The 72,089-nt window shown below is 42.2% G+C and overlaps 1 protein-coding gene across 1 annotated transcript; it reads left to right on the top strand.

Moving 5' to 3' along the window:
• Positions 1-36,849: 36,849 nt before the first annotated feature.
• Positions 36,850-66,832, top strand: kitlga (kit ligand a). Its single transcript, XM_080002402.1, has 10 exons — positions 36,850-37,098; positions 57,271-57,381; positions 57,681-57,737; positions 57,858-58,010; positions 58,182-58,362; positions 59,590-59,652; positions 61,132-61,232; positions 61,694-61,803; positions 62,163-62,231; positions 62,326-66,832. The coding sequence occupies exons 1-9, from the start codon at positions 37,084-37,086 to the stop codon at positions 62,191-62,193; spliced, it is 822 nt and encodes a 273-aa protein (XP_079858528.1). The 5' UTR covers positions 36,850-37,083; the 3' UTR covers positions 62,194-62,231; positions 62,326-66,832.
• Positions 66,833-72,089: the final 5,257 nt, after the last annotated feature.

The raw sequence follows: 72,089 nt of genomic DNA, 5'->3' as shown, positions 1-72,089 counted from the left end.
TTCTCTCTCTCTCTCTCTCTCTCTCTCTCCCTCTCTCTCTCTCAAGGTGTTTTGTAAACTCTCAACCGAGGTTCTGGTTAGGACGGTTCATTTTGTCCTTTTGTTATTGTATCTTATTTGTGGAAAACAACTGCTTTTACATTTACAAATAAAATTTAATTTGACTAAATATCTTTGGAACTCTGCCATCGAGTGAGACCTGACCTGAGACAAGAACCAGATGAAATCCCTGCCTTGGTCAAGTTCTCAGGTCGCAAATTGGAGAACACAAGTATGGACAAATGAAGGAACCATAACATTTCTGCAATATATCAGTTACACTTGGATTTGGCGACCGGTCACACGCATCACTCACCTTAGGGCATGAACCGACTGGAAATTGATAGTGACGAACTTTAATTTCCCTTCGGATGACAGAGGCAGAGCCCACAGTTGGATTTGGGCGGAAGTGGGAGGGGCAGCATTCTGCAGAAACTGTCTGAGCAGGGCTTCCATGTTCCGAATTCTGATTCTCATTAGAACGTATTAAAGTGAATGAGTAGTACATTAGAGGATAATAAACAAACAAGAACAGACAACGGTAAAAAAAGAACACAGTCATACTAGTTAGATGCCATCGTAAACACGTACGTAAACATGTAATTATTAATTCTTCCACCCCATCCCAATAACAAGAAAATGCACTCACCACAGCTGGGTGTAAAGGTTAAACCCAGGCAGTCAGAGGTGGAGGAAGGGGCTGGATCCAAAGAGTCTCCTGAGACACAGGTCAAGACACCTCAAGTTCCACCAAAACCCCGAGAGCATTAATTGTTTATTTTACCGTTCATCATTCCTTCTGTTTTACCTTGTCAAGTGAGATTAAAGTTGTGGCTTGGTTCCAAATCCATTCATTCCACACTTGGAAAATACTACCTTGACATTTCAACGGAAGCAAAAAAAATAAAAATAAAATGTTTTGAACCGAAGTAACGTGACTGTGTTCGAAAGACACATATTTGCTTTCAAATGAAGTGGAGCGACAGTGGAAGTCTTGACCGGATAAACTTAAATAAGTCCAGATACTTGAAAAATGTACTAAAGTATACAGACACGGTACTCGTGCTTCCACCACTGTTATTTCTGCGTGTACTTCCACATTATGGCTGCATCACATTGACGAAAACACTTTGGGCAAAGTCAAGCACCGAATGCATATACCCATGTCAAGTTGAAGTACTTCCCAGGTTTTGTTGATTAAGAGTGTGTTTCTTGTGAGAAACGGAATGTTCAGGGCCTTGCGCAATACCTCAGATCCCTGGCTCTTTGAAAACAAAGCTTCTCCAAAAAGACACATATTGCCACAAAATATGTATTTTTTTGTCAGCAATTAAATAAGTTGTCAAAAAGAGCTGGGGCTTCAGCACATCTTTTGAACGGACGCAGTCACAACAGCTTTGCTCCAGCTTGACAACAAGAGAGGATTATTTGATTTGATTATCTGGTTAATTTCCACAACTTTTATGACAAGCCAGGTGACAGGGTGGAGGAATTTATTGCTGTGGAGAAGGAGTGGGTGTGGAGACGTACGGCCTGTTATGTAGAGCAGGAGTGCAAACCTCAAACCAAATAAAAGGCTCATCATCCAACTCCCAGGAAGGTACGTAGCTGTCCACCTGTCAACCCGCCCTACCTAGTTGTGTTTTTGAGGTTTGAAGAACCCAGGAGTAACAGCATTGTAATTATAACGTAGTAAGGCTGTGGCAGTGTCGTATTTCTTCCACTAGGCTTCAAAACTAAACTTGCTGTACCAAATGACAGTGTTCGTTTGTTGAATGTGTGTTTTTAATCATCAACTGTAAAGCAGACTTTGAAGATGAGGTGGAACCCAGTTTCCATTGGCCCCTCTGCTCGTCCAGGTACTGGAAGTCTTATCTTGTTCAGCGCTTTATGAAATTTACGAGGCACTTACATTTTTTTAAACCTTACAGGAAAACGGCAGTGTGCTTGCTCTAAAGACAGCTCGTTTATTTAAAGCACTTGGTTTTATATAGGATTTGACACTTTTTACGGTTCTATAAAAGTCCTATTTTCTGGTCAATATAATGGAGATTGATAGCATGATAAACATTCAAAAGCATCAATAGTAGCAGTGTTTCTTTTTTATTTTTGCCTCGACATTGAGTAGCATATGTAAGTTAACTGCAGGGTCACAATACTAATTTCAACATTCTTTTTTAATCAAACAACAGTACAAGGGTCTGTCTGGAGTCCTATTAAACAGTAATGTATTATTATTATTATTATTATTATTATTATTATTATTATTATTATTATTGTTATTATTATTATTATTTTTATTATTATTATTATTATTATTATTATTATAGTATATAATGAGTATATTATGATAATTAAAATTATTATTATAAAATAATTACAACATTACTAATTAAAATTGTATATATACTGTATACACTTATTCAATAATTCATTATATTTTCATTCAATATCCTGGTATACTGCATCCCAAAAAAAGCCTGTTAAACTGCATAATTAAATGTTTATTTCAGCTACTCTGACGCTGGCTGAATAATGGCCTTGGTTAAAGCTTGTTTCATTTGCCAGTCCAGAAATGCAGAACGGTGCAGCCTAGCAAGACACTGCTGCTGTGGTCACTGTATCACAGGCCTGAAAACATATCCACTACAGGTGCAAACCACACAGGTTCTGTGGAAGTGAGAAGCCTCCAACTTTTTCTCTGATTTGATTGTTTCTGTTCGATCACATCATTTTAAACTGGTCCGTATCTGATTTCAGTGTAAACTATTCGCTCTCCTGAATACCCGCAGCAGGGGAAATCAAGGAGCACAGCTGTTCTCGCCACTGTTCTACTACTGGCCCTGTTTGCTCTGCATTTCTGTTGGTATGCAGTTGAAAACAAGGGTTGTCTTGTGATAAGATTGAAAAGAAATACCCCTATAGGGAAATTCAGGCGTCAAGATAAAAAGATAAAAATAATATATGCACACAACTATCCACCGAGTACTATCCTCTATACTAAATTAACTTAAAACTTAACAAACTATGATAAAAAGCGGAAAGAATTATAACAGAATTGTAGCGAATATGGTTAAAAGAAAGGAAGGGCCTACGACAGTGACTGAGAAAATGTCCCCATTACTCACAGGGATTAATTTTTTTGTTTCGTTCAATTACAAAATAGAGTAAACGAATGATATCTACAATAAGACCACTGTTTTCAATTTGTATTTTTATTATTGCTGTGATCTGAGCTGAAGACTGCGCACTCCGCTGCAGAGCTGCTATTCCACTTTAGGGGTGTCTGAGATTGCATTACAAGTTTCTTCCAGGCATGAATATGAGAAATATATTCCAAATTTTACGATTACAGGTAATTTTACACTTACTGACTCACACGGATGTGAACCCATAGGCTCGACACAAAATCAATCAGGTAAAAAGTCAAAGTCCACAAGGTTTATTCCAAAAAAACAGGCAGGGGTCAAAACCAGAAGATCAGTCAGAGAAGGCAAACAGGGAACAGGCAGAGAATCAGAGTCCAGGGAATCAGGCAGAGAATCAGAGTCCAGGGAATCAGGCAGAGGTTCGGATGGAAGGTACAGGAAACAGGTAGCAGTGCGGAAAAGTTCAGCATAACGCAAGAGACAATCTGGCAGAGAGCACAGGGAAGTAGACTGGTATTTGTACTGACAGACTAAGACGGGAATGAGCTGCAGGCGGGGGGAACCAGGTGAGGGGAAGGGAGTGACAGCAAAGCAAAAGGGAGCGGGCGGATCTGAAAGGACATGGAGGTTAGTGACATGGCATGAGTAAATGACCAGATGAAATTAAAACATGAAAACAAATATAAATACTGGGAGATCAGGGAGGATATATAAATGTTTCAACCCTCCCGTCCTGTTGTTTTTACCTCTTTTGGGGGGGGTCCAAGTCCTAATTAGGGGAGTCAGAGCCCCCCCCCCGAACCCGGTAATTCGAACCATGATTGGATGTATAGTTTTAGCCTTCAGCGGTGTTTGTCTGACATGGTTGGGAAGTGCTAATCTGGATTTGGGCATATCGACAGATGCAGTGAGTGGCACCTTCGGCCGCTTAAACAGAATGTTCCTGGCGTGAAGCCTTAGGGAAAGTCTGTCAGGGGCGTGGCATGACCCCCCCTGTGGAAACGTGACTTAAAGTTGGAACGTAGCCACAACCGTGCTTTGAGTCTGTCATTTCAAAATAAAAATAAAAACAACTAAAATAACAAGCAAAAAGGATGATAAAGAACTGTTATTTCCGTGATGATGCACATTTTTTTTCATTTCACGAGAAAATGTAATATAATCTACACTAAATTTGTAAATGTGTTTATTTTAGGGAAAACTGAAATGTCTGAAGGGTCTTGTCACCTTAAAGGTTATGTTTTTATTAATGTGCATTTTTAATGCTTGTTCGATTCGATTTAATTTCAATAATTCGATTTTATATTTGTTCATCCTTTGTCCCTCGGGTTATAAACACAAATTATTTTATAATTATTAAGTAATTGATAAATATAACAATAACATGACACAATCGCAAAGTTTGCAATTCTAAAAAAAAATTCTAAATGGATTTTACTTGTTGTATTGAACTTAATCAATCTGCTTTATCCGTTTCTCCATCCGCTCTACAAGTTTACTCATTCCTCTACTAATCCTTCAACTTCCTATAAAAAAAACAAAAAACAATGTGCAACAAAACAATGCCGTTGTTGTTTTTCCAATTCACTTGTGTTAAAGCAAATTAATTTGGAAATAACAAAGGAGCGCCAGATTAGGTCGGTGCTAAAACCTGGTTGTTTCCTGGCCTAAGCTTCTTTCTGCAGCTTTAGCCAAAGGAACAGCGTATTGAATTAGTCCCTACACGGGGACGCTGGCAGCTGTTCTTTTTTTGCGTCCTAGTTTCAGCCGTGATGTTTCTGGTGTCGCTCCAAGTCGGTCGTACTCAGCAGACGTTCAGAAAAAGTTGGACCAAGATACATTACTCATATTTTAGAATCCCTAATACATCTTGTGGCTTAAAAAATATTAAGCCACAAGACGTGGAAACGAATATTGCTGAGTCAATGACACTGCATGCGACTAGATCCCAAGGCAAAGGAAGCAGCACACACAGCACAAATAGTGTAGACAAGGAAGTTTAACTTGGTTTAAAACTACAATTTGTATTTTTTTTTTTGTTTTCACCAAGCGGCAGCAATCATTCATGGCATTGCCATGGTTGATCAAACAGGAATTAGTGTAGTAGACGGTGTAATCCAATAGCCGGACATGCTGAAGCAGGGCATGCAGGGTTAGTCAGGTCTGAAAACACCTGCAACCATTCTCAGGAAAATTATTCTTTAACGGTTACATTCCAACAGGCTGTGATGTAATATAATCACACTGCTGTCAACACTAAAAAAGCGCCAGTGAGCAACACTTATTTGTTTGAAACTTGATTGTTCCTAAAATCTGTTCGGGGTGGCAATGTGATGTGACAAGGTGTTGAATCTGAAAATCAAAACAACCCTGACTGCCTGTAATGGCTGCATCAAGCTTTTTTAAATCCAGCCTGGATATCTTTACGACTTTCGCAGTCTGCAGCTTGGCAGACAAAAAAATCCTTGTGTTTTGTTCGAGATCAATAGAGATGAATAGCTGTCTGGTGTGACCGGTCGACCTCCTCACTGCGGGTAGATATTAATTGGAAATGCTGATTAAATCACCGTTGGAATTCTCACACAGGCCTTAAGTTGTATGATACAGAGGCTCGCTCACCTTTGTTACAGCCTCTTTATTATATACTGCAATAAAGTTGTGTAGGTGCCAAGATTTTACATACCTTTCTAGGACCTTCCATGGACCTTTGTGATGCTATTAAATGAACCAGCCAAGACATTTGAAGACAGTGAAGTAGCACCTAGCACTGAAGAGGAGCAAGTATCTAAACCTTGGAAAACTGGACAGACATTTGATTGAGAAGCTTTCTCTGTGAATTGGAACGACGTTCATCCTCAACAGTGAGGTGGTTACTGTACTTCCAGTTACGATCTACAGTTTCTTTCATGGTACATGAGGTGTTGCAGATAGTCATGAAAAGAGAGAAAGCATCTCCACGGGGAGATATCTAGTGGGCAGTGGTGTAAAGTAATAGTTTAGTAAGTATTTTTTGGGAGTATCTGTACTTTACTTGAGTTATTTCTGTCGACCTTTACTTACGTATAGACGTAAAGACCCCAAAGAGTAGACTTTTACTCCAATAGATTTCCCCTGAACACCTTCGTTACTCGCTACAAAATAAAATGGGAGGGACACTGGGAGGCAATGATGTCAGCAAAGCCAGTAATCACCAGGATGATGTTGGCGAATCAAGGGCCTTATCAGCAACGAGCTGAGTGTAAACAACCACTCTGGAGCCCGTGTTCACAGTTGCCAGGTCTGTGGTTTTCTAGTGGAATTGGGCAACTTTTTAAGTGTTGAAGCGGGTTGATTTTTGAGTTGGTTGGTTGCGGGATGAATGGGTTTGTCATGGAGACCTGGCAACCATGCCCATTTTAAGTTTGTTTTTGCTCCATTGCTACTGAACAAGCGCAGGCGTGCAACTATAGCAGCTCGTTGGAGAGCGACCACGCCCACAGCGATGGCCTCCTCCAGTGGTGATACTCCAGCACCTGCACTTGCAGCTACACCTGCATCCGCTACGACTGATGGAGACCAACACCTGGGGACATTTACAACAAATGTTTTCTTATGTCGGAGTTAAAGATGCAAATTAGCGAATAAAGTACCTCTTATGTTTACCAAATAATTCGGAAATATTGGCAACCAGAATAAAATCAGAGCAAAAGAGAAAAGCTGCAAAAGAGTGAAGTTCGAATTTTTTTTTTATTGCTTTTACTTTTGATACTTAAGTACATTTAATATCAGCCACTTTAAGACTTTAACTAGTTTTTAAGTAAGATATCTCTCCTTTTACTCCTCAAGTATGGCTTTAGAGTACTTTTTCAACCACTGCTAGTGGGTCTGCCAATGATAATATAGGTCGTCACACCGAGCCAATGGGGAAGCCCTTTCTGAGGTAGATCTTTCTGAGCACACGATTTACTTTCTATGCAAACTCTTATAAACAATGTTATAATCTATGATATGTCAACTGTTATGTTTGAACTGTTATTATTATGTTGCTGTATTATAATTTACATTTTTACATTTCCCAGGCATCCGGACCCCTTCTATTATTGTATTTATACCAAGGTTTTTATTATTATTATTATTATTATTATTATTATTATTATTATTATTATTATTATTATAATCATTATTATTATTATTATTATTATTATCTACAAACTTACAAACTATCATTTAAATAGTGCCTGACTTTAATAAATGCCTGGCAGAGATACCTGCCATGGTGTGATTCCTATATGGACCTATAGGTTAAGAGCATAGCTAGAGGAAAGATGAGAGGAGACTCCGGGTCCAAGGACACTGGGACAAAGGGTCTTGCATTCGCCAACGCAGTAATCTCAGCCATGAGGGTAGTAAGGGCTTCATGTATGAGACATGATGATCCACCGTGGTGGAGCATGCAGTCAAGGATGCGACGGGCGATGCCAATTATGCTGAGGCTCGCCCCATCCCTGTTCCAGAGCCGTCAGCCTCCCCTGCCAAGGCTCAGCATGTTCCTGAGTCATTGGGCGATCGAAATGAGGCTCACCCTTTTCCGGTTCCCGAGTCGTCAGCCTCCCACCGAGGCTCAGCACGTTCCTGAGTCGTTGGCTGATCCTGATGACGCTCCGTCAGTTCCGGTTCCTGAGCCATCAGCCACCTCTCCCGAGGTCCACTCCGTTCCAGTTCCTGAGCCGTCGGCCGCCTCTCCCGATGTCCGGCCCGTTCCCATTACCGAGCTGCCTTCCACTTCTACCGAGGCTCGGTACGCTCCTGGTCCTGAGCCATGGGTCACCCCTGCCAAAGCCTGGCCTCTCAGCCTCCCTCACAACTCACTCTCAACATTTTAACTTGTGTTTCAAAATGATCCTAATCCACCAATGAACAGAACCAGCGTCACCTAAAATGATTTATGCATATGGTATTACACATATTTAGGGCCCTACCAAATCCACGGTAAACTTTGTCCAATTTCACTGAACTAGATTGAAACAAATAACAGATATTGCGGATTTTAAAGGAAAAACACAACATTTCACAGCGATGACTAAATGAAACTTTTTACTGTCAGGCCAAACCGTTCTCATCGCATGCAGTGATGTTTCATCCGGTGCCCGGTGGTTTATGTTTACAGCCAATGGCACCAAAAACAAAAACTTCCAACGGTGCCATTGTTAAAAGATTCACTGAGACCAGATTAACTTGCACTCTACAGTATTATAATAATTTCATATTCATTTGCCAAGAAAATGCCAGACTCGTGTGTGGACAAGACCCCAGGCCCTTATATGTACGGAATGAGAACAACTGATGCATACGCATGACTTAGAGGAACGTGCATTATGTCGTCACTGTAGTTTTTCTAAGGACTTCCTGGTGCTGGTTGCAGCTTCCATGCAAATACAAACCGTACAGTCGGCCCGACTCGTCTCGTCTGGGCGCCACTTCAGTACTTCACACCTGTTTTGTTATTTTTAGGCAAATTGTCAATGTGGTTACTTGGAAGGAGGCAGATTTCACGGTCTGAGATTTCGATCTTCACAGGGTGGATTTGGTCTGGGTGTATATAAGTCAAAATGTTGAGTATTTGAGTGCAGAAGAGTGCATTGGGAAATTGGGAGAAGAGATGACAAGACAGGTCAGATAATGGTTTTATAAAACAGTTGTCCAAATCATCCAAAACAATCAAACAAAATATCCCAGTATTTACAATATAAAGATCACATGACATGTAATAATTGTGTATTATTAAAAATGGCAATTTTCATTTATTCCAAAAAAGGTAAAAAATAAGCAATTCCAACTTAAATTAAGTTGTCATATAAACCCGATTTTATAAAGATGTTGTTATATGTATTTATATCACACTAAAAGACAAAGTTCAAAAAGCATTTTTTTATAAAGAGGCTTGACATTTGTAATTTATTTATTACAAAAACTAGGCCATCTAAACTTTTTTTTTTATTTCATCATTTTTTCCACTTTGGTAATATCGGTCACCATATTGTTGTTGGTATAGATTCAAGATTTATTATATAGTTAACTAATTACTAACAGAACTAACTGAACTAACTGATTCCTAAAATGCAATTCAGTTAGAAATAGAAAAATATACAACTAAACAGGGAATGTACTGAACGAGAATACAATAATGAAATAGACGGAATAGACTATTATGTATATACAGATATTTGCAGTAAAATGGCATGTGAATAAAGTGAGGTAGTGTGTTTTGTGATATACAGAATACAACAGTATGTCACAACAATAGAGTAACACCGAACAGAACAGCAATACAGCACAGTATGGAGCAACCCAGTACAGTGATACAGTATGCAGTACAGTATGCAACATACGTTACAGTAAGGCAGTGGGGGCTATGTGAGCGTCTCAGTGGGGGCCCCTGGTGAGTTCATCATTGACAGTCATTACAGCTTGTGGGAAGAAAGTCTGTCTCAGCCTCTCTGTCCTCACTGTGTGACTGCAAAGGTGCTTGCCTGACCGCAGCAGCTGGAACAGTCCATGGTTGGGGTGGTGAGGATCCTTCATGATTCTGAGGACTCTGCTACCTCACCTACTGGTGTAGGGTGGGGACTGTAGTTCCAGTGGTATGCCTCCCAGCAGTCTGCCTGTAACAAGGCAGTGATGTTGCCTGTCAGGATGCTCTCCACTGCTCCAGAGTTGAAGGACCTGAGGATCCTCACCGAGACCCTGAATTTCTTCAACTGCCTGAGGTGGTAAAGAAGCTGCCTCGCCTCATCAGGGTGTCTGGCTGTAAAGTACATATTATGTCCTCTGTGATGTGAACTTCCAGGTACTTGAAGCTGCTCACACTGTCGACAGAAGTCCAATTAATCACCAGCGGCGCGTTGGGGACTATGGTATTGAAAGCTGGACTGTAGTCGATGAACAAAATCTCAAATAGCCCCCCCTTCTGGCTATCAAGGTGCCTGAGCGTGGTACACAATACCTGGGAAACTGCGTCGTCCGTGGATCTGTTTTGCCAGTATGCCAACTGCAGCGGGTAAATTGTGCAGGGCCACGACTCAGCCAGGGAGGCATTGAATATGTGAGCACCGGGGCTAGCGGGTTAGCAGAGGTCTTCAGTACTCATGGCATCTGGGCCGCAGCTTACCTGGTGTTCACACGTTTCAAAGCCCTCCTGACGTCATGCTCAGACACTGCCACAAGGGTCTGGTGTCCCGTTCGCTCCATCTGTAGCTCCACTGTGACTCTGTTAGCGTCCTTCACCGCTCGTTTGTATGATGCCGCAAGTAGGCGACACGGAGGGAGCTACCTGTGAGAAATTGTCGCTGGATGGCTGAAATATCTGTTATTAAGTTGGTCATTTTGTGTTTTACCAGGTAATGGTGCATCATGTTTGCATTATCGGATTCTTTGTACTTGTGAGATACACACAGCCTACCTGATAGGGAGTCGTCAGCATTTTCATTTTGTACAATTGTCCTTTAGTCACATGTTTAATTAGGTCTTTCCAAATGCTGAGCTTCATTACCATCGTCATGTCAACGACGTAGCACTACAGTAATTCAACGTTTTCTCAGGGGGTGCGACAGGCCCTTATAGCGAATTTCAACCTACCCAAGCCCCGGGTCGAACCAGGTGTTGCTGAGTCATCGTCTGCGAACAGCGGAATTCTAGCAAAGCCTGGAGTCTACCCCCTTGCAACCTCACCGGCACATTGAGGAGGACCTGGATGGCCTGCTGGCTCTCCCGGAATGCCTCCCGGGATGGGAGCCTGCACCGCCTGTCTGCAGCGGCGGCTTGACCATGCCTCTTTGGCCCGCCACACATGCATTATCTTTTCCACCAGTTTTGTTCCATTGTTGGTGAAGGCTGCTGCCCGCGCTCTCTGGTTCAGGTGGATTACAAACTCCAAGTTCACATTAGGTCGAGAGGCAGCAGGAAGTGATGCTATGTTTGGTTTGTCGAATAGTCTAAGGCTGTAATGAGGAATCCACTGCCACTCTTCAGGACTGTTTCGAAACCACAGACTGGCAGATGTTCTGTGTTGCAGCTGATGGGGACATCAATGCATACACAGACTCTGTCTGTGTATTCACTGATGAAGATCTGATGCATCAATTTACATCTCCAAGTGCATTGATGACGTCGTCCCGAGAGTCAAGGTCAGGAATTTCCCCAACCAGAACTATGGGTTAATGGTGATGTCCATGCTAAGCTCAGAGCACAGTCGTCTGCCTATAGCTCTGGGGACCTGGAGGCCTTGAGGAAGTCAAGATATGGCCTTCGGAAAGCCATCAGAGATGCCAAAAGGGCCTACAGGGACAAGCTGAAGTCACACCACAATTCCGACCCCAGACGCATGTGGTGTTGACTGCGCACCATCACAAACTACAAAGGGAGAAACAGGAGTGATGCCCAGCCAGCCGCCCCTCTTCCTGATGAGCTCAACACCTTCAACGCACAGTTTGAGGCAAGGAACACCATCCTGGCTGCAAGGCTAGCGGAGGACCAGGATGACTACACTGTGTACACCCTTGGAAGTCTCCAGGGCCTGGAGCATTCCAGGCCATGTCCTCGGAGTGTGCGCCAACCCGCTGGCGGAGGTATTCACCTCCATATTCAACCTCTCTCTGATCCAGTCTACAGTCCCCACCTGCTTCAAACAGACAACCATTGTCCCGGTCCCGGCTGGACTTCCTGATGGGCAGACCCCAAGTGGTGAGAATGGGAAACATCTCTTCCTCTGCACTGACCCTGAGCACCAGCGCCCCGTAGGGCTGCGTACTCAGTCCCCTCCTGTACGCCTTGTTCACACATGACTGTGGGGCCACGCGTAGCACCAACACCATCCTGAAGTTTGCGGATGACACCACCATCCTAGGTCTCATCTCCGACAACGATGAGTCCTCCTACAGAGAGGAGGTCAGTGTCTTGGCCACATGGTGCCAGAATAACAACTTCTCTCTCAACAACTGCAAGACTAAAGAGATGATCGTGGACTACAGGAAATGACAGCAGGGGGGGCACGCCCCCATCCACATCGACGGAGCTGAAGTGGAGAGAGTCTGCTGTCTCAAGTTCGTCGGTGTGTTCATCAGTGATAACCTGTCCTGGTCCAGGCAATCGGACGCAGCAATTAAACTGCCTAAAAACGCTTATTCTTCCTGAGGAGAGTCAAGAAGTTTGGCATGTCTGTCAGGACTCTCACCAACTTCTACCGATACACCATTGAGAGGATTCTCAATGGCTGCATCACCGCCTGGTATGGCAGCTGCTCCGCTGCTGATCGCAAGGCCCTCCAGAGGGTGGTGAAGACAGCGGAGCGCATCATTGGTTGCCACCTCCCCTCCGTGCAAGGCATCTACCGCACTCGATGCCTTAGGAAAGCACGGAAAATCATAAAGGACTACAGCCACCCAGGCTACGGACTGTTCACGCTGCTGCTGTCTTGTAAACGTTACCGGAGCATCCAGGCACGGACTACCAGACTCAAGAACAGTTTTTACCCTCAGGCCATCAGGCTTCTCAACCTGCAACATCTCTAGTCACCTATGTAAATTTTTATCTTTTTATGCCCACTACGCAGTTGTTGCCTGTCATGCCCCAAGAATTTCATTGACTAAAGAGAAGAAGCAGACATGTATTAAAATCTAACATAAATGGCGGTTCCTTTACACTTTTCCAAGTACGAGGTTGGATTTTTAAGAGTAAAATGGAATGCAGCATTAGCTGTTCTACACACATGCAAAAGAACCCTTACTTTAATATATATTTCTTTATTACTAGTAGATGCCCTTTCAAAACTTAAGCCTTTCTAAGACATTTGAATGGCACAGTTTAACTAGATGTCAATGATTCAGGCCTGTGTTCTACAATGGAAGATGAATCTGCCCGTTCAAGTCATACATCTGGGAAAGACACTTTTTGTGACTGGGACTGTGTCGCAGAGCCCTGAAGCCCTACCCCCTACTGGCTCACTGTTCACAGTTTATTGAAAGTTTATTAATATAACACATATTATTACACCAAATTGCACCAAAATTCAACACTGCATGTCCTTGAGTCCCCCGCAATGCACCCGTCAGGTGTAAAGTAGATCAGATGTAGAACTGAAATAATTGAAGGACATGTGTGGCGATGACATAGGACAGCTGTACTCACTCAGCATTTAGTGCCCTGATACAGTGGCACTGAAAGCGCAATGCACCACAACTTCAGAAAACAGATGCAAATAGGAAAAACACAAATGCAAAAGCCACAAAATAACAGCAACTTAAGAAAACACATGCAAACAGACAAAACACAAGCAAATTAAGAAAACATCTTCACCAACTTCACAACACATGCGCAGCATTTAGAAAATTTCCTGAAAATCCATACATGTGGAAAGAACTGCATAGCAAAACGCTACAAAAAACACAACCGCATGAACAGAAAACACAATCAAATAAACAAGGGGGCTAAAAAAGGGGGCTAAAAAGGGGGATTCCCAATCACGTTCGCTTGCAACTGACTGAGAACTGAACTGACTGATGAACGGATCGCTTAGGAAGTGATTCAGTTCAGTTCGTTCCCCCAAAAGATTTGAATTGTTCGCGAACGACACCACACTATCACAGAGCCGGGAGAGCTGTTTTCTCTGGAATATCGCACTTAAATGGCCTAAATATAAACGTAAATTGATATAACTTTTTATTTTCTTCTATTTATTAATTTCACATATATTTGTTGTATTGTATTGCAGTTAAATATCCGGTGTGGCTCACTTATGTAATTTGGTTTTGTGTTTGTGCTTTCTGTTAATGCGGTTGTGTTTTCTGTTAATGCGTTTGTGATTTATATTAATGCGTTGTGTTTTCTGTTAATGTGGTTGTGCTTTCTGTTAATGTGGTTGTGTTTTCTGTGAATGTGGTTGTGTTTTCTGGAAATGCGGTTGTTTTTTCTGTTAATGGGGTTGTGTTTCTGTTAATGCGGTTGTGTTTTATGTACACGCGATTGTGTTTCTGTTAATGCAGTTGTGTTTTCTGTAAATGAGGTTGTGTTTTCTGTTAATGCGCTTGTCTTTCTGTTAATGCGCTTGGATTTTTGTAAATGCGGTTGTGTTTTCTGTTAATGCAGTTGTGTTTTCTGTAAATGAGGTTGTGTTTTCTGTAAATGGGGTTGTGTTTCTGTTTATGGGGTTCTGTTTCTGTTAATGTGGTTGTGCTTTCTGTTAATGTGGTTGTGTTTTCTGTGAATGTGGTTGTGTTTTCTGTATATTGACATGTCTTGATTTGGGTTTTATAAATGCTGCGCATTTTGCAGTGCATTGAGCTCTCAGGGGCACCGTACAAAAAGCAAAACAAAATGAACAATAGAAATGGACTAGAATTCAAAATATATGTATATATAGTATATATACAGTATGTATATATAAATATATACACACACACACACACAAACAAACACACACACACACATACACACACACGCACACACACACACACACACACATACACACACACACATATATATAATGTATATAAATATATAACCTTTTTTTTTTTAACTTTTTTTAGAACTACAGTTTTTTAAATGATATAGTTGTCAACCTACCCTTACAGAATCAACATATTTTGGAAATTCATGTTTCATATATTATACAATACATTGCAATATACTGTATATGGAGTCTGAATATATTACTAATTTCCGATTCCATCCAATCTTTCTATTATTTGGCTATATTTTTAATGTAATCCCCAAATTATGCACTTTGGGGATTTTTTTTTAAATTATTTTTTGCTTTGTTGGTCTTTACTTATTTGTTGTACGATACATAAAAAGCGGCAATAATTTATATTATCCTGCAATAAATAATAAATAATAATTAATATTTGATTTCATTGTAAATGCTGTGAGATCTGTGTTTGATTTAGATAAATTACGAAAAAACAAAGAATGTCAATATAGATGTCTTTGGACACTGTCAATATATTTGATCTGCACTAAGAGAAGTGCACTCAGTGCCCCTGACCTGGAGCCTTTCCAGCAGGGGATTAGCAGATCCAGTGAGAGGGGCGTCTGACCAGTATCTGAAAATAACTTGAAACTAAACCATCTAATTACAACCAATACAGCAGACAAACATTTTATTTTATTAAAGAAAATAAACATTTTCCAACATAAAGCCACCTTAGGACAGTTAATTGTCAGCCTGCCACAGCCAATGGTGTAGTCTAAATAAATCCAGATTTCCTGTTTTTTTTTTGTTTTTGTTTTTTTTCTTGAGTGTTTCCGCTTGACAAACCTCAGTGATATATTCACACTGGTACTTGGTGGTTGTTGCAGCTTGGTAGCCAACAAAGTCATTTGGAAGCTGAGTTGTGGTGATTTATGACTTTTAGCCTAGGGACAAGTGTGTAAAGTTGTTTGGCTCGACTGCATTATCAGCACAATGGATAAAACATCCTGCATTATATTATATGCAATAGTAACATAAATATTTTTATATTAACTTTACAGACCAAAATAAGTACTTCAATAACAGGGACCTATTTTCTACAGCTCTGCTTCTATTACTTCCACACCTACTGTGTGAACTAATATCACATGTGGAGGTTCAATCCTTGGACCTCTTTCAATTAAACTCTACATGTTCAAGGTAATGCAAATTATACAAAATGCCAAAATTGCCTCCCAGTTATGAATGTTCTCATATTTATATAGCTCTGATACCAGATGATAAGTATCCAATTGCTGGTGCTATGGTCCCACCAATGAATGATTGGATGTGTCTGAATTTTCTCCAACTAAATAAGGATAAAACTGAGATGATTGTCTTTGGTACCAAAGAGGAAAGGCTGATAATTACTCCTCACCTTGACTCCTTTTCTCTGCATACAAAAAAACTGGTTAGAAATCTTGGTGCAATTATGGGCACAGATCTAAATTTTAAGTAGCTAGTCATTGCTTTAGTAAGTCATTGTTTTCTGACATCAATAAACTGCAGCATGGGTTGTCAAAGCTGTTTAGGGGCACGGCTGGCGGTGGCTATAGGCAGGGATGTGCTCAGCCCACCCAACTGTGTCTTGCCCACCAAATTAAGAGTTACGATTTCTATTTTATTTTTTTATTTTTTTATTATTATTTTTTTTTCAGAAATTCAGAAACGTAATGGTTTTTTTATAGAATCCCTGCAGTTAGGTAACAACAAAACCATTTTTTCAGTATATGTGCTAGGCACAATATTATTGATACAAAATGTGTAATGGAGAGGAAGCGATCTCCACTCATTCCTCATTTCCTATTCTCATGGAGCCACCACCCTGTGGGCCCACCACCTGCAGGGATAGGCGTTGGGGTCGGATATTATGCCAGCCTGGCAGCAGGCAAAGGCGGGGTCCTGGGCCTGCTGATCCTTGGCATTGCAGACTACTTCTAGGGATGTGGAATGTCACTTCTCTGGCGGGGAAGGAGCCGGAGCTGGTGCGGGAGGTGGAGCGGATATAGTTGGGCTCACCTCTACGCACAGCACTGGCTCTGGAACCAAACCACTTTATTGTTACACGAATGTTGTTGTTTCACTAATCGCTGTCGCAATGTAGCTTGAATGTTATTCTCCCTTGTAAGTCGCTTTGGATAAAAGCGTCTGCTAAATGACTAAATGTAAATGTAAATGTAGAGGGGCTGGACTCTCTCCTTTTCCGGAGTTGCCTAGGGTGAGAGGCACCGGGCAGGTGTGGGGATACTCATGAGCCACTTGCTGAGTGCCACTGTCTTGGAGTTCTCCCCAGTGAACGAGATGGTCGCCTCTATGCAACTACAAGTTGTGTCAAAGCTCTGACTGTTGTGTGTGTTTATGCACCGAACACCAGTTCAGAGTATTCTGCCTTCTTGGAGTCTCTGCGTGGCGTCCTGGAAGGGGCTCCGCCTAGGGACTCTGTAGTTCTACTGGGAGACCTCAACGCTCATGTGGGCAATGATGGAGAAACCTGATAGGGGGTGATTGGGAGGAACGGCCTGCCTGATCTGAATCTGAGTGGTGCTTTGTTATTGGACTTCTGTGCTAGTCATGGATTGGCCATAACGAACACCATGTTCTAGCATAGGGTGGCTCATAAGTGTACATGGTACTAGACCACCTTAGGTCAAAGATCGATGATCGACTTGGTGGTCGTGTCATCAGATCTGCGGCCGTATGGCTTGGACACTCGGGTGAAGAGAGGATCAGAGCTGTGAACTGATCACCACCTGGTGGTGAGTTGGATCAGATGGCAGGGGAGGCTGCCAGACAGACCTGGTAAACCCAAACGTGTGGTGAGGGTGAACTGGGAACGCCTGGTGGATGCCCCTGTCCGTGAGGTCTTCAACTCCCACCACCGGAAGAATTTTTCGCGCATCCCAGGGGAAGTTGGGGACATGGAATCCGAGTGGGTCATGTTCAAAACCTCGATTGCAGAGGCAGCTGCTAGGAGCTGTGGTTGGAAGGCAGTTGGTGCCTTTCGTGGCGGCAACCCGAGAACCCGTTGGTGCATACCAGCGGTGAAGGAATCCGTCAAGCTGAAGAAGGAGGCCTTTCGGGCTTGGCGGGCCCAGTGGTTTCCCGAGGCAGCAGACAGGTACCGGCAGGCTAGAAGTGCTGCAGCTTCGGCGGTCACTGAAGCAAAAACCTGGGTATGGGAGGAGTTTGGGGAGGCTATGGAGAAGGACTTTCGGTTGGCCTCAAGGAAGTTCTGGCACACTGTTTGGCAATTCAGAAAGGGAAAACAGGGCTTGACTCAGGCTGTGTTCAGCCAGTGAGGAGAACTACTGACCCGGACTGGGGATATTGTCGGGTGGTGGAAAGAGCATTTTGAGGAACTCCTAAACCTGACCAATACGTCCTCAGGGGAAGAGGCAGAGTCTGAAGACTCAGAGGGAAGTCTCGTCTATATGCCTGGCGGAGGTCTTTGAGGCAGTTAAAATGCTCCTTGGGGGCAAGACGCATTGTTGGGCTGTCTTGGTTGACATGCCTCTTCAGTGTCGAGTGGATGTCGGGTACAGTACCTGTGGAGTGGCAGATCGGGGTGGTGGTTCCCATTTTCAAAAAGGGGGACCGGAGGGTGTGCTCCAATTATAGGGGTATCACACTGCCCAGCCTCCCCAGGGTGCTGGAACGGAGGCACCGGCCGATTGTCGAACCTCAGATTCAGGTGGAGCAATGCATATTCTGTCCTGCGTAAATGGTAATTGGACTGCATTTACAGTAAATCACGCTTGTCTTGCGACCACTCAAAACGCTTCTCAGCACATGCCTCACATTCACCCATTTTCACATACATTCATAAAACAATGACAGCGGCAACCGTGCAATGTTGCACCGTGCACACCAGTTCATTGAGAGCAGTTAAGGGTTCGGTGTCTTGCTCAACGACACTAAGACGTGCTGCTAGGAGGAACCAGGGATCGAACGAGGAGCCCTCTGATTACTGGACGAACTGCTCTATCTCCTGTGCCACCGATGGCCTTTTGTGTTTAACAAGTGATTATTGTATGTGGAGTGCCCTAAGGTTCGATTCTGGGCCCATTATTGTTTAACCTCTATATGCTCCCCCTTGCACATATTATAAACAAACACAAAATAACCATAATTAGGCAGATGAGTCACAACTGTACATATCCCTATCTCCTGATGACCTACTCCCAACACACTCCCTCACTCAGTATATTAATGATATCAATGCATGGATGACACACAACTTTTTACAACTGAGCAAAGACAAAACAGAAAAATTGCAACTCATCTTAGTTCTCTGTCCCTGGAGAGCAAGAATAAAGCCAAAAATCTAGGTGTTATCATAGACGGCGATCTTAATTTTGAGAGCCATTTCAATCACATCACAAAATCAGCCTTCTACCAAAAGCAAGACTCAACTTTCAAAACCAGACTCTGAAAATTGAATCCATGCCCTCATAACGAGTAGATTGGACTACTGTAATGGCCTTTTCACCAGAATCCCGAAATCAGCTGTGCAGCAGCTACTGGGACAAAAAAGTTTGAACACATCACACCTGTTCTTAGATCTCTACATTGTCTCCCTGTAAAAACTAGAATTGATTTTAAGATTCCGCTGTATAAAGCGGTGTGTGTATAAAGCCATAAATGTCCTTGCACCTCAGTATATAAGACAAATGCTAATTATACACGAACCAGCAAGAACTCTCAGGTCCACAGGCAGTGGTCTTTTAACTGGCGGGGATGGTAGCTCAGGCGGTAGAGCTGGTGGTCTAGTGATTTAAAGGTTGCTGGTTCGATCCTAGGCACCGTCGGTGTTTGAATAATTGTAAGTTGCTTTAGATAAAAGCGTCTGCTAAATGTAATGTAAATGTAACTATTCTTGTACCAACTCTAAAGCAGGAGAGCTTGCCTTCTTTATCTATGCCCCAAGTAAATGGAACACCCTGCCGAGGGACCTGAGAGAGGCCCCAAAACTGAATACATTTAAAAGCAGGTTAAAAACCTTGCTGTTCACTAGTCTATGACTGACTTCTGTGTGTGTGTACTGTAGTTGTGGCTGTTGCTGCTGCTGTTTTCTGTTGTTTTTTCAGTTGTTAATGATAGTTTTGCTGTTGTGAGATTACAGTGAAAGGATCATAAGAAGGGTGTGTTTTCAGAGAGAGAGAGTCAAAAGGGTCTCCCTCCCGAGGTGGTGCACACTGTTGAAATTTCCGTTTCCGGTGAGGGCTACCACTTCTGGTTCCGGTTACATCCTTGTGTGTGCATCACTGCGTTGAATAATTTCCCAACTTTACCTTTATCTCGAACATTATAACTGAACTTAACCATCTCTTACCTTGTATCTTAACTTAACCATATTGAACATTATACCAAAACATAACCATCTCTAAACTATACCTAAACGTAACCATCTCTAACCGTATTCCTAAACTTTAACATCTCTAACCTTATACCTCAATTTAACCATCTCTAACATCTCTAACCTAAGTGACTTTTCCGGTTCCGATGAGAGCTACCACTTCCGGTTCCGGTGAAGCCTTTGCGAGTGGGTTGCTGTTTTTGTTTTTGCTGTGGTTTTTGTTATTGTTGCTGCTGGTTTTGATGTTGCTGCTGCTGTTGTTTCTGTGGCTGCTGTTGCTGTTTATCTTAACCATCCTGAACATTATACCAAAACATAACCATCTCTAAACTATATCTTAACTTAACCATCTCTAACTGTAAACATCCTCAACATTCCTCAACTTAAACATCTCTAACCTTATACCTCAACTTAACCATCTCTAACATCTCTAACGTGAGTGACTTTTCCGGTTCCGGTGAGAGCTACCACTTCCAGTTCCGGTGACCTCTTTGCGTGTGTGTTGCTGTTGCTGTTGCTGTTGCTGTTGCTGTTGCTGTTGCTGTTGCTGTTTTTGCTGTTGTTGTTGTCTCTGTGGCTGCTGCTGCTGTTTCTGTTTATTGTTGTTTCTGTTGTGAGATTACAGTGAGAGGATCATAAGAAGGGTGTGTTTTCGGAGAGAGAGAGTCAAAAGGATTTCCCTCCTGAGGTCTGAATGACAACTTCACCCGTAATTTTGGGACGCTAATTAGAGCACCGATTCCGATTTGGTGTGAGCTACCACTTCCTGTTCCGGTGACGTCTTTGTGTGTGCATTGCTGTTGTTGTTTTGGCTGTTGTTTTGCTGTTTTTGCTGCTTGTGTTGATGTTGCTGTTGCTGTTGTTTCTTTGGTTGCTGTTGTTCTTGCTGCTGTTGTTGTTTTCTGTTGCCGCTGCTGTTGCTGTTGTTGCTACTGTGGTTGGAGTAGCTTTTATTGTTGTTTTTGTTGTCTTTGTTGTTATTGCTGCTGCTTTTGTTGTTGCTGTTGTTTCAGGGGTATTTTTTTGTATTGGCCAGCTGACAACTATGTTCTCTCTTTCTTTTTTGTATTTCTTTGTAAAGCATGTATTGCCCTGGTATGAAATGCTAAATAAAGTGTGACTTGACTTGACTTGACTATTATAGGACAGGCAGGGGTCAAAACCAGGGGAACAGTCAACGGGAAAACTTATTGGCAAGAACCAGGGTCCAGGGTAACAGGCAGAGGATCAGGGTCCAGGAAATGGCAGGGAATCAGGATCAGGAACCAGGAAGGGAATAGGATCAGGGAACAGGCAAGGGATCAGGAAACAAACAGGGGATCAACACCATAGAGAGGACAGATAATTTAATACACACTCAGACACAAAAATCTCATGCAGATAGAGTGAATGGGGAACAGGTTAAATACAAGAGGAGTGACAAGGAAGGTGAAGACAGGTGGTGAGATTGCTCACTGGGGATAGGTGTGCAGTGGCAGGGATGTGAAACCCGGGACAGACTGAGGGGGCCAGAGAGAGATGGAGGGAGACAGAGATAGACAGATAACAAGCAAGCAGCAGGGCAGGATCCTGACAGACAAAGCTATTAAGAAAAAGGGTATTGGTGTTGTTTGTATCTGTGTTCTTTAGGACACTCTTCCTATGGGTATTGGGCATTCCTTGTTGTGTTCAAATAACAATAATATTAAAGCCTAACTGGCTTCAGCGCAGAATCCCTGTTTGCGCTCTCTGACTTTGGGGTCAAACCGGAATTTGAAGTGACATTGTGTAGCGACACATGCACAACGATGTTCTGTTGCACGGCGGCTGGTGTTTAGTGTAGAGACCTAGCCTTAAAACATTGATTTTAACTTTGGAAAGAATATTCTTCCCTTTTTTTTTATTTTAGTTTGATTATTTTAATTGTTATTATTTATTTTCTCTCAATTTGTTTTGTTGGACATATGTGACCCACCGCAGCAAAACCCGCTATCTCGCACATTTCTAAAATGCCCAGGAGCAGCCAAATGAGTCAAAAAAACCTTTCTAGACGGAAAATTTGATTTTTTATCTCTCAACATATTTTCAGACCTGAGTTTGAAAATATGTAAATAAATAGTAAACAAATGTTAAACCACAGAGTTAAATATTCCCGTTAGATTACATGGGGTAAACACAGTTCACTTACCGAGATGCTGAACAGAGCTGAACAACGGCGTTTCATGCAGTTTCATCGTCACATGCAGGTTTTCAACCTGCATGTGACGATGAAACTGAATATTTTCAAGAACCACTGGAGGAGACTGATGACACACCAGTTTTTCTTACAACCAAAGAAGTTGATGACGTGATGAGGTCTGTTGTGGTCGGTGATGCGCATTATGAACAAGAAGTAATGCAGAAGATTCTCAAGTTTACCCGCAAATGCAGTCAGGAGCGAAAAGAAAATGAAAAGAGGCCCTCAATGAAAACAGGCTCTCAGAGTGTAGCTGGGGTAGGGTTGGGGTTAGTCCACAATATAACTCCAACAACTTTGAAGATATTTAGCATACGCACATTAATATATTAAATGACACACAAGGCTGATATACAGAGACTCATAAATAATTCCCTTTTTATAAAACATGTATATTCTTACTGTTAAATAAAAGCCTTTTTAAAAACAAAAGATGTTGTGTGTCGATGAAGCTGTTCAACATTCCCTCAAAACACAAGAATAACGCAAAGATTGCCCCATTCAGCAAGGTGTCAAGTCACCATTCAGAATGGTGTCAAGTGGCCATGTGGCTGTGTTGGTCCTCCAACCATTTTCATTCTGGGAGCTGGCTGAATGAAGCCAAGTGTGGGGAAAACTTTGAAGGAAATTATCTCAAAATCACAGTTTGCCATACCCTTGTCATTAATAAGTCATAGCTTTAAAAACATTTGCTTGATTTGCACAAGTGAAACCTTGTTTTGAAGCTCTGATTCTTCACTTCCAAGTCATGCAAAAAAAAGTCAGAAGCCCCCAACTGTACCTAAAGTCTGCGGTTGGTCACATATTAATATTCTATGGTGTTTACCTATGCGGCAATATAAAATGATGTCATTTGAGACTGTTTTCTCTCCATTCATCTGGAACTGATCAGGTGGAGCCATGTTGTTTAATATGTATGAGTGAAACAGAAATCGTCATTAGTAAACAAAAGTAAATAGACCGAAGCCTTTGGTAAGTCCTGGTATAATAGTATAATAACATTACATATATGTAATATATAATAAGTCTTGAACTTAATAGGGTAAGATGTAGCTGTGCACACACACACACACACACACACACACACACACACACACACACACACACAGACACACACACACACACACACACACACACACACATACACACACACACACACACACACACACACTCACACCTAAACACACACACAGATACGTAGCTCTGCACACACAAACACACATAACATGAAAACAACTACATACACACATGCACATTTATTAAGGCCAGACCTACATGCACACAGCACCTTGCACATACTATACATTATAAATTTACAGTACCTAATCTTGTTATTGCATTTTATTTCATTTTTGTACTATAATTGTTTTTCTGTTGTTGCTGCGATTGATGAGCTGAACCCCAATAGGATGTAACAATAAAAAAAATCTTCGATCTTCAATCTTCAATTGTTCCCTGAGTGCCAAACTACTAAAGGAGCAGAACTTCTACAATCAAACACAACCAGTATCTCTGACATGCTTTTCAACTCAGGTTCAGGTTTTCAGGTATTTGAGTGTGTTCACACGAAAATAGGTGCTGATTGTCTCCCTCTCTCTCACTCTCTCTCTGATGACAAATTTAAAACATGATCATATAGACTGTTAGGAATGGTTCCATTGTCGGGATTGATCAACTGATCAACTCATTGTTTTGTATCGATCACGTCAACCTGTTGAAATTTATTCCATTTATTATTATTATTATCTTCTTAGTTGGGCTGCAAGTAGTGTTAAATCTTTTTAAATGAAATGAAAAATGAACTGTATTATTTCTGTATCATGTTTCCAACTGCTAAGCTGTAGCCACTTGCCCTAGAATGAATGTTACCGGGTGAGTGTTGAAATTGCTTCATCCCTTCTCAACAAAACCAGAAATGTAGCTTTACACTGTCAATACTCCCCAACAAGCCCATTAATCCCACAATGAAATGTATTCGCTTATATGCCAGAACAAGCAGAGAATCTACACGCACCTTAAATTAGATCCTTTTAAATTATCACATGTTCATTCTTATTGTTATTCTTCTCTACTATTTTTTATTCCTTTATTTATACAGGTAAAGTCCCATACAAACGAATGTAACCAAAGGATGGCAGTTAAAGATAAAAAGTTCAGAATCAGTTTGTAAAACAGGTGCAGGTCTCACACCCAAGTGAGTAATAAAATAACAAAATCCTCGAGATAAATGAGAGCGTGAGGTTTGACCTCTTGTGTATAATAACTAAAGCCTTTCATCCTAATTCAGAGGCAGTACAGGGGTTCCCTGACACAAGGCGTTTACTTCATGGAAGTCTATATAGTTGCTGGCGGCATCAGTAAAAAATACTAGACAATTAATCTGGAAGTGAGCCAATTAATATGAAAATGTGCCAATGAAACCATCTACCTGTGAAATATATTGAAAAAACGATGTGATAACATTGTAACATTGTAATATGTCATTACATAGTCCAAAAATCTGCCTTATATATCTATAATTTAATAAAAATAATTATTAGTCTATAGTCTATTCTGTGTATTTGTTTTATATATTTTGTTATTTCTATGATGCGTGAAGAGGTCGCCACTGTCATCATGACAGCTCTGGATCAGCCTGTTTACCACATTATATCATTTTGAATAATCCCTCGCCCCACCCCACCCCACCGTTCCTCCATCTTGGTCCACACACTAAGAGCATATGAAACCCGGGTGCTGTTAAGAGAGATTCAGCCAAAGTTCTGTCAGGAGGACTATTTACTACCACAGTCAGGTCGTACTGTATTATGTCAGCACTGTCATACAACCACGGCCAATCAGAGCCGCCAATCCCATGGCTTCCTGTTAGTGCTTTTCTCTCTTCGTACCATTGCAGATGCTGTGCTTAAGAGCTCCCACCTCAGCCGAATCTCCACCCCACAGATCTTATCTCCATCAGTAGCAAGACTCGTATCCTCCACAGGGACATCTGAGGAGCATCAGGACTCCACCATCAGGGGAAGATCTCTCCCAAGATCGCTCCCATTAAGATTCATCCTCCATTCATGTACTGTACATACACCAATCAGCCACAACATTAAAACCACCACTTATTACCACTAACATTATGAAGCCCCCCCCGTTCCGCCAAAACCACTTTGACATGCGAGGCATGGACTCCACAAGACCTCTGACGTTGTCCTGTGGTATCCGGCACCAAGACGTTAGCAGCAGATCCTTTCAGTCCTGTAAATTGTTAGTCGGGGCCCCCATGGATCGGACAACAATCGGCTGTTCCAGCACATCCCACAGATGCATGATCGGATCGGACCCTAACCCCACCCATCCACATGATGTAGAAGAAAACGTGATTCATCAGACCAGGCCACCTTCTTCCATTGCTACATGGTCCAGTTCTGATGCTCACATGCCCATTGTAGGCGCTTTCGGTGGTGGGCAGGGGTCATCATGGTCACTCTGACCAGTTTGCGGCTACACAGCCCCATACAAAGCAAACTGACACCTTTCTATCATAGCAGCATTAACTTTTCAGAAATTTGTGGTACAGAACAGTAGCTCTTCAGTGGGATCTGACCGAACAGGCTAGACTTTGCTCTCCATGCACGTCAATAAGCCCATGGGCGCCCAAGACCCTGTCCTTCCTTGGACCACTTTTGGCAGGTACTAACCACTGTATCGTGCCGTACCGTATCGGTGCTGGGAACACCCAAAAAGACGTGTTGTTTTGGAGATGCCCTGACCCAGTGTTCTAGCCATCACAATTTGTTCTTGCAAAGTGGCTCAGATCCTTACGCTTGCCCATTTTTCCTGCTTCCAACACATCAACTTCAACAACTGACTGTTCACTTGCTGCTTAATATATCCCAGCCCTTGACAGGTGCCATTGGAACGAGATGATGATGAGATGAGATGTTATTCACTTCACCTGTCACTGGTTTTAATGTTGTGGCTGGTCGGCGTCTATCTTCATGATGGAGTCAATAATGCCCCGGCCCCCGAAGCCGCGTTTTGCATCTGGCTCTAGGAACGCTGAACCAGCTGACCCCTGGCGGAGCCGGTTTCCTGCCTTCGGGTTCAGAGAGCGACCAGCATCCTTGAGGAGCCAAAGAGCGTTAAACAACCACCGCGGCTTCACAATAAATAGATCTCCCCCCTAACAATGTTAAGTCTGTTCGTCGCCTATTTCGGGTTAAGTCTCTTTAGCGTCAGATAATCCTCTCATCTCTGACAGCAATACCTTGTTGAGGCTGAAGCGCCAGCCCAGTGAGCTGCTCAAACTGGTTCATTTGGTAATTTGGGCTCGCAACCAGTGGTGCGTGCACAAAGTGATCACACCCATCTGATTGAGCAGCTTTTGTAGATAAGAGCTTGTAAAAAAAAAAAATGGTGAGGAGCAAAACAAAGCTCTTTAGGTTATGCCCAACAGGATGTTTTGGTTAGATTTTCGAAGCCTGCAGATGCGTGAAACCGTATTGTAAAAGACTATAAAGTGCAGACCTGATTTGTTCAGAATAAGATTTTAATGAAAAATATGAAAACATCTTTTGGAGACATAAAAAGAGGAAAGCAAGAAAAAAATACATTTCTTCCCATCCAGTGTCAGTACCCAAGGTGGCTTGACGTTATACAGGTTTAGTTTGTTTATTTGCATGTTAAGATGTAAAAAAATGCAAATTAAATATACAAATAAAGTAACAGCTAAGCATGCAGGAGGGTTTCAGAAACTCTTGCAGTGGGGAAAAATATAGAAATATTGCCTAAAATAAATAATAGAATGAAGACAACTATAAATAAATCACTTTTTTGTCTAATTTAGTTAGTATAAATAGGATATCCCCTCCTTTCTCAGCCTGCTTTCTAAAGCAGCAGACACATTTTTAAACCCTTGATGCTCATGGTTCCCAATTGCAGCGTCCACTTGAGGAAAATTTGAGTGTGGAAAGAGTAAAGCAACAATGGATCAGTGTGGATCACAGACAGACAGAAGGAGATGTTTTACTGCACCAGTATAACAAGTGTTCCATGTACTATTCATAGATAATGTATTTCGAATTGGGAATGACTGCTCTCACCACAATTTAGTGGCTCTCCGCTGACGATTTGTCACCACAAAATTACCATGTGCTGAGAGCTTATGCCCGGACACGCCGCCCTTAGCCTGTATTCCAAACAAAAGCCTGAATGCGGATGTCTACGTGCCACTAAACAACTGAACGACGAGTATAACATTTACAGTCATTACTTGAGTGTTTGCAATAAATTTTTATTTTGGCAGGCATATTGGAGTCACACTGACGATGTGAGCACCCATATTTGTCTTCATGTATAATTTAAGACGCGCATGAGTGTATAATGCCTTTGGGATGTCAGTTTGGAATAACTACCAAGAGTAGGACCAAAAAATAAAATAATATAAACAAGTGTTGCGACTCGACTCACATGGAAATACACTTTCCAACATGTACCTCAAGATGCTTAAGATGTAGTACTAGAGTGTTTTTACTCAAGTACTTGATTTTCAAGTATTCCTTTTCTCCATTTCAGGGGACTTTATCATTTAATCTGCTAAATGTCAAAGCAAATATATTTTTTATATTTTTTTTAACTCCATAGAATTGATCTGTAACAGGTGAACAAACTATTTGTACTTTGCTACTTCAGTAAATATAATATCTAGGTAGGTTTAGGGTACATAGAGTACTTCAATGCTTTTTCTTAAAGGTGCAGTGTGTAGAATTCAGTGGCATCTAGCAGTGAGGTTGCAGATCGCAACCAAGTGCAAATCCCTACGTAGAAGCACACCTGCTCCCTATGAAGATAACAACGGCTCATTCTAAGGTAACGCCAACATGGTATTTTACTTCATTTTTAATTAAATCATACTTGTGAATATTATATTCAATTGCTGCCAAGTCGAATCTGTAAATTTGACACACTGCAACTTTAAGTAGAATAAGTTTAAGTAGAACTTTTTCTTTTCCAAATGCACTGATAAAATGGCAATAAAGCAACCCTATTGTAAATGACATCCAATCTGTCAATTGTATTGTATTGTTTATTATACTATGCTTTCTCCCTATAGATGTTGACATTACAGCGGAAAAGGAAATCCTGTAAATGCTCCGTCTTAACAGCAGTTATTTTACAAAGATAATTTTCTTCTTTTATGAGTAGCATATACAGTAGTCGAACTGGTCCGTTCAGCTCCATGGATTGTGTTTTAATTTTCATTGATGCTTTCCCAGCAGGTTGAATGTCCATACGCAGTCCAACACATTACATAATTCTGGCCAGCCAGCCGCTGAAATTTCAAAATATGGGTGGGCGTTGGAATCCTAATCCCGTAAACAGAGGGAGGCCTTCTCTCATTGTTAATCCTATTTATCCATCTGAGACTGGAGATCAGGCTGGGAGCTCTGGGTGCATTTACACATACCGGTTTTATTAATTAAAAAAATTCTGTGAATAGCAGTAATGTGTCAGTAATGGAATGGCCCACTTTCCAAAGAAAACATGTTTTTAGTCATTTTAATCATAAGCGGTGGAATGGAAAAGAGCACTGTGCCCTATGCAATAATAAAGCTGATAAATTAATCTCAGCTTCTGATGGCAGTGCTAAAGGGCACCGTTTGAGCCCGTCACACCACAGATTCTGACTGTAAGTCTGAGGCACTACTCTTAAGGCTGCTTTATGCAGTAGTTCTGCGTTGAAAAGCCGCCGTAGTGACGCCGTAGGTTTCTATGTCACCGGCATAGCCCACAGAGGCCGCTGCCATAGCTTACGGGCATCTCTCCAGTAATGTTTAACTTTACATGTCGGGGCGACGAAAGGCTGCAAGAGCTGTGATTGTTTTTTCCCGCTATGTGTTCCCAGTTAATTTCGCCAACAGTGGGGAAAAATATGGAGCAGATCGAAGAGGCTGAAGAGGTTCGAAAATATATCAATTTATATGAATATTAATTTATATTTTGTCATAAGTTGTGTTCGCAAACATTAAATTTAACTTCCATTTTTATTGCATCTGTGCTAAAATAGACTCGACCCTGCCATGTAGCATTTCGCCAGTCTACATGCATAATCACAGACTCAGAACCATAAATACAAGTACCGGTATAGACACCCACAAAGTACCTACGGCAGATATTCGATGCAGAACTACAAAGTAGAACTATGAAGCAGCCGTATATATAGTTTAATAGTAGTTTAATACTTTAGTTGACTTTCTGAAAGTCCACCAGATGGGGGAACTGAGATAAACAGGTTCAAGGTTTTAACCTAAAAACTGCAGATGTTGCTCTTTTTATCTTTCTGAACTACCATCTCCCATGATTGATGATGCTCCTCTTAAGGTGCCTTTGTACCATCAGCTGGCTCTCCAAAGAGAATGCAGCCATCGGCTTGAACAAGAAAGCATTTTCCTGCTGATTAGTTAAGTAAAGTCATAATCGCAAAACAACCACCGACAGGATGATCAGATCTTGAGGATTATTTTGCAAAAATGACCATTGATGTGAAAAACCATCTCCATAACAACATTCAACTATGAGGTGTTTCAAAACCTCAACCAAACACAGCATTCACTCTCCCTCACGTCATCGTTCCTTGAGACTGGGGGGTGCCCACCCAAACCCATTGCAGCCGGATTTGTTGTCTACCGGGGCAGGGCGGAAGCGGCCACCCTCCCGACATCTGCGGACAGGTCCCTGGCCCGCTTTCAATAGTTCACTCGGCATGGAAGCCTGAACTCCCCGATACTGGAGTCCTCAGGACTTCAACCTGTAATGGCATCACTGTTTTCTCTGCCTTTGGGGCACCTAGGCCCATCATTTTTTTTTAATGCAGAATGCATTCCATATTTCCTTACCTGCATTTTAGAGTTTAGAAAGCTGCTCATTATGTCCCATGTTACAAAACTGATTATAGACAATTCATAATGATGGATGGAGTGTGAAATCAGGTTGACTTTGATTTGCCTATATTATTGAGGTTTATTTCAGGTCCATGGTACAAAAGACTTCTTCCTAGGAAGACACAATCGATACATTGTGTGTGTGTGTGTGTGTGAGTGTGTGTGTGTGTGTGTGTGTGTGTGTGTGTTTGTGTGTGTGTGTGTGTGTGTGTGTGTGTGTGAGTGTGCATGCACTCACACAGGTGCTTGTCTCAATGATTGTGAAACATTGTCAGTTCACATAAATTACCCGTTGCATTCCTGATGTGGAAGAAATCCAAAAAAAACAACAAAAAACTAAACAAACTAGGAAGAGGGATGGACTAATAACAAATAATTTGCGCCCACTACATAAAGTAATTGGGTGGATGAGAGAGAGTCTACTAAAAAGAATCACACCTTAACTACAACAACAATCCTTAACAACCACTTGATCAGTATTATTTAAGGCTGCGATTATCTGAGATTCACTTTGGCTGCTTTCAAAGCCTGTCGATGGCTATGTTTTTCCGGGTGCTAGGCAACACTTCTTTCTAAACTGTCTGTTTTATTAGCAAGCCGCTAAACGGGCTCCTCGATGAGTTGTTTATTATATTCAGACAATAACTCAAGTTGTTTATGAAGCAAGAAGTAACTTTCTAGTACCAGCACCTCGTCTTTCTGCTGCAGGTTGTTCCTTCACTCTGCTCCCGGCATAGGTGTCAGGGCTGTGTGGCTATTATGTCATTGCCATTGAAAAGATCGCACGAAAAGAGTCCAAAACCCTTAAATGAAATGCAAGTCAGTCTGAGACTGGAGACCAGAGACCCAAGACTGGAGTCTGAAGACCAAAGACTGAAGCTGTCGACAGGCTGACAGGTAAAAGATCTGCGTAGTAGATCTGGCAAGAAATGATGTGAATCTCCCGGGGTTAAGTACTACTGCTTGATATTGTGGCTGAGACGCAGCTGTGAGGGTGAGAGGTCAAGGGAGGATCAAGGACCACGCTCAGGACAGGACGTACACAGGAGGGGAGGGGAAGATAGGGGAAAAAAAAACCAAGAAGAAGACATGGGGAAAGAATAGGAACCCCGACATCCTGCTGCTCTAGAGTATGGTGAAGGTGTGGCACTTGCAGTTGACCTCAAAGTCTTGGGTCAGAATCTTGAGTATTAATGGATAGATACTGAGGAGAGAATTCACAAAGCGGTCGCTTTTTTGCGGCCGCTAAACCGGTACAAATATCAGAAAAAACAAGCGTCTAATTTACAAAGCACCCGAAAACGGTGGAATGCACTGCTAACTGCGCTACCACCCAAATAGCGTCTCGGTGCACCAGTGTGATTTGCGCATATTTAAATGAGGTTTTATGCATACTTTTGGTGCAACATTTGGCCCTATCTATGCAAATGAGCCCCATTGCAAATAGCGTCCAATACACAAACACCGGCGCTAATAACCACATGCAATTAGAGGGATGCAATAACCATCTGCGGAGACCTGGTGGTAACTGTGAGAGACCAAAGAGAAGTCTCCGCTGTGTGATCGTCTTCAGAGAGCTGGTGCAACTGCAGCGCATTTTTAAGCGGTGTCACGCCCAGACTTTCCAGTGATGTCTAAATTATATTATTATGATAATTCTTGTTAATGTCATGGCATAGAGGGTAGCGGAAAGCTCAACAGTCTGTGGTTTTCAAAACACACAAGAAAAAAGAAATAAAAGTTATAGGGAATAGGAATAAAGTGGTTGAAACTGGCATTGAACCACAGATGGCATCGAACCTGCAGGACCATGGACAGCTTCGCAGGCTGACCTTTTGCGTGCAGCGCCCAGAACTTTGTAGAGTAAAATATATTAAATTAACTGTTATCATTTCCACATTGTAATTATAAGATTCAGCGAGAACTAGAATTTCTTAAGTAGAAATTGAAATATATACACATTTTATTCGTGTTGTAAATTAACTGTGTGGAAAGAGTAAGTTTTATACTCAATATAATTGTTTTATAGTCACTGAAAATAAATCTAAAAATACTAAGTAAAATCCGGGGTCCCTCAGCCAATTACCACAGTATCTCCACCATGGCTTTACTACGGTGCTCCATAGTTTACCATCGTTTAACCTGTGGTTATGTGGTTACAGAATTTAAATGTATACATTTTAAACATTCATACTGTGGCAGTTTCACCTACCACATGCCATCCAAGTGGCATCTTCAGGGACCTCCGACAAAGAGACACAGACGACAAGGTTTCAGACAGACAGTTTATTGTAGAGAGTGGGCTGGATGGAATTAGCCCAGGAGCAGATAGACACATGTCATGACAAGGGCTCCTCTCCTGAGTGTGTGTGGGGATAGGGGTTTTACCTGTTGCTCATTAGACCAACCAACGAGCGACAGATATGCAGCCCCACTGATCCTGGGCCACAATTACGTATACAGGTGTGGCTGCTCAAACCACACCATCCCCACACCGCAAATATATATTTGGCTGATATAATTTAACATTAAAAATTCCATATACATTATTATTATTACATTATTATTATTACATTATTATATACCTGACATTATTATATACCTTACTTTTGAACTTCTGTTGATCATTTGTTACCATAGTTACCATAAGGTGCCATTGTAAACCCATGGTAGTACCATAGTAGCAATAAAGTTCCATAGATTAACCATGGCAGTGACATGGTTGCCTTAAAGTTATATAGATTAACCATGGTGGTACCATGGTAAGGAGCAGAGTAATCATAATTACCATAAAGTATCAAGGTGACTATATAAAAACCATAGCAAGCCATCATGAATTTTCGTAAGGGTAACCAAAGGTCTTCTAACACGAAAGCTAGTGTAGCTAAGTGTAGAACTAATGAACAGGAAGGAAGGCATCGCTTGTTTGGGAAGCAATGTCAAATGAGGTGCAAATCCAGTGCAACTAACAAAAGGCTCTCTCAAACTGACCTGAGAAAACAAGACGCTCCTTTTAACATTTATTTTGGCCATTTCTATGGGTCTTTCCCAGTGACACACTACACTGTTTGAAAAACTCTATTGCTAAACTTTCTTTTTTTTACCCATTTTTTGACAGAGCCTCTACTGTAATGATCTGTAAATGTTGGTTTACACAGAAAACCCTTTTAGATGCTAAGAAGCCTCATGGTTCCCTGATTCCCATTTGGGCATTTCCATATTGCCTCTCCATCTATCACGTCTTCAATTCAACAACTTGTAGAAGCATGTAATACTGTCGGAAGGGGATCATTATTTTATCATTGTTTTTCTACGCAAAAAAATTGTTCAATTGTGCCGTGTAATGAATACTGTAGGCCTACCACCTCACTGGAATTGAAGTCGTTATTTTCTCAGCGTGCTGGTGAAGTTGAAACCTGTTGAAAGAAATGTTTGATCCTTGTCCTGTGTCTGCATGTCAGTATCTTGCAGGGACGGTGAGAAGTTTGTCAAGTCAAGTTGAGTCAAGTTTATTTGTGTAGCACTAAATCACGGCACACTCTGCAAAGGTCCTCGCGTTTAACGTAGAAATCATTAGCATCCTCTGGTCTTAACCCCTACCTGGGCAAGGAAAAAAAAACCCAGAAGAACCACCAAGAAAGGAGGAAAACCCAAGAAGGGGTCACAGAGGGATAAATTCCTGATGTTGCAGCCTAGACAGCCAGACTAAACCACCATCCACATCTGCATAGAGACTCACATTGTGGCCTGACTCATTCACCCACACCAAAGACAGGACATTAGTGCCTCCACTGAACAATTTTCTTTTTGAGCATGCAAGCAGAGATCATTGCTATTTGTAACAGACTTAAAGCCAAATGTTCAAGCATTGTTGTTGGGAGTGTTCTACAATCACATTATCAAGTGTAATTAATTGCTTTGGGCCAAAGAGCATTTCGCCCATGCATTAACTTTTTATTACCAGGCAGGAATAACTGAAGGGACGTATTTGGCTTTATTTATTTTAAGTATTTTGTTGCTGTACTTAAAATGCCAATCTCAAAGATTTTTATTTAAATACATGTCCGTTAAGTCACTATATATCGCTGAATGAGGTAACACAAAGCCATTGCATTTGCAATATTAAGAACCGGATGTCTGTGGCAACTTTACCGCCATGCATTCAAATCAGAAGTTCTACATCACCCAGCAGTAACCAACTACCAACTGGTTGACATGACACAGGTCACATTGTTTGGATCATTGGGAAGTGAGGTCCAGAAAATACACTTGCAATTTCTGCTTTTTTCGACATAGTGGCCGCCGAAAACAACAAAACAGAAGTCTTCGAGATTGAAGTCCATTTTTTCAAGAATCTGTACTTACTTGAGTATATTTTGTGTCAACATTTATTCCACTACATTTCAACTCAAATATACTTTTCACTCTACTGCATTTCTAAAAGAGTAGACATCAGGGACTAGATCTGTCAGACTGCTGATGTAAGATTGCTCATCAGTGATTCATTACGTCCCTATCCTTACTATGACTATTACTATTACTATGACACCACATATACTACAGGTTTGTAAGTGATAATCACCATATGCATGAGCATGACACTTTGTGCCACATTATTGGCTATGTTATTGACCGGAAATGGATATTTCAAGTGCTTTGACTTGACTGATACTTTAAGTCCATTTAACAGCAAGTACTTGGTGTACAAGTGTAATTTTATCTCAGATTATTTGTACTTCTACTTTTAAGTAAAAAACCTGAAAAGGTGAAGCCAAAAGGGAGGAACTCTGCAAGACTTGATAAGCTGAATCCCTGGGTCAAATCAGAACAACCCACTCAGAAGATTTGAGATGCGGCCTTTTTTAACTATGCTCCCAAACTATAGAACAAGCTACCAAAGAATATTAGAGAGGCAGACTCTGTAGGTGCTTTCAGGTGAATGCTTAAAACTTTTATTTTTAGCTCAGCCTTCAATTAGTCTTCTTAGCTGTTTTTAAATAGATATTTTTATTTGTGTAATTAAGTGAAAGCATGTAAAAGGGAAGAAGAAGAGTTTTAGAAAGTTTTGAGGTAAGGTAAGACATGGGAGGTAGGGAAAAATAAGGATGTGATTTATGGCCAACAGTGTACGAAAGCTATGGTGATAAAGGTCATTGTGTATGATCTGGAAATACTTTGTTAAAGTATTTTTTTTAATGGAGAGTTGAAAGCCATAGTGAATGTTTGTGTTTCACACCCTCCACTTCTGCCTCCTCTTCCACCTAGCCTGCGGCCAGTCACTCTCTCTCCCTCCCTCTCCCTCCCCTGCCTGTGTTTGTCTGGTGGTATGTGTGGTGGGAGTGGCTGCATTCTCCTGCTCTCTCCTGGGGCAGTCATTCACCTCAACTACTTTGCATATTCACTTGTGCCCCATGTACTCATGACCAGACAATGAACAGTATCAACTCCAACTTTTCTTCTGTTGTTAGAACTACTAGGTTAGTCTTGCTCCCGTCTGCTCTGTGTTTATTCCTAGTGAGAATATTCTCAGTATTTTATTGAAATATATCCCTGTTGTCCCAGTTACCCACTCTCTCCCAGTTACCTGCCTGCCCTGCCTGTCCAACCTGCCGTGTCTACCTGCCCTGCCTGCCCGTCTTTCCCTGCCTGCCTGCCGGACCTGCCTGATCTGCCTGCCCTGCCTGACTGAGCTTCCCTGCCTGCCTGCATGACCTGACTGATCTGCTTGCCCCGCTTGCGCGACCTTCCATCCCTGCCGGCCTGACCCGCCTGCCCAACCTTCCCCACCTGTTTGTCCTACCTGATCCACCTGCCTGCACTGCCCGCCCAACCTTCCCTGCCTGCCTCACTTGCCATCCCCTACCCAGTGGCATCGCTAGGGTGGTGCAGACCACACCGGGTGACACCATCAGAGGGGGTGACACCACGGCCGGGCTCTTCAGAGTAATCTCCCCTCCACGGTCAGGGCACAACCGTGCCCAACGGGGGAGACTTCCTCAGTCACTCTCCAGTGATGCCACTGCCTCTACCCCCTTGTTACGATCAATAAATCCCAGTTCATATTTACCACCATTCCTGTCTCCGTCTTGCGTTTGGGTTCACTGGCCTTAGCCGTAACTATGTGTCAAAGCAATTCTAGGAACAGGATTGGAAATAAACAGTTATTACCGACAAAGACAACGGAAGGAAGAAAAGTTAGCAAATGGCTTTATTTTATTTTGGGTTTTGTGATAGTGAAATCGAAGATGCTTATTCTAACCCTGTCTGTAATTTATTTCATTGTCTTAATTTTACTGCACTTTGTCAATGCATTTTGCTGTGCTTGTTTGTCTGTCACTACCTGATGGCCCTATTTTAATGTAAAGCACTTTGACATGTTGAGAATGAAAGGTGCTGTAAAAAAAAACCAAAGGTTATACTATTAGAGTACTTATTCCACCACTGGTCTTTTGAGAAATACATACATCTTTTAGAATCCAGTCGCTAATGTAGCGTTTCTGGCTGGGTGGAGCCAATGCACCGTCGTCGTCGGTGCATGGGGTCGTGCAGGCTGCACACAGACAGCCGCAGCGGCGATGGACGCGCATGGAGCCGGCTGCGGGCTGGGGGGCGGCTCCTCGGGGTTACGCAGTATAAAGGGCTGTCCCGTCGTTGCGGCTCAGTCCGAGTCTCACTGCGAGCGCGGGTGCGTGTGTGCGTGGATCTGCAGCTCGATGATCTGATCACTGACACGCCGCTATCGGCTGCAGTTGCAAAACAACAATCAAGATTTGTTCCTTTTCCTGCTTGGATACTTCTGACTTATAGGCATTGGATATGTGCACTCGGGATGATGAGAACCTCTTTCCCCACAGAAGAAGTAAAATAAAATAGGCTTTCGCATACAGTTGGATGTACTCCTCCCGTTCCATATGAAGAAGTCAAAAGTAAGTACCCCCAAAAAACAACAACGCAGAAAATACATTTAATCTTTAATCATTTAATCGTTTAATCTTTCGTCGTCGAGTTGTGTGAAGTGTCACAGTGTGTTAATTGACTGTGGAGAAACGGAGGCAGCGATCAGACCCACGTCAGTCTCTTTATTAACAGATACACTTCATAAATGTACCGTCGGGCAGCTTTCCACACACATTAAAGCGTGCGATAGGGTTTTCGGGATGGAAGGGATAGGACTGGCGTCAGCGCGTCTTTTTTCCGTTTTTGTTTTTTTGGGGTTTTTTTTTCTGTCGGTTTTATATGGAACCACCGCGTTGATTTTAATTAAAACCTTTCATATCGGGGGCCAAGGCTGATGTTCACTTTTTAATCAATGTGTTAATTGGAAACAATCACACACACAATTGATTGAACAAATGTAATTTAATCATACGCAGGGTATAGTTATCTAGAGTTCTCTCTCTCTCTCTCTCATATATATATATATATATATATATATATATATATATATATATATATATATATGAGAGAGAGAAAGAGATTTATATTTTCTGTCTATCAACCCCATTATAAGACATTAAGCTTCTGCCACCGGCGCGACTGTTCGCTTCCCACAGTTTAGACGATGACAACCAGTTATTCATGTCGGTGGTTTTTGTTATGAAGGCATATTTAAGTAATATGCATTGAAATTACGCCTTTTTTTTTCAGCCAGTGGTGTCTTTTCATTATGTAATGGATGCGGTCTGGCTTTGTGTTCATCTGAATGGCACCTTTTTTTTAATGAGAGTTGAAGCAACATGCTCCTCCATCCTATGCGGGTTAGGGTGAGACAGGTCTCACCGTGGGACACATGGTGGACACAGCACATGGTGCTTTTTGGGAAAAAAAGACGAAGCGTAGCTGGAGATGCAACTTGTCTCTGCACCTACTGCACTGTAGCAGAATATATTTTGATTCATATTTAGGGAAAATATATTTAAAAAAACAAACCTGCTCACAGTGTCTTGTGAGTATATTAAAGAAATATATATTTTAGACCAGTGTTTTCCACCTTCGCAGCTTGTATAAAGTGTGTTTTTTTTTTAGCCAGAAGAGGTCTCTGAGAACAGGAGATCTCTGAGCCCCACTACTTTGAACTGGGTGTGGCCAGCAGGGCAACACTGATGACAGTCGTTTATTTAGGCCTTAAAACAGTAAAATAAAATCAGCATACATGCAATGACTACTAAGAAAAAACAAACTCAATTATTCTGATTATTAAGAAGCCACGAAGCAGCAGGCGAGCGACATTTTCAGTAAAAGGCTGAAGTGTTGTTGTTTGCAGGAAGAGTGTTGTGTTGACTCTGACAGTGTCCACTATTGAAATCAACTACTGAAGCTGAAACAAATTTAATGCACTCAATGCACTGACAAAGGTTTTTTTGTTTTTGTTTTTGTTTTTATTAATACGCAGTTCGAGGATTTGCACAGCAGGGCTAGGCCTAAAATGAGCAAACCACTTCACGAAGGAATGCCTTGAAAGAATTATACAAATGTATACAGGCAAATACATGTACTACATATTAACTTTGGCAATTACATGATGTGCTTATGCGATTAAAAAACAAGCAGGCATGTATTGTATAATTGAGAGCGGTTTATAGAGACGCCACTCGGTGCCTGATATGTGCTCAGGGTGCGTCGAGTGTTTCTGCTTCTGTGGACTGAGATTCACTTTGAAAATAGCCCCAACATCACGCACAACAAACCGTTTCCATGTCTTTAAGCAACCACTGACTCCTGGTATAGAGTGGATCACTTCAAGGATCTTTGTCAGTCGCATTTGCATTTTTTACCCCTCTGCTCTTGACAACTTTGTTGCTTTCGTTCATCATGGATTCACGATAATGAAGTAGATGGTGTGATCAGGGATGGGGGGGTGGGGGTGCTTAATTTGGAAGATAAAGATAAGATAACACTTAATTGATCCCTTGGGGGATTCAATAGGGTTTAGCCCCCTATCACCTTGCCTAATCTAATATCAGATCTGTGTGTGTGTGTGTGTGTGTGTGTGTGTGTGTGTGTGTGTGTGTGTGTGTGTGTGTGTGTGTGTGTGTGTGTGTGTGTGTGTGTGTGTGTGTGTGTGTGCGTGCGCATGTCTGTGTGTGTGTGTGTGGGTGCGTGTCTGTGTGTGTGTGTGTGTGTGTCTGTCTGTGTGTGTGTGTGTGTGTCTGCGAGTGTGTGTCGGCACATAACCAGCAGATAGCCATCTATCTAATTGCAGGTATGTTGCGCTTAAGGTTTAATGTTATAGTCTCTGCTTTAGAGTCTGTGTTTTAAACTTATGCAACCTGAAAATAAAATACCAAATGTATTCCTGAGTACCTCCTCCCATCCGCTCATCTTCATTCATTCCCTAGAAATTAAAAGCATCTGGGTTCGTTTGGGGAGGTTGTCGTACAGAAAATACTTCAAATTACCTCCAAGGTATCTTCATTTCAGTCCAATGTCAAGAGCAAAAACTGTGTCTTTCAAGGTTTGGACATACCATGTGTGTGTGTGTGTGTGTGTGTGTGTGTGTGTGTGTATACATTTAAATGGGAAGAGTTATAGGATGCCGCTTCCATCTCTCTTCATGCATTTACAGAGAGGGGGCGTTGAAGATCAGTGCATGTTTTTTGGGATTTACTGTAGCTTCAGCAGCCTTAAATTAACGTATCTGTTGTACTTCTTCAGGGGTCGTGTGACAGCTGCTGTACTTACATCTGGAATTTGTAAAGTGATGTACATTTTATAGGCAATAGAGGTGATAGAGTTATAATCCAGCAGGTTGTGCAGGAAACAGGTTGCTGTTTGATACTGGTAATCTGTTACTGATAATCCAGTCGGTCGAGCCCCGAAAAGGGAGTTCCTGGTTTGCTTTGCAGCCCCGGGCCAGAATTAGACCACACCGGGACCTCCAGGGGCCAAATTCTTGACATTTACCACAAGTGACATTACCGACTGTCTCTCTTTGGGGTTTTTTTAAAGAGGTTTTTTTAAGCCGGTGCAATATGGAAACACCCACCATGCAATAAATGTTTGGATTTTACAACTGTAATTTGACACATAATTATATATATATATATATATATATATATATATATATATATATATATATATATATATATATATATATATATATACACAACATAGGAAGTGATATATTCAAAGGGTTTCTGTAAAAGTAGACACCAAATCCATTTGCTAAAGTGAGCTGTAAATAAAACACAACAAACAACTTTTCGTCATGAGACTAATATTATTTACTTACTTATTTACTATATAAATAATGTCCAAAAACAAAACCAGCTAAAATAAAAGCTTGTACTTAATGTCAAGAACAGTAAAAAAAAAAAAAAAACACTATTACATATTTAAAAATACATTGTCCAGACAATTTCTATGGCCTCAAAGTCCCTCAGAATTTAAACTTTTAATTTGCCCTTTTAAGAGGTTAGTTACTATCAAACAATACTCAATGATGCAATGATCAATCAGACACAGTGAAATAATTATTATTGTTATTTTGTAATTGCCATGGTTACGCAAGCATTGATTCCACCCGAAAAGGAGATGGAAGGAGTCTGCAGCAGATCATCAGAGTGCATCATGGGATGTGAATTATGTCCCAGGACACTTTATCACACTGTTAACAAACGGCGCTGCGGCTCGTCTCATTTTGGAAGATCAATGCCTCCGAATAACAAGGAATAACAACTGGTAATAACTGACTGGATCCTGGGTGGACAGGTGGGACTGGGGGGTCTGGTGGTGGGGGTGTTTCCTGGGTTTGTTGTGTAGTCGTTTGTTTTGTGAACTTTACTTCGCTTGCCAGACGTGATTTAGGGAGGTTTTCGTGCGGCCAAATTTAATAAATGTCCAAGTAATTCCAGCCATCCAATTTCCCCATTTCCCCATTCGTGTGTGTGGGCAGTTTAGTATTATTATTTTCTTTAAAGAAATGTATTCTGGGCAATGGACAAGGATGACATGTTTTGTTTGATGGTCTAAATTGTGTGTTAAATAGGCTTTAGGAAAATATTGCCACATCCAGTTCCTTGCTGCAAAGTTTCTTTTCGGAAGAAATAATCTTTCATTTAAACAAAGTTTGTCGGGCCTCATTTGCAACTTGGGGCAAGAGCGACTGCACGAATGTGAGGGATGAGGAGGCTGTTGCCGCGACACCCTCTAGTCCAAATAGATTATTCTGCTTTTATTATTATTACTCTAGGTGTTATGAAGCCTCCTTCGTAACCTAGGAATGACGCATTTTCAAAAGTTGATATAAAGTGGTGTGTAGGACCAGGATGCCGCCAGAAATGACGCGATTCCATCAGAAGTTCTCCAGCACCAAACAAAAACAGCCCCATAGCCCCAGCCATCAAAGCAGATCTGTAGTTTGTCCCATCGTCCTGAAGCCCAAAAAAAGGTTTTAAATCAAAGATTGTTAATTACTTGAGAAGTAAGTAACGTCTATGTAAACCTAACCCCTTTTATAAGTTCAGGTCAACGGGGGGGGTTAACCCCCCTGAGTAAACCGCTCCAGATACACACAACAGAGTTGCACAAAAATGTGTTTTCTGGAAGAAGTGCTGATGTATTAGGATACTAGTCTTGTGTCCACTTTTGGCGCCATTGATACGTTAAAGGTCAGCTTTGCATGCACAATGAGATTTTCTTATGAAGCGATCCTGAAATTGAGGTCATGAACGCCGGCTTCCCTTCCTCTTTTTCTTTTTATTTAGTTTCTGCTGTGTCTGTATGACTTTTTAGCAATTTATAAACTTATATAAGAGCTGGCTGAAACAGTTTCGTAACCAATTTTGGTCTTGCCCCAATAAACAAAAAGTCCTGAAATGCTGCCGAGATCAAAATCGTAGTATAAAAAGTACTTCACTGTCTGTCAGAGTAGTTTAGTGGACCGAAGAAATAGAATGGAATAAAGATTTCAGCCTCACCAAAATATAAAATACCAGCAAATAGTGTGACACAGTGGAGCGATTGTTGATTTCAAACAATATCAGTATGAACAAAAAAAGAAAGATCAAATGGTTCTATTAAGCTGTTTTCCATCCCCTTTCTCTTATAATTGTAATTTTAATAAGAATCACAACAATAATGAAAAAAGAAGCTTTGAAAAAAAAAAATCACTCAATGTGGAGTTGTCAAAAACATCATTCTCCAGGCAGAAAAACCCCAGAACAGGCAGAGCACTCACAGTTTAGGGGGGACAGGACGCTTTTTGATGGTTATTTTAAAGACATCTAACCAGCTCCAGAAGCCGGCCTTCATGCTCGACTCGGCTCAGAATTGAGATAAAAGGGGGTCTGCTCTCCTGGTCTGCTCTTCTGCTCTGCTCTTCTGCACCGTCCCAGCAACACCGTCGCCAGGTGGTTCTGATTTCCACCCGCTCACACTTGGCTTGGGCGATATCCAAAATGTTATTGTGATACCGTATGCACGGTTGCGCACACGTTTTCTTTGGTTTCGTTCAATTGCAACGAATACATCTACAATAAAAAGACACTGTATTTATTTTTTTTCTTTGATACCGGATCACAGAGAATGGATCGCAAGTTGCGCGTGGGCGTAAGTGCGGAAAGGATCGCCCGTTTACCACCCAAACAGTGACGGACACCTAGCAAATGTGACTAAGGAGATACATGCGTAAAGAATTTTACTTGTTAACTCGGCATGATATAAATGAGGTGTGGCATGTGAGCGTGTGAAGTGATTGATATGCGTGAGCAGGTCTGCCCACTGTGGGTTGAATCATCAGGAAACGTGTCACAGATTCTGAAAGTCGGGCCGTCGGTTTTTTTTTTCTGCTGTTTTTGTCAGTCTGTGTGCATTACAATAACAGGATAAAACAGAGAAGCTTACAAAAATGCACCGGGATGATATTTCAGTGAGGAATTATTTTTTTTATGTGTTATGCGTGGCTCTCTGTGCGCCCTGATCGCCGTGCCTGGTCGCTCCATATAAAAGGAGGGGGAACGGGAACAGGCCACGACTCGTGGACTCGTTACGATTATGTTCCGCGCATGGAGAGGGGGCGATCGTGGAGAGAGTCATTGAGAAGGTGTCCCCATTACACAGGGTTTCGTTCCATACCATTCCATATGCACTTGTTTCTTCCTATAAGAAGACATCAAATAACCTACATCTAAAACGAAAAGGCACTGTTTTGGCGTGTCGATTGCAGGCAACCCATCACTGGCACACGCTTCGTCAGCACCATCCGCGCTGCAGCTAAATCACCATCCATGCCACCATGGCCAAGTCCTCCATCTGCTTCCTCGCTGTTGCACCGCTGCGCGCATAATTTACATCCTCTGTGTGCGCGCAAGTGAATGGACTTCGGGTTCCGGACGGGGGGCATTATTTGGTAGCATATGGTGGTCGCATATTATTGAATATTGGCCCGAGCCTACCCACACTACAGGGCCGTGCCGGTAAAACCACAGCTCTGCGTGCATTTCCATTGCACCTGCCTCACCTGGAGTCCCGACTCTGGCCTCGTTTGTTCTCCCGTGCTGGTCTCTTTTAGAACTGGGGGCGGGAATTTGGGCCGGGGCGGGGCCTAAATAAGATCGCATTCGTCTTTGGTCCTCCAGCTGCCACTCGAGGTCAGTGCGAACACAATGTAAAACTTTTATTTTCTGTTTTTTCAGGTTTTTCTGTCATTTTCAGCTGTTAGTAGCATGTTGTTGCTATAGCAACGCCATAGCAACGAACGCAGTCCCGCTAGCTCTGTATCCAATGGAAACACGTCAGGAACCAACAGGACTTTATTGGGCTCAGCCCTGCATGGTACAGTTTCGACATTATGATTATAGCTTATATACAGTACATATCCAGATACATGCAAGATAATACAAACACACTCACATCTAACACATAAAGATGAAGCAAGATTGTGGCCATTCTTGTATTATTGTGGCAGTGACACTTTCTGTTTATAGGCTGATTAAGAGAAGCAGACTAAAGGCAATGTATTCTATGCAAATGTATTCTAAGTGAATAATATAATACTCTCTAATATAAAAACCACCCACTGTTACCCCACTCCCCCACCCTCACCCGCCTCTCAATGCCATTTCAACTCGACACGCAAGTCGAAGGATTCTTGTTAGCAGCTTGGCGCCAGTGTTTAAAAATGTAGAAGCAATGACGAGTACAATTTGATCAATTTATTGGACTTGGGTTCAGGCTGGTATCAAAGGAACAGTGGCGGGTTGTCATGTGATTGAGAACATTACTGAGGAAATTGCTGTCAGATGGTGGTGGAGCGCAGCCAGCCTGGTTGCCGTGGGTCACTCCACCGCTCCGAGTGTCGACTAGAAGTCAATCTGCCAGCTGTAACAAGCCTGTTGGTTTGAAGCATTTACAAGGCAGTAAACACACTTCATATTAGAAACATATCCATGGTTTCTGGTGGTTATAATACAAACACTTTGCTTTATTTGGTATTTGATCATTCATTCATTCATTTACCGTTCATTACTTACTGCATGGCTGCCATAATCTTTGCTGATCTCAAAGGTGCTTTGTGGTTTTGGAGACATTCACGACATTCAAATTAAACGTCAGTCAAATGAAATGTCAAGACTGTTAATGTTGTTGAAAAGACGTCCACTGGACCATATTGTGCCAGACCGCACACCCTTCTGCATGAAACATCTGAGTGGATTCATGGCACAGTCATGCTGCATGAGGGCTGTCAAGGAAGCGCTCGCTATTTTTCTTGCAGTGTCCTTGTTTTGCAAAGGCGTGTCAACCTAAAATCACATTATATGCGGGAAGTCGAAAATAGGTCCATGTCTTGTTATTCATTGGACAAAGTCTGCCGATTTATCCTGCCAATGTTTCCCCATCGACCTTTCATCTCGCCATCACAGGGTCTGTGGCACAGCACACTAATGCGTTCAACAGAATATGAAGCGGCTGAAATGTGTTTTTGACTGCGCAGGCGGTTTTTCCGTCAAAGTTGTAAGATGCACTGTTCCTAAAGGCGCTGCAGAAAGTGAGCCCCCCCCAAAAAAAATTGGAATAATGCTCCATGTTCTGTGTATAAAAGAATGTCAAAACAAGCACTAGAACTAGAGTGTTGGTTTGCTTTGGTCATGTTTTTTTATAGACTAAGGCTCACCCTAGTAGTCAAAAATAACACACTACAACTCCTATTGTTTCAACCATATTGATAAAATCATAACCAGAGAGTTATGCTCCTGCCACGTTGTTTCATTTTGCCCTGTGTGATATCAGCTATTATGCTCTAATGAGTTTTATATTTTTAGATTTTTTTTATTTGACATGATATTGGTAATTGAAACATATACATATATGTCCAATAGACATAGGATAGATATGACACTATATTGCAATTTTGATTTGGAAAAAAAATGTATGTTCCAAATACTATCATGAAGACTTAGCAGACCTGCAATCTCATGGTTATTGAGTGCAAAATGCAATAATAAAGAACTTAAAAATAACCTTATTACCTTAGTACCTTTTTAAAGACTGTCCAATTAACCCCTCGTAAAATATATAGCAACTGCTTCATTATATAAACATATCCTCTCAAATGGGCTCATAATTGTCACAGCAATAGTATTTCAGTATCTACTATACTACAAAAGAAGTGACAGTGAAAAATGTGAAGACCTTGAGCTGACAAAGCCCAATGGCAGCGTAGGCATTCAGCCGTACGAGTACCAGGAGAATCTTCAAAGTTCCATTTCACCTCATCACAAACCTTTCACTGTGGATGAGTCCCGGCGTGAGGCGTGACATGAAAGACATAAGCGATGCATTTGTTTTGCCTCAGGCTCCCTGAAACCTTCGTGCTGAACATTATTATTGAGGAAATTCCAGTCGATCAGGTGTAACCCGAGGGGGGAGTCACAAGAAACTCAGTGGGAGTCTACGCTTCCCTTTTTCGCTGAAAAAATGTTCTAGTGTGTTTGTGCCATCCCCACCTCCATTCTTGTCAAACTCAAAGCAATGCATATAATACACTGTATAATCCATTGAAGCTTTTGAAATTGCTATGACAGTGCTTATAATAGCGTTCATTTTGTGACGTGTGCTTCTTCGTGTGCCACCGAGAAGCATTTTGATGACAGCTCTGGTGTGACTGGTATAGTGAGTTTCATGGATTTGTTTCCGTACAATGGAATTGTCAGTGGAAGCGTCCCTATTTAGTGGCCATATTTTTAGAAAGGCTTGTGTGTCCTGGGCGTATGTGGTGGATGCTCTTCTTCATTCTCAGGGTAAATTCTTAAATTGACAAAGCCCATTCCGCTGAATCTCATCAACCCCTGATTCTGTACAGTCTGTATTTCCATCTGGGTGGTGCTTGGACCACACTTATCCTCACTGTGCAGTCACAAACTGCCAAGACATAATCGCACATCGTAATCACAGCGAGATGTATAACATCATGCCTGTGTGGGAAAGTGGCGTATTTGTTTTGTCTCGATGACATGGTAACTTATGTGTTGAGAGGTTTTACGACTCAGGGAGCCATTAAAACACCACAGCTGCACCATCGTTTTGAACATCCGCCCCACGAGACGATTTAATGTGGCCCCGCTACATGGTGATAATACATTGATAAATCTGGCCCGCAAATAATCTTTTCATATCACAAAGCTTAATTCGTCCACACAAATGTTCTGATTGTTTTCAAAATTTAAAACAGAATTTAATAGATAGGGAGGGCTATTTCCAACAGGATTACGAGGCAATAAACTAATGTCCGGGAGAAAAAAACAGAACAAACACAAAACAACAAAAAAGAAACAGGCGGGTGTCTCCTTAAAGGTCAACACCGCCCCCCTAGAAGAAGACAACCTGGCCAGTGGCCCCCAGGTCCTTTGAGTGTGGGGCCACTGTTGTAGATGTCAGACGTCAGAGGCATCGTCTCACACTGATCAACAGCAAAGCCGTCGTGAGATCAAAGAATTTGATTTGCATTGAATATCCGACAATTACTGCAACTCCTCAGAGACCCGCGCATGTGAACAGAGCTTGCCATATTGTACAGTGCAGCCGCTGAGTCACGAGACCAAAACATCAAATTGTGTGAAAGATAATGAAACCTTTAGGACTTTTGATGACCGAACTGAACCGTTGCACAACAGTATTGCAGTTTTTACAGTGGATGTAATACCAGGATTAACTATTATATTCTTGTTTGGGGAAAGCGCTCTGTAGTTAATTATACTATTGTGCGGCCGTTTCCTTTATGTGTTCAATGATATTGGCCTTGTCAACAGTCCCATGTTGGTTATTTATTAACCTCATGCGACTGCGAAAGTGGAAAGAGTTGGATAACCTTTCTCCAATGAAATTTGCCGATGAGATTACACCAAATGCATGTTATGGACAAACTGAGCACTGGTATTGTAGGTTTAATAGTGAAGGCCTGATAGTGATACGGCTAATAGTGATACACCAGGTCTGATAGGCCCAATAGTGATAGGTCTCACATTTATTAGGGCTTATAGTGATAGGCCTGACAGTGAAATTAAGAGGAATTTTGAGCCCATGTTATGTTGCACCGAATTAAACATTTGCCATGTTTCCATCAGTTCATTTAATCTTAAGACATTTTTATGTTCAGATGTCCAATTCTGATAAATTGCTCTTCTTCATAAGGTGTTTGTGTATTATTACACAGCTATAGGTCTAATACACTGATAGTGGCATAGAATTAACAGAAAAGACCATTAAATTTCTCATTGCATATATTTATATGACAATTAATCGTCGACTTAAATATTGTGATCGTGACAGCCCCGCAAGCAAAAGTAAAAAAGTTGTTCAATGCTTCATGTCTAAATAAGGTATAATAGTAAGGCAGTCAAAACATTCCAAGAGGCTGTTGGCGGCTCGAGCCTTGAAGTGCATTGGCACAAATATCTTTTCGTGACAGCTGTTAAATCAAGAGTTGAGTTGATTATACCTTGTTAAATGACCCTCTTCATCGTGTCTCAGCAAGGGCAAGGAAATCAGTTTTTTAGACTTGAAACTGTATCACACCCGGATTTGACTTTCTACAAAGGGGTATTTGGACATGTGCTTCAAACTCAAAAACAGCAAAACACACCATTTCCTCCGTCCCACCACAGGGGGCCGACACATGGTACCAGTTGGCACTTGTTTATTTCATCTCATGTGTTTTTATACTAATTAACATTAAATATATTTGTGCATCCTTAACACTGGCCTGGAAACTTACGTTTCCAGGCCAGTGTCATGACCAGTATCATGTTTGTCTATCCAGTGTGAAAACAGTTATTCTTGTGACCGGTGTCTTGAAGTGAAGAAATACTTGTTTTTTTGGTTTTTTTTCCCGTCGTGTGCATCCGTTCGTACATCCAACTCAGGCCCTTAACTGATTGAGAAATATAAATAGCGAAAATAGCACGAAAGGTGTATTCAACGCCAATGCATTAAAGTAATTTATATTAAATGTACTCAAGAATTGAAGTGAAAAGTACCTGTCTTATCTTACATCAAATTTTAAGGCCGTGTTGGCTGGTTAGTCTTATTTTCGCCATGCTTAAATTTCAAATGCAACCCTTTCAAGGTTGTACCCTTGTACAACCCTGTATGAGAACTCTCTTCAGTACAAATAATAGTCAAAGAATAAAATCTTTGTGGCCGTAAAAGTATAGAGTGAGTTAAAGTACTCTATTACTGCTCTTATTAACACATTATCACGAGACAACAACCCTGAAACCTCCTTCACCCGTTGTTGCACTGAGCCAGTTTTGGCTTCAAGACTAAGTTTAACCATAGATCCATTCTGTGCAATCTGAAATAATGCTCCGGCCCGAAATCAATTCCCCTGCTGTTACTCTGCAGTTTATTACGTTATCTCAAACCTAAGTGCACCTGAGCAGACGGAGAGTTTCCAGATGCTAATTCAATTTGAACACATTGAAAGCCGGCTACAGTCTCTTTTCTGGGCCGCGAAAATAGGCATGGCGATTGCCCCCGCCATGCAGAGTTTCATGCGGGCCTCAGTCGTTGTTCTGGGCAAGAAATAAATGATACATGTTCCATTCTTACACTGAGATAGGATTCAGTGAGATAGGATTCACCTAGTTGGGAGAGTCACTATCAAGGGTGGAATGAAATGGAAATGACTCAAACTTTCCTTTAATGAATATTAATATGGATTTTGCCATGCACCGGGAACGCGCCGTGACCTGTGGAAACATTTCGGTGATGTTCTCTTTACGGCTGTCTCGACCTTGAACGCTTTCGGGCTAAAGATGGGTCTACGTGACTGCAGTGTGGCTGCAATGCCGTGCTCCGTCTCGACCCGGCAAAACCGACGTCAGACACCAATCTTTCTATTTTCTGCGGCTCGTTCTCCCGCCACGCCCTTTGTCTCAACACACGTTGAAGCCCACATGTGACAATCCTCCTGATTCTGCCGCTGACAAGACGTTTGGCTGGATGCTGGAAGACCCAGCTTCTGTCACTAACAAAACGAAGAAGGAGAAGAAGAAGAAGAAGAAGAAGAAGAAGAGCCCAGATCAGCCCCAAATTTTAAAAAGTTAACCAAATTTGATTATCTATAATGGCAAAAATAGTGCTAAACTGCAAAGCGAGGGCCACAGTAGTGCTGCAGTTGGTCCCAGAGGCCCCAGGAACTCGTCTTCTTTGAGCTGCTTTCATCCCGTCATCTGGTCTTTTTTTTATTTAATCCCCCTCATGAAACATAGGAACGGATATCACATGGGCCAAGATGAAACAATGTGCAAAGAGATTAAAAAAAAAAATCAAGCATCCGTCTGACTAAACAGGCGTGTTGCTATGGTGCGCCAGTGTTACGCAAGGAACAATGCTATTCTTTTATCAGATTATGCGGTGAAGAGGGCCACGGGGCCGCGGGGATCTGGATCTGGAGGGCCTGTTTGGCTAATGACGGCCGGGGTTAAATGTGACGGATGGAAGATGAGAGGAGCCATTATGGTGCTGCTCCTCAGCGGGAAGAAGAGCAGGAACACAGATCTCCAAGAGCCTGAAGCGCATCAGGCAGCGTCCGTCTGAAGTGTCTGATGGGAGATAGGACTCACCTGCATCTGAGCAGGAAGGACAACTGAATGAGTTTTTATGCATTCATATTATTGAGATGTTTTATTTTATATATATATAGGGTATTGACAATCTAATGTGTGGTGCATTACAAAAAATTGGGTGTTATACGTCCAATTTTGTGTGATATTTTGCTGTCTTGGGGTTTCAACGTAACATTGTCTAGTCAGAACAGACTATATCCACAAACTCATTCTTCATTGACTCATTTTATCAACACTAAATGCTGTTTTTGGATGCCATCATGAGCCTAACTCTTACTTTATAGTCAGAAAGATGTTTCATACATAGTGGTCTGTATGGGGAATGTGACCAGGTTGTTTTAAAACTGGTGTTATTATCAAGCAACATTTTCTCTTCTGGGATACTGTAGGACAGCTCAAGGTGAAAATATCAGTTAAAATATAGAGGAGAATAAATCAATGTTTAATCTCTGTGGATCTCGACTGCATGTGAAGTTTTTTTTTCTCTTCACTCCTAAGAATCATAATCACAATCTGTTTATTTATACAGCCAAGTATTTCCTCGGAGAGCAAGGAGTCTGTCATGGTGACTATTGGTGCCTTGCTGTACAGATATGCACGGAAAGGCTTAAAAGTCTGACAAAATAATTTAGACAAATATACAAAAAAATTTAAAAAGAAAACAGAAATGGCCAAATATGTAGAAAACATTCAAAACACACAAAGTTCCATACTATGCATATAAGCACAATATGATATCAAATATTACTATGTTATTACTGGATTGTTACAGTGTGTACAGTGCACGCTGTTGATTGACAGTAATAGTGGATTGAGCACATTTAAGCCTTTTGGGGCTTAACACTCACACCTGGATGCAGCTCAGCGGGGGGACGGCAGATCTACAGGACAATTTGCTGTAACCTGCCCTCCTGTTTCCGGCCAAATATTCACTCACAGTTCAAGGAGCCCGTCTTGTTCGCTTTGAACACGTGGGGGTCCACGGCTTTTTAGGCCTCTCACCACGAAAAAAAATCACAAAAACCGGCAACAAACATGTCGGGGATTTTGAGCTTTCCCTGTTTCAAGTGGAGCCCACACCTGCACCGCCGCAGCACAACGCTGAATTAACAAGGGTTTATCTGTAATTTTGCTTGTTTTTTCAGCTGTTCTGGCCTTTGCCCACCAATTATATTTCCTGGTTCCTGGTTGTGGTTTTCCTCGTGTTTGCCGTCCCGCTAAGCTTAGATTTTCGCATATGCCGCTGGGTTTTCTCTCAATAAACGTTAAATTGTGAATGCGCTTGAACAAATAGAGTGAGGCCGGGGATTAGGCGTCTGTTTCCAGGAAGAAGGTAAGAAACTACTGGGACAGCTCCGTTTTCGTTTGTGCTTTCTCCAAACAGAACCAGGGGTTTCCCCTCAGACAGATCGCTGGACGGCGGCCATGTGATTGTGATCTGCACCGCGAGGGGGAGGCAGCGCTCGTGAGACTCATTAGTTTGAAAAAAAAAATATATATGTAGAAGTAGAACTTATTTATTTGGAAATTGAAATTTGAAATTTCGGGACAGGGAGCGTGGGCTTGACGGGTGTGTCTTCCATGCGCTGGCAGCGGGCGGTGAAAGATTTTCACAGCGGTGCGAGCCTAAATAAACAGGAGTAACAGGTGTGGATGGAGCGTTTCAACAGCGAGCGTTCGGGTCACAAGCTACATCAGATGTAAAGACGGCGGGAGTCACAGGGCGGAACGAGCCTCCTCGGTATTCATATTCCCGGTAACCATTTCTGCTAAAAGGGGCTTTTTTTTTTTCCCCCTCTTAAATGTTCACAGGATAGCAACGGAGCCCTTTTGCGGAAGGAAGGAAGGAAGGAATGCATTTTGGTCCAAAGCTGACCCCTCAGATAAAAAGTGTTTCTATGACAAATCAGTCACAAGAGAGAGAGGAGGGGGGTGCCAAATTAAGAAATCAGAATTTAGACTTAAGATCGATTTGTATGAAATGGGGTATTTAGTGCAGTGATAGTTTGTCTCTTGCTCTTGGGTGCTAATTGGGTCCCGTTTAACACCGTTTCTGCCAACATCGAGTGGAGGTTTAGAAATAAGGCATACGGTAAATCATACACTGGTGCACACTTTAGAGGGGGTCAAACGGTACAAGCTGATTGATTTCTTCCATGGTGGCTGTTGGAATGCGGGACGAAAATGTTAATCTTTCACATCTAACTGTAGACTCTCTCTCTCTGTCTTTATAAGGGCACGGTATGGTTTAGTCAATGTGATTACAGCTGACTGTAACTGATACAGCGACTGGAAATGGAAATCCCTCAAAGAAAGACTGTACGGCCTCAGCGGCTGTTTGCTCAGACTGCCCTCATATTTGTCAACTTGTAGGCGAAAAGACACGAAAGATGGTCAAAGATTGGATCATTATCTTATGTGTGGGCACCGTGGAACAGTGGGTAGCGCTGTTGCCTCGCAGCTCCAGAGAGCTGTTTTAAAACCTGGTGTTGGTGTGGAGTTCCCTCCAGTCCACCGGGAAAAGTGTGTGTGTGTGGTGGATATTTTACTTACATGTAAGTACATGTCACATGTACTTACATGTCACATGTTACATGTCCAGAACTTGGAAAAAAAAAATGCTTTTTAGTAGAGATTTATGAAATTCTATGTGTTCTGGCATGTCATGTTCACTGTCATGTGAAAAGGGTTTATTTGACTGCCTGGTGGTGCCTTATGATGGTTTCTCATCTCCAACAGTGGTGGAAGAAGTACTCAGATATTTTACCTTGGTAAAAGAACTAATACCCAGACCCAAAGTTACTATAGTAAAAGTGGAAACACCACATTGACAGTAATCACGTTAACCTCACGACGGTCATCCAGAACCTCCCTGCAGACGGAGGCGATGTCTATGCAGTCTATGCACAACGTGTTCATCTCGCCAAGCCCTGGCAATAGCAGTTTTACTCGCTTGTTTTCCCGCGAGTCAAGGCCCCCCGAGCCTTGTGGGCGTTCGTGCAGACGTAACCTATTTCTCAGTCGCCTGCGGTGGCTGTCTTGTTTCAGGGGCAGGAGTTAAATTTCCTCGAAGTCGCATCCTGCTGTTACACCCGTCCTGCCCCTTTCCCCCCTCGTGCCGGCGTGATGCGGCACGTCACTTTAAAAACTGGGTATCATATTAAAAAAACACAAAACGGCCTGTGAAGCCTGAAAAGCATGAAAAGAGCAGGTCTGTAGATCGGATCCGTTGTCTGGTGCCCCCCCCCCCCCCCCCCGCCAAGCGACGAGAAGCTATTTCATTGTAGTCGGGGGCGAATGGAGGCCGGAAAAAGCTGCTCGTCGGGATCTCAGAGAGGGATCTCACGATTGTTTACTGTAAAAACACCAACATGAAGGATATGAGCGGGGCCAGGGCCTTCCCACGATGGAAAGCCGGGGTTTCAATACCTTGTGTTGCACAACCGTCCAAAAGCTTGAGGAAGATGTTTAACCCTTGAGCAGAAAACTTGGCTCTGCCGCTGCAGATGCTGGGTCAATGTGATAATTTCGATGATTTAGTTTAGATTAATTAGATGATTTAGTTTACGGTAAAACAAGCAAAGAATGAGTTTGATTTTAGACGATTGGGAGGAATGTCGCTGTCCAAACTGTGTCACACTGTGTGGACCTTCTCCGGGAGAAGATCCACACACACCAGATCTGGAATTTCTGGGCGATTATTTGAAAGGGACGACGGGCGTGGTTCCAAAATGAGTTTTTATGTAATCCAAATAGATTTTTCTATCGTAGATCTAATTTTCTCAAAATGTCATGCAACGGAGGACAGGTAGAAAGAGAGGGAGGACTCTCCCACCAGGGAGAGCTCTCGGGAGGGTTAGCCTCCTTCGACATTTACGAGATCTGTTTGACGTTGATTCACGCATTAGAGCCTTCTACCTGGTTGCAAACTGCAGACAGATCAGGCCCCTGGTCCTTAAGCCTCCCCCTCACTTTACAAGACTTTCCATTTTCTCTCTGTTCCCTCTTTCACTCTTAATAGGTGTGTTGAACCGCAGCCCTGAATTATTCTGTAACATAAGCTCTGAGGAGTCATAGAGTCAAACACCACCCAGAGCAGGCGATGACAGGAGCTGTCAGCCACTCCGTCCTTCAGTCATCAGTCCATCAGTTGGTTGGTTGGTTGGTTGGTTCGCTCCGTCAGTCAGTCTGTCAGTCGGTCGGTCGGTCGGTCGGTCGGTCGGTCGGTCGATCTCTTGGTTGGTTGGTTGGTCGGCCGGTCAGTCAGTCCGTCAGTCAGACATTCATATGGCCAGCCTGTCAGTCGGTCGCTCGGTCAGTCAGTCAGTCAGTCCCGTCAGTTAGTCAGTCCATCTGTCAGTCAGTCAGTCAGTCAGTCGGTCAGTCAGTCAGTTCGTCAGTGAGTCAGTCGGTCGGTCAGTCTCTTGGTTGGATGGACCGTCAGACCATCTGTCAGTCAGAGGTTGGGACCAACACACATTGTCGCAAGTAGAAAGTGAACTTGTAAAAGAAACCGGAGCTACTCCAATGAGTAGCAATTACCGCCGTGAGACGTCTAAAGCTCATGTAACTAAGCATGTTCAACAGAAATGTAATTCATATAAGACACTCAAAGGTATGTAGCACAAGTGTTGTAAAATCATACTTAAGACCCGTCCTTAAGAACTTAAGACCAGATAATCTAGTGTAATGGTGTTAATGATGTCATCTTAAGTGTGTGTGTGTGTGTGTGTGTGTGTGTGTGTGTGTGTGTGTGTGTGTGTGTGTGTGTGTGTGTGTGTGTGTGTGTGTGTGTGTGTATGTGTGTGTGTGTGTGTGCGTGTGCGTGCGTGCGTGTTGAGAGCTGTGTGAGTCATGCCTAAAATAAAAAAAACAAGTTAACGTTCCTTATGCTGCTTTTTCAGTACCCCCATAGCAACCTGGATTTTGTAATTATGGATTTTGTAATTATTTTTTATCAGTTCCTTCACACGTGGCACCATCAAACTGCGATGTGTTGGAGCTGCAAGAGCTGCAGTGGCATGCAAGCAGGCCATGTGATGTGCCTTACTTTTACTGTTGGTGTGTTTATAAGAAGTTATTGTGCTTAGAACAGTCGGCGCTCAGTCGGTTGGGAAGCTGTCCTTTGTAAAACGTTTCAGATGTTTTCGGGATCTGGACTTTGATGTGGCTTTTTCCAAGACTCTCAGCTTCCCTTCCCTTTTTAGAGACTTTTTAACAACGCTCCCAAATCCACTTTTCGGTGTACCAGCACGTGTTGCTGCAGACAAAATGTCAAGGTTTAAAATTTTTCTCCTTTTGATTCTTTTAAAAATTTATATATAAAAAAAAAATCCCATTCCTCACATTTTCACATTTTTTAATATGCGAAATTTTCGAAATCTCAAAATTTCACACAATGCCACATTAAGTGATGTGCAAATGAACCGTTTTGTTGAAGATAATATCATCTGAATTTGCAAGTGGCAGTTTTTTTTTTTACATGTAAGGTGAACACATCAACGTCAAACGGCCCAACTAAATCCAATAACTTTTCCATTTACCAAAAATGACAGTAAGGTCAAAGTAAAGTTGAAAATACCAAATCAGGGAATTCAAATACTTAATCTGCCGAGTTTGTTCTCAAATCTCAGCCTCAAGGATAGCGTCCATTTCAGTGAAGATCATGTGTCACACGTCTTCTGCACCGACGTGACTGACTCTCTGTCTGCGTCGGTCTACATCTCACGTAGAATTGAAACATTTGTTTGGCATTGTTCGTTGTTTATTCCTGCGTCGCTCCGATCCCGTCATGTGAAAGACAATTTGATTTGATTTGAAGCAGAGGAGGCGGAGTCCGCTGCCCTTAGGAGGGCTCGTCTCGGGACATTTTTTTCCGTTCTCTAAAGCGGTCGCTGTTGCATTCTGACAGCCAGAACGGGAAGGGGGGGGGGGGCGTCCAAAAAAAGCTCTCCCTTCCCCCGGCTCCGAGGGAAGGGCTGGAACCCTTGAGCAAGAAATGACTAAACCGTTCCCTGGAGTAATTATTGTCGGTGCTGTTCTTGCACGTCGGGCGGAGTGTGTGCATAACCTGGTACCGGGACCGGTTTGGGTGATGATGATCTTAATCTGCTGTGCCCCCCCCCCCAACAGCAGAAAGGTTTTACAGTCATTATCTCGCATTATCTGGCATTGTTTTGGGCAGTGGTCCAAACCGGCCCCTTAATCCTCTTGCGTAAAACGCTCAGACTGACACGGAGACGATGTCTGCTCAGCCCGTGGGGAGCTGGAGGCCGACGGAAGCTCCTGTTTGACATGACGGGTCAAATAAGAACAAATGAGACATGTACATGTAAATAACTGAATAAATCAAAGCGCATGCATGCTCGACGACAGCGTTTCCCAAATGCGGGCACTTGTACCCCTGAGGGTACCGCAGGGGGTACTCCGGGGAAAAAAAAAAGGTTTTAAAAAATATCGGTTATGCATAATGTTTAAAAAAAAAAACATCCATAGGGCGCTCATACAGAACATGATTTATTGAAGTTTTATTTGTTTTTCTCCCAATGCCAGTGAAGGGGCAAGTCAACTGAGAAAAAGATGTTAGAGGGGGGTGCACTACTGAAACAAGTTTGAGAACCACTGTTCGAAGAGGAAGAAAGAAGCCTGGTGGTTCTAGAAAGGATGTATCTTCTTTCTCATGATGCAAACCAAACCTGAAGCCCTCTCCAGATTTTCTTTTTGCTTTGCTGCTGGTGGTGGACTTGATTCGATGTGACTTGTGAGGCTTGTTATTTAGTTCAGCTGTTGCTCAATCTTTTTTTCTTTTTGGATGATATTCCTTTGCTTTTGCATAATCCCTTGCACTTCTTCTGAGTATTTTGCCATTTTTCTGCATTTTTTCCAGTCCTTTGTAACTTTAGCAATTATTTTCCCGCTAGCCTTTTCCGCATTTTGGTGACTAAACAACAGCAGTATAACCTCCTGACTTTTAAGAATACAGTGTCTGTGAATGGAAATTTATTATGCTTCTTTTTTATTCGACCTCTCCAGATTTGGATACGCGCCTGTGTCCATTTACTGCTGTGCATCACGCTCGGAGTTCTTTCCAGTGAATTTGACGTCAACCCAGTGACAGATGACATCTCCAGACTAGCTATTCTGGTATCTATCGATCTATCTATCCATCTATAAATCTATAAATATAAATATTATATAAATAAATATATAATATTATATATATATATATATATGATAAAATATAGATAATATTATGAATAATATTGAATATATATATGTATATATATAATATTAACAAATTAATAAACATAATATATTAATAACTATCAGAAAGCTAGTTTTGTTTTGTATTATCCTCCCTAAATACAATTAAAATATACAAATAAATGTAACTGTTTGTCTCACATCTTGTTCTTTCCTTTATGTATTTTTTCCTTTTACAGAGACAAAATATTCCGAAAGATTACAAGATTCCTGTGGAATTGGTTCCAAAAGAAGAGGTGAGATGATGACTAATTCTTTTCAGGGGCTCACTCCCAAATTGTCTCATTTTTTTTTTTTTTTTTTTTAATCTTCACCTCCTGTTCTAAATTCTGTACCTGTGTTTCTCTTTTTTTCAGGGGGGGATGTGTTGGGTTAAGTTGAATGTTTTTTATTTGGAGGAGAGTTTAAAAGATCTAGCGCATAAGTTTGGGAACATTTCATCAAACAGAAAAGATATCAGCATTTTTATACAAATGCTGCAAGAACTGCGTCTCTACATGGGGCCCGTGGTGAGTGCAGAAACCCTTTCCTCTGTTGGCGACTGTCAGTATATATAGATAAGAATGATATTGTTGGAGGGAAATGCAGTCCTTAGAAGCTTAGACGTGAAAAATGTTCTTATGTGTCTGGCATTTCAAAATGCTAATGCTTTACAACTTTTGTGACGTTCCTTTCTCCAGGAGCTGACCATGTATGACTTTCAGTGCCACTATAGAAAAGAGCGGTGGCAGACAGCGCGGTACTTTGAATTCGTGGAGGATTTCCTCCTCGCTGCTCGGAACAGAAAGGACACTGAGGACTGCGACCCTCCTCTCTGCCCCACGGCAGTGTACGAAACCACCTCACCACCGTACAACACAGGTCAGAATCCCCTCCTGGTTCAACGCGGCACAGAAACTTGATAATTCCACCGAGTTGTAGCGGTAACTCCGCCAACAACAGCAGACGCATGTGACCCGCTCCCTTTAAACACTCCATCAACGTGTGAGTGAGTGAATAACTGTTAAATTATATTCTTTCAAGGTTGACCTTTCTTTGGTTTGATGGTCATGCTGGTGTGCCGGGGAAGAAGAGAAAAACAAGTTTACTCACTGAAAGTTCACGCTCTTTCGCATGGATCCCCTTGATTATTTTAACTAAAATGCAAACACCTTACTTTGCTTTTGGCCACAGATTAAGGGACCTTGTTCCATCGCACCCTTAGGGAGGAGTTTGGCTATTTGTCTCCATCGCCCAGACTTCACCTGCCTGGTCCTGGAGATGTGAGCAGACCACATTCTGACGGTTCCAAACTCCCCTATTTACACACAAAGCGTCATGAAAAGGCTCCTTTTTTTTTTGGGGGCACATCTCTTGTGCCTTATTGTCCGGCGAGGCGGACACTAGAACCGTTCACAAGAACTCTGCTGCGACACAATGCTGCGGGAATGAGGCGTCCTCAGAGCCCGGGTGGCTCTTTGTGGCCGGGCTGAGTCACAGGACCGAGGGGAGACGTCCCAAGGTAGCGAGCGTGAAAGGAAGAAAAGAGCCGAAACTAAGTTGTATACGTGTTGATTACAGAGCAATCTCCCAATCTTCCCAAGCGCTTTGGCCTTTTTTGTCGCCATAGCGGTGGGATCTGATCTTTTGTTTGAGACGGGGGAAGAAAAGACAACAGTGAGGTTACTTTTTACCCCGACAATGAACTATTTTCCTCGTCTGCGAATCAACACTCCACCCATTCCCCCGTTTTTTTTTCTGGTGTTTCTTCTTTTCTTTTTTGCTTAGCTACCAACACATCATGTACACTATATACAGCATATTCAAACTTGCACAGCTTGCATCTAGGCAAAGTTTCGCATCTTCCCATTTTTGAAAGAGGGTGATTTTTTGATACAGAGGTTTATTGTGATTTTTTCTGTATAAGTTTTTAGTTAATTTTTGGGTTTATGGCATACAACCAATTTATTTATTTTTTTAATTTATTTGTATTGCCTTTCGTATTTTACCTTTTGTCTGTCTGTCTGTCTGTCCGTCTGTCTGTCTGTCTGTCTGTCGGTCGATCTATTATCTCTTCTTCTTCCTCATCCTCTTACTCTTCTCTTCCAGAGTCGTCCTCATCCTTTAAAGTAGGAGCGGAGTGTGATCCTGCGTCGACAGACTGCAAAGCGTGTAAGTATTTGAATTTGTAGTTCCTCCGAAGAGAAAAGTGGGATGGCCGCCGCCGCCGCCGCCGCCGCCACCAGAGTGGCTGAGCCTGCCGGGCCAGTGTGCAGCATTGTGTTTGCGTTGCATTCTCTGGCGGGGTCATCTGTCTCCCTGGAGCTGCTGTGACTTGATTTATGATTTTCTTCGGGGCAAATTCCCCATTAGATCACTCTCGTGTCACGTCTTGCTTGGCTGTGAGGTGTTCTCAGACCCACCTCAGTGCATTCGATGAGGATCTTAAAATTTGAAGAAAAAAATAAATAAATGTTTACTTCAAAGTCTCCAGTCAGGCAGGAATTGGAACCATTGTTTTGACATCCATCCCAAGTGTTTGCCAAATAAACAAAAATAGTGCATGTACCGAAAATGCACCAGAAAACATTCTTCCATTACCACATGCATCCTTTACACATTTCACCGAGGCATCCAACCGGACAAGTACGCAAATAATCCAGCAGCTTTGATCATCATACATATCAAAAGTACATTGCTAATAAACTAATAAGTTTAACACTTATTAGTTTATTCAAACTTCTTGAGATATATATATATACACACACACACACACACACACACATATATATATATATATATATATATATATATATATATATATATATATATATATATATATATATCACACGTGTGTGTGTGTGCGTGTGTGTGTGTGGCCAACAACACAGGGTTTGGCAGCAGTTCACCGGCTCGCCCGGTAAAACATAAATCAGACTCTCTCGCTCTCTCTCTCTCACTTAAAGACAAAACAGACATTGAGATCCCCTCGCATATAGTTTGTTACCTTTGGAATAATGATATGAGTTCAAAATGCAAATCAAGGTTTGGACTTTGCAAACAAGAATCGATTCCCAACAAATGGAATGACAATGGAATGAAACAATGACGTAAAAAAAAAATCCAAATTGTACAAACGATATTGAAATAAAATACATTCCTGTGCAAAAAAGGACATATGAAATATACATGAACAAGTCATGTTCACTGCATTTTATAAGGACAATGAGCCAGTTGGATTCCTAGAGTCCCAGTTTACATGGTTTAGCAAGAGAGGGAGAGGCTACCTCCACATTTTAAAAGTATTTTGAAGCGTCTTTCTTTACAGTCCGCACTACTTTCAGGGCAATGTGTCTAGTCTTTGTTAGACCCATTCCACTTGCCTAGAGCTACCATCTCCATTTTGCCAGTGCAGCCAGAAAAAATTATCAAACCAGGTGGTAAAATACACCAGAATACATCCAAATGAATCTAATTTAAAACATTTTCTTGGCGTTTTCATCCGGATTTCGAGGAATCCCAACATCGGAGTCAGCACTTGTGTTCAAATGCAGAAAGATGCAGAATACAGGAGGGAGATTCATGTGTGCATACAGAAATACGAGCCAGGAAGATGAATGCCGTTGTTTTGTTGTGTTTTGTCCCGAACAGGGAACGAGTCCCTGAGGTTCCTGCCCGAAGTGGTGGAGCGCAGCCTCTTGTCGTTGCTCCTCATTCCGTCGGCGGCCATTGTATTCCTCATCGTGTGGAAGGTGAGGTGACCTCTGACCTTTCCCCCCCGTCCTCCTCTCTCTAAACCAAAGAAAAACCCATGAGATGTCTGGGAGTTTTTAAGTCACATTGTTCATTTAATTGTGCATGTTGATGCTTTTTCACCTTCTCGGTTTTGTTGGATTCATTGCAAATTGGGAACTAGGACCAGGACTAAACCATTATTTAAACTGCCAATACCAATTTTAAGCCTAAAACGTTAAGTATTGTCCAATTACAGAGTACCAATCCAATTCATTTTACAGTACCGAGACTGAGACAAAATTCCCTATTATTTGACATCCTACTTGTTTGATAAGGCGCTTGGTACCAGAACTTTCTATTTGTTCTGTTCTCTGATGCCCTACTTAAGCCTTCAATAGATATTAGAAATCAGTGAGCGGTGTCGCTGTGTCCCTATTTCGAACAGTTTTTAACGCACATCCACTCGATCTCCCAATAGGTCAGATCAAGACGATTCCAGGAGGATCCTGAACAGAACCTTGGATCCGGAGGCCTCTTCACAGGGACAGAAGGGACCGCACCTCCATTAGATGCTGAAATATCAGAAAAGTAGGCTATTCTTTTGTTTGTTGGAAATCCAGCTCTGTTTGCGACGGCATCGGCACAGAGTGAGAGTTCCACTCAAATAAATCTAAAATGTAAATGTCAATTAAAGGGCGGTAGAAACAACAGTGTGGAAGGGATCCAGGAATCACTGCTCAAGGTGCGACAGCGGTCTCGTCTGGAGCCCCCGCGCCCAAAGTTTACTTTGAAAAGGCTCCGTTGGCGAAGCGAGACTCAACCTTCTGTGATTGAAGAATTGAAATGTTTAGGAAACATGTATTTTACGTACAAGAAAGACGCTATTCAGATCGTCTCTACTGGGTCGAAGGGTCTCAATGATTTTGATTTGTTGACTTTGATTTCAGAAACAAGCTGAACGTCATTGACACAGTGTGATCCCGCAGCCTCCCCAACGATTCGCATCAACCTCATTGGTGAGATTTAACGTTTTTGCTGCATTCTATTTGTCCAGAGGGACAAATTCAGGATAATAACGATCATAGTCCATTCTTTTGTTTCTTTTCGCAGGCCTCTGCTCCTTTCTCCTGTTGCTGTTTTTAAAAGGAGATGCGATCGAACGTGAAGCTGGGTTCCAGAGTGATGTCTTCGTAGGTGAACTGCCTAGATTTTGCCTGTATCCACCAACCGCTCTCCAAATTGACAATGGCGCCGCGATTGACACAATCTTTTTTTTTTTGGTTCCTGGTTTAATATCGCCTGCTATCATATGAATAAGCTCGCCTTTTCTTGTAAGACTACACTAACCCTGTCATGCTGAAAACTATCACACAATTTAGCAGAGAGGAATTTTTGATATGTGAACCTTTCCCTCAACGTCCTGGATTCTCTGGATTCTCTTTTTGCAAGCTGCGGATCAGAACATGCTGTATAAAGACCTCTTCGGAATTGACAAAAACAAAACTTTGCCTCCAGAGCACTTCCTTTCTGCACAACTGGAGTCTTCCTGTCTTTTTGGCCTGTACCATGTCTCTCCTCAACAGCGAAGCAGAGGAGCTGTTGTGGATCTTCTCCGTGGACTGAGGCATCGATACTACCTCTGGTCATCCTCATGTTCAGTGTACCTTCAACTGATCTGCGTCTTTCCCCCTGACTTGGATTTCCCAAAGAACATACTGTTAAACTTTGTAGAGCATTGCAGTTCAAAGGTGTACTTGCATTGTCTGCTTTAGGCATGTAACTACCAGATGATATGATGTATTTATTTATTGCTGGCAGCGCTGAACTGCTGCTACTCATAACACAATGAGGCGAGGTTTGAAGAGGCTTATCAGGAAAGTGTGCATAAGAGCACATGTATAATGTGCATTACAGTGTATGCATCTATAAATTCTATCTAGTTATGTGTAAGAAAACAGAACAATATTAATCATCAGTATAGCTGCCAGCAATGATGAATGGGCCAAGCACTATACCACCACCATGTTTGACATAAGATCCCGACTTTGAGTTTGAAACTGTAGACGGAGAACGGCAGCCCGACTTTCAACCTCCAATGAAAGGTCATTGCATCATTGAGACTATGAGGCCCACTTCCTGTTTCCACTTAGGCCCACTTCCTTTTACTGCTAGGTGCAGGCGCTCTGAAAGAAATTCAAATGTGACGTTGCGATCAGGGTACTTTTGTTAGTGTACAATGCCCTGGTGGACCAAGGTTGGTGTCATGACACCAAAGCATGGCAGAGAAAAAGACCTTTTTGGCGTCTTCACCGTGGACCTGTTGAAACCTGTTTTGTTGTTCTATGCCCACCGACTCAAATGTTATGAAAGTTGGATGCAATTTCTAGGTGAAGAAGCCAAATAGTTTTTGTCAAACTCAAAACAATCGAAAGAATTCCAGGAAAATAAGAATCCTGATTCCAGACCAACAGCTTCGAAAGTTTCAAACCAACACATTTCGGTGAACTGCAGCCCATTTGTGGCGCTAGAGGGACAAAATCCCAAAATTTATAGAAATGTGTTTGTGACCATGGGGTGCCATCCATTTCCACGGCAGATGAATAATAATGACCACACATGCGATAACAACAGGTTCCAGCACTAAACTCCAAGTGGTCAATTAGGATATCCTTAAGACCCAGAACTTAATTCACTAAGACATTCTCTATCAATGGTGTGTGACTTGGAAATGTGGTCATAAGACTGGATTACATAGAGAGAATAAAAACAACATGTGCTGCTTTGACTCGTTTAAATTCCGATGTCTAAAAATACCACATCCTACTAATGGACATCAGAGAGAACTTCTGTCCAGGATTTCTTTGTAACAAAAATGTGTCTGCAGAAAGTAGGAGTTCAGTCTGTATTTTGAGTGTGTTTAAGAGAGTGGTTGGTCTCCCACAACATGTTTAGTCTTGGAAATCCGTTTTTCAATAGGCAATGCTCGATGGGGTTTCTTCTATTTTGGAATAAATTGTATAAGAAAACCTGCTTTGTAGAACAAATTCAGAACAAGGCATGGAAAACCGATTTGAGAGGGAAACCACTATTTGATGGAACAGGCTGAAACAAACTACATACACTTTTGATAACCTGCTTTCAACCCTTTTCTTGAACGCTCATGAACAGAACCAATACACTGACCAAGCAGAATCCTAAATTTTAGACTGTATTTTCTGTATATTATTGACTAAAATAGTTGTACCCTTTACTTTCATGATCACATTGTGTCTGGTATCATATTTGGTCTTGCACAATAAATTGTATCCAGACTCTCAGACAAGGTTAGTTTGCTCATGATGAAGATATTCGAGGAAGTGTGTGACACAACTGATATATATTGTAGATTATAAACTTCCTATACATGGCACATTGAAATACAAATCTAACAAATTAAAATAATTTTTTTGTGCCATAGTCCAGCCTATGAAGAAAAGTCTTGACTGAGTCATGATGGGGCAAGTATGACAATGTGATGCATCATTCAACATATGATTTCCATCTAAATGTGGTGAATTTGGCCAACTAAAATCACCCGAACGTCAAGGAATCATTTCCTTGTGGGCAAATTAAAATCATTCTCTAGGAGGCTGTGGCTTTCGCTCAGTCAACAGCTTGTATGTTTGCGGTGAAATGCGGCAATTCCAGAGGTGATCAAGCCCAAACAGACACTGAAACAACGACAGCTCCTCGGACGGTTTGCTTGGGTGGGTGTCAGATCTGGGGAGTTTGGATTCTGTGAGATCTGTGAGAAGTTTAGCGAAGGCTCCAGTTTTAGACACGTCTGACTGGGACTCCTTAAGACCGTTGGCCGAACTCCAAGGTGGACGTATGAATCGTTGAATATTTTGTATTTCTGTTTTCTTTGGTTTTTGTTATTGCTGCTGAGTCTCTTGGTGAACTTAGTGAGTTGTTTGGGGTTCAATGATGTGTTGCTCAAGGACACTCGGGGCATGACAAAGGAAGCTTGTACTGTGGCACGCGTCAATGGGTTTTTTGATCTCACCTTAGCCACTGGGCCGTGGGGGCCCCTGCTGCAAAATCTAAAAAATGTATTATAGTAAAGTAATGTGACATAGGATGAAGCAAACATCTGATGCCTGCATCCTCCTGGTTGTGTTCTCCACATTGGTCTAGCTATCATGTTTGCAGTCTCACATTGTACCATGTCCAATCTTGGTTCTGTGCCTTGTTTGAGTGGTTTGATTGAATCCATGTGTAACTGTCAAAGCCTGTCAAGTATTCCCTGTGGTGGAGTCCAGTGGAGCTCCATTTACACAGTCAAGCACTACAACCTTAGCAAGCTGAGACAGCTACAGGATCATATATACATGTTGTATAAATATATATATATATATATATAGATATACATATATATATAGATATTACATATGCATTTATATAAATATACATATACACATACATATACTTGTACATATACTGTATATCGACAGTATATGTATTCATAAATCTACATGTATTGTATGTAGATGTGTAGATGTGTGTGTGTGTGTGTGTGTGTGTGTTCCCGTGATAATGACCTCAAACCTGTGACAACTAAGATGGCTGATTTCGCTAATTCCCCTTATCTTACCTTAGCATAACATCATAATATGGTTGGGTCTCATTTTGCCCAGGTCCTATTTAGATTCGATTTTCTTTAATGGACAAAAGCAGCGCAAATATAACAAATATATAAAAGTACTTGCAGCAGAATAAATTAAGGAATTTCCGGTTTCGGTCTGCATGTTGCATATAGACTTTGTATTCTTTAGGATAAAAAAATAAAATCAAATGGTATCCCTGTCTGATGTATATTTGGGGGTTTGCCGTTGGAAGACTTTTCTACTAGGAGAGTAAATATTTATTGTGCAAAATTGAGTCTGTGTTATAAAGAATTGCGTATACCACATTGGTGTTCATATAGTTCAGAACAAATTCATATTTCACCAGGAATACAGTAGCTGAAAAATGCTCAGCGTGGTTCAGAGTTGTTCGTCATGTCAAAACTGCGAGATACTTTTTCTTCAATTATAAAAGAGATGTGTTTTTTGAACGTTTGGTGAAAATCTATGGCAGCTTAGACCTGAGACTCCCTTTCCTTCCTCCCCCACCCCCAAATCAGATTTAGGGTTTGGTTCTCCACACAAAGACATTGATACAAACACACAGGCAAACACACGCACAAACACGCACGCGCACACACGCCCACACACCCGTGCACGCACGCACACATGCACACACACATACACACACACACACACCCTTTTCACCATCAAAAGCTGTTTATTTTTGTTAGTGACATAGTCAATAAGATCATGAGCTATAACAGGTCTAAGCTGTGGAAGAAGAATAAAACGTGGTCTCCCATTTTCCTGTCTGTGTGAGAGCCTGCCAGCAGTCTCTGTTCATTCAACGACGTCAGCGTCCGTGAGTTCCACGCGTTGCTGAAATAGAAACATTTCCCTGAAGGTTCTGTTCCTGGCCGGGCCCTCACGCGGCGTCTGGTGGTACAGTAGAGGTCCTGACGGAGGATCGGTCGTGTTCTGAGCAGAGATTTCAGGGACTTGAGTGAGCTCGCCCGTCTCACTGAAGGAAGTGGGGGTGGGGGTTGGGGTGGGGGTGGGGGGGTGGGGAGTGTGGGGTAGAAAATGGCTCTAGGCAGGAAATACGTCTGGGTGCCAAAAAAGAAAACATGTAATTGTTTGCCCAGTTGTGTGATATTCTGGGTGAATGAAAGTCTTCTGCATTCTGTATTTTTGTATAAATGTAAACAGACATTTATGAGTTATAAATAAAAAGTACATGTATCCTGATGTTCATGTGTGTGTGTGTGTGGGGCGTACATATTATACATGGTTACTGATGTAAAATAACATTATACATCAGTCACAGTGTATTATAATATTATACATTAGTTACCATTGTATTATAATATTATACATCAGTTACGAGTGTATTATAATATTATACATCAGTTACTGATTCTTATGTGGCTCTCCCCTTCAGCCTTCAACCTGGGGGTGGGGGAGGCAGATGGGGGATTCTTAGAACTTCCATATCTGATTAATTCCCAGAATACAGTTACTGGTTAGCAGATAAGGTGATTATAGGCCTGGTTAAATCTCTAAGAAAGTAATTTATTATGGCAGACCACCGAGAAACGAGTGGCCCATGGCAACTGATCAGATGGTGTCATGGTGGCCCTTTGATAATGAAAACAAAGGATATATTTTATAAAAATCCATACCTATAAAAATGGATGAAAATCCAAAAAATACAAATACAATGAAAAATAAGTTCCAACAAAACATATTCACCTATCCCTCTTGTTTTTCCACTAAATTACTTTAATTTCATTTGCATCAAATGCATTTCTAGGCTTTCAGTAATATACTGCATATTCTTCAATGAAGAGTTTTGAAAAAAAAAAAGTATTAATTAACAAAATATATGAACATATAAAAAATATATTTATAAAAATATATAAAATATATATATATATATATATATATATATATATATATATATATATATATATATATATATATATATATTTATTTATTTATATATATATATATATATATATATATATATATATATATATACGTGTGTGTGTGTGTGTGTGAAAAGGCCTCTGGAGAGAAAGCCATTATTGTAATCATACCCTCCGCTCCGCACTCTTGACCATCGTTTACGCTCCATGACGTAAAAGACAAAAAGGGTCCTGTCACCAAGAATCTACGTGGTTTCTCGTCGCTGTTTACAAGAACAAATCCATCGAGTTATACAAACTTTCCAACCGCGACCGAAACAACCTCTCACATGCTGCTCACAAGCAAGCCGGGTGGAGACGAGATCTCTGTCTCAAAGGACTCGAGGTTCAAAGTGAAGATGACGCCATGACATCACAGACCTGACAGTTCACTTCATTCCCTCAAAAGGAAAACTTAGCCGCTCCACAAATGTGGAAAATTTGCCGATAATGTGAAGGTCAGGTAAGTTGGGGTTCGGGGAAATACCAGGCTGACGGAACCAGTCTGATAACGGCTTGACAAATAACGTGGAACGCCACATGAGCAAGGAGTTCAATTTCAAGTAACGGCAAGGAGCGCATTTCTGTGTCACACTGGTGACAGCACTGTGGCACAACAATGATAATAGCCCCAGCAAATTGTGAATTTAGCATTAAAACTGAATGTTATTTTGTAAAACAATTGGTGAATAAGTGTTAGCTTTGCCTGAAATGTGGAGTGAGTTTTTGCTCTGAATGCAGATTGGGAATTTGTCGCCCATCACTTGCGCTGGAAGGCTGCACTGCTGCGGGAATGAAACCCAGCTGCGTACTACATTTGAACTACCTGAGGGGTGAGTATAAAACAGGGGAAAAACTTGAAAGAATGCGTCAAAAAAAAAAAGACTACATAACTTTATAGTCACCAAATCTCAGTCACAAATGCATTTGTGAATCACAGCAGAATTAACTTTTTTACTTTACTTGGACCTTTTCCGTCATCTCACCGTGACTCATCCTCTTCAGACGCTGAAGGGCTGAAGTTCCCTTAGTACTATGTAGAAGATTAGTGGTGGCGTTGGCTGTCTATATTTCAAGCAGGCCGGCATGTGATCAGGGTCACAGGATTTGGTTTTCAGAGAATCTGTGTCACTCAGGAAGGGGACAAAGTGACAAAGAATTACACTTTGTTTTAGGACGCTCGGCTCCCGGTTCAGCTGGGGTGGCTGTTCAGAGGTCGCCGCCAGAATCCTAGTTCTAAAGGCGGTTCCCGCAGTTATTTAGTGGCTGTAAGCAACCGCATTCAGAAATATGCCCCGGGAAAATGTTGTTGAAATTAAGCTCCAGTGGAAGTTCATTCAGGGAGAAGACTTCAAAACATTCTCACTCATTCATTCAATTGCATCAGGGCTTAGGGTTTAAGAGGAGAAGAGGAAGGCCAAAGAGAAGCTTTATGGATGTGGTGAGGGAGGAGGAGGAGGAGATTCAGTTTATTTTTATTTGGTTTAGTTAGTAAGTAAGTAAGTTAGTAGTTTAGTTAGTAATTAGTCTGGCTATGCTCTTAAAATAATGCAAAATAAAATGTATCAACACCAAAAATCTTGTGAATTTTTGGATATTATTCTCTCATATCTCATATTTCTACTGCATGGCCATGTGTTTGGTATTGTTTTGAACTACTTTCAGTCATCAATTAATTCTGATATTAATCTAACTATTATGAAGAAACATTTTGTAATTTTGCCATCTTATCAATATATGTTTTCCTAGTTGGTCCTGTGTTTATTAGTCAAATGTCACATGCATAATATCCCAGACCATTTAAAATGTACAGAATTTTAACAGAAAGTGAGTGAACAGATTGTGATTGGCTGAGTGGGACAACAAGGTAAATTGCCTGTTTCAATTGGAGGACATAGTAGTCATTGTGGGAGTTTCTACCCACAGGTATGGGTTTAGGGAGAGATACAGAGTCTTTCTGGCAGGGGGGCGCCGGCATAGCGTGAGTATTTGTTAATAATTAAAACAGAAAGTGGCCAAAACAGGAACATAAAATAAGAGGACTAATCAGTCCGTCTTTCTCCTTGGACGCAGTCCGCGGGCTTAGGGTCGTGCACCACACAATCCTCACTGCAAAACAAAGCAACACATGCATCGCCCCGCCCCTGTCCGACTGCTCTCATAATGGACCTCCCCAACCCGCCGTGTGACCACGAAGGGTCTTGGCCACTTCACAAGTAATGTAGAGCTGGCCCTAGGGAGCAACACTAACACCTTGTCTCCCAATGCAAATTGCCTGAGCAGAGTCTCTCTGTCATATAACTGACACTGACAAATTTGCCTGGAGCAAATCTTCTGTGACAAGCGTCGCAGCACATGTAGCTTTGCTCACAGGTCCATAACATACTGAACTTTATTCTTACTGGTGCTAGACCATTCCTTCCAGTTTTCCATAATTAGGTGTAGCAGCCCCAGGCCAAAAAGCTCCCTTTGAATCCCAAAAAGGGATTCCTCCATGGGATTTTCTCCCTTTGAATCCCAAAAAGGGATTCAAAGGGAGAAAATCCCATGGAGGCCTGAGGCACCTCCTGCACAGCAAACAACAGAGGGTCCAACCATTTGTCCCAATTATATAATTAAATATTAAATAGCTATAATCTCATGAACCATGTTCTTCAGCATCTTATTTAATTGCTCCCCCAGGCCGTTGGTCTGGGAGTGGTACACGCTAGTCAAAATTGAGCAGACGCCCAACTGCTGGTAAAGTTCCCTGACAGTGTACTGTGTACTGACACAAAGGAAGTGCACTGGTTGGTCATGATTTCTTGAGGTCCATACCGAGTCTTTGAAATGGCACCTCGACTAGGGGAAGGGACCTCATTGCGCATCACTTACGTACATCTGCCCAAATGCACGGGCAATAGAAGTGGGCCATTATCCGCTGCAGTGTTCTGGGCCATTATCCGGCGGCTTTTCGGAGCCAGCAACTGGTTATTTCCTCTCCTGAGAGAGTCGCGGCTCCCTCGATATAACGTGTCCCTAATAACAGAGAAATATGAGTGGTATAGCACGGCGTCTGAGCGCACCAACTCACAATCGATTTTAACTACAAGCTCAAAGGCCACGAGTAGGGGACCGTCCTGCGACTGCTTCAGCGGAAAATTATCCGTGGTGGAGACCACTGGGACTGGGGAAGAACCCAACGGGGATTCCTTCGCTCCAAACCCCATAGCAACCACTAATGTCCTCTCAACACTCAATCCTCACAAACACAATTTCCCTTACCACCATGGGCGCACTCCCCCAGTCTCCCTGTGAATATCCCCATGCACACATCGAATCTCCCCCTGTGACGCCTCCACCAAAGTCTCGGATTGAACCAGGTGTTGCTGGACAATTGTCTGAGAACGGGGGACAGAGAGGGGACAGCATGGCAAGGGGAGACAGCGTCCTGCGGCACCACAGGACCCAGCTGGTAGGCGTCCACCCTCCCCCTGGCCGACGGGAGGGGACCCGTGCAGAAAAGACCAGGGGTGTCCTGGGGCACCGGTGATCCCAGCAGACCAGGCCCTCCCCTCCAGGACACCGGGAGGGGCCCTGGTTGCGCCAAATCCCGCGTGGCTCCTGGGGGCGGAGGCAGCAGATCCCTGGACATTATCATGATAGATTTAAGTGAGGGAGAGCCTGCCAACAGTCTCTGTTCATTCAATGACGTCAGCGTCCATACAATCCTATGGACCTTTTTCCACATAGCAGGGTGCATCTCATTACATTAATAATTGGATTTAGCCCTCCCAATAAGCCCAACATGTGGATAGCTTTGTTATGAGCTGCTTGAGTTGGAGACGCTGTCCCACATCGCTGGACGCGACTCTGCGCAGGGCCAAGCGCCTCAAACATCCCTCATCACGCCACAACGCTCTCCATCACGTCCGTGCAATAAATGACCGTAAATCCTTCTGCAACCACCGTGGAGAGGAACTCTCCCCCGGTTTTGCAAACATGACCTGGAGGACTCCCCCCACCACCCCCGCCTACTACCTCACAGCCAGGAGTGGCCATCTTTCTCCTCCTCCCATCGACAGAACCCAGCTGCCTAGACCGTCTGAGGCTGCAACGTGCTGTAACAGGCTCTTTCCTGTTTTTGTGACCGTGTGCCGGCTGAACTCCGACCACAACGTGTTGGCTCTTCTTCCGGGAGTGTTTGATGGATCAGACCCTCATGCATGGGGGATTTAGCAGGAGACTTTTTAAAGGAGGGTCATATTTATTTTTCATGAAACCATTCTCAAATGTCGCTGTGGCCTACAGGCAGTTAATG

Source organism: Zeus faber (genome assembly GCF_960531495.2).
Source record: "Zeus faber genome assembly, chromosome: 6".
Lineage (NCBI taxonomy): Eukaryota > Metazoa > Chordata > Actinopteri > Zeiformes > Zeidae > Zeus > Zeus faber.
Note: the sequence above shows the minus strand (reverse complement) of the source record. Positions and strands in the feature narration are given on the sequence as shown.

Excerpts from the sequence above, each read along its gene's own strand:
- kitlga (XM_080002402.1), top strand. Across the intron at positions 57,382-57,680 it reads TCTCCAGACTAGCTATTCTG|AGACAAAATATTCCGAAAGA; the intron begins GTATCTATCGAT and ends TTCCTTTTACAG. Across the intron at positions 57,738-57,857 it reads AATTGGTTCCAAAAGAAGAG|GGGGGGATGTGTTGGGTTAA; the intron begins GTGAGATGATGA and ends TCTTTTTTTCAG.